The sequence below is a fragment of the Vigna unguiculata genome, chromosome 3 (assembly GCF_004118075.2).
Source record: "Vigna unguiculata cultivar IT97K-499-35 chromosome 3, ASM411807v1, whole genome shotgun sequence".
Taxonomy (NCBI): Eukaryota; Viridiplantae; Streptophyta; class Magnoliopsida; order Fabales; family Fabaceae; genus Vigna; species Vigna unguiculata.
The window spans coordinates 63,845,813-63,917,557 of NC_040281.1; the positions used below are offsets into that span (position 1 = coordinate 63,845,813).

Consider the following 71,745-nt stretch of genomic DNA (forward strand, 5'->3'; position numbering starts at 1 on the left):
GGTGTTGGGTTGATGAGATGAAGGGTCCACATGAATAAATAGTGTTCATGACACATGACAAAGCCTTGATCACAATTTTCAAGATGCTTCAGACCCCTCCAATACCCTTTTTTTGCTTCAGGAAACATCTCTTCTCAACAACACTCCATACTATTTTTCCATAAACTATATCTTCTTTTCATTTCCTCTCTTTTACTGCATTATATCATAACGTATATATGATCTTAGATTTCTGTAAATAACCCCTACACCCTATTCCTTTTGACAAACATGGTCATTTTTAAAAACTTGTCACAACAAAATGTTCTTAAAATTAGATTCAAAAGGCTTCGTTTATTATATTTAAAAAAAAGATTAAAGTGGTGTGATTTAAGCATATTTATTTGAAAAAAAAAATGAAAAGTGGGCAGAGTCATTAATGGAGAGGGTAAAAGACATGTACTGTGAGGTGCAGAGCAGTTGTCCAATCCTCCAATTGCATCAGAGTCACCAATGAAGATTGCATTGCACGAGTGAGAACACACAATAACACACTTCAGCCTCAACTAAGGAATTTATTCACTTTAATCTGTACCATTTTTTATATTTTTACCAATTTTTTTTAATTACTAGTACTATTCATTTTTATTTTAGATTTTTCACATTGAATCTTGTTTTGTTTCAAAACTTATTTCTAGAATAGTTAAAATTGAAGAAAAGTGGTTCAAAGTGATAAACAATAGTTTTTGTAAGTTTTGTAATAGTTCAGCACTTTGCACTGGTTTTTATGGATCTTCTTGGCTATTTTTATTTTGTTTTTACTGCACCAAAGCTCTTTCAATTGTATATGCAGAATCCATAGACAACAATATTAAGTTATTTAACTATTTTACATGTTACACTACGGCTTTTATGTTTCTGAATGAAAACAATTATCAATTAATACATAATAATACTATTTTCATAATAATAATTATTATAATATTATCTCTATTTTTGTATAAACATTATATATATATATATATATATATATATATGATTTAAATAACTTCATTTACAATTACATAGCTATTCAGTTATAATACATATTAATAAATACTTTTCAATTGAATATAATATTATGAAATAAGAAAAATTTGTTGGAAGATCTCATTCTCTACAACAAATTTGAAAAAATTTGGCTAACAACATTTTCTGAGCGCACATTCAATTCCAAGAGTAGATACCTATTTAATGAAATTAATTATGTATAGCAAGTATGTGGTTGAAAATATAAATAAAATATAAAAATAATAATTATTTGTTTATAAAACATTGGTTTGTCATAAAATACAATTAAGTATATGAAGTGTTTAGTATGAAAACATGAAACTATTTTTAGTTAAAAAAAGAAATATTATTTAAAAAATATTTATAAACAACTTCTTAAAGGCGATAAAATAAATTTTAAACTTAATTAATTTTAAAATTTTAAAAAAATTTAGACATCATTATTTGGGTTTTTATTAAGAAGTTTCGTTCTATTAAATATTAAAAAATCGTAAATTTTTTAAATTAGTTTATGTCTTTGATTTTGTCGAGAATTAATAAGGTGACTTTAATCTCATCTCACATTTATTTATATTTTATGTATTTTTAATAAAGTTTCCATTAAAAAATTGTGTTTTATTTAATATCTAAAATTTTATATTTTCAATCATACATTTGATTTTACTGCAGAGTGAAATAACCTAACCATTTGATTTTACACCTTGTTCTTTTTGGGGTGATGCAAGGGAATGACATGGATGGATTAGAGGGATGACTAAAAAATTCCATCCCTCTACTATGGAAGAGATTAGAAGGTGATGGATACAAAATTACCATTTTATCCTCGTCATATTTATTTTTTACCTCTCTTATCTTCGTAATTTTTTGACACGACACAGTGTTGTCTTTTTTCTTATTTCTTCACATAAATTTATCTTTTAATTTTAGTTTTAATTTATTAATAAAAATAAATAAATTTTATTATTAACAAACATCTATAAATCTAAAAGTTAAAAATATATAAACAATATATAATTCTATAAAATTTGAAAAAAAGAAAAAAATTTATTAAAAAATGTTACCTATATTATTAACAAACATAATCAAATTAAAAAAATATGTTCATATCAAATAAACAAAAAAAATTATATTTCAAAAACTTAAAAACAAAAAATATATATAACATAAATAAATTATTTTTCATGTAAATATTAAATTGATAAATGTTAAATTTATTTTCATACCAAATAAATTTGATTATTCATTTTTTATAAATATATTTATATTATTTCACACAATTAATAGAAATTAAATAAATTATTCTAAATGATTTATATAGCATTTTATATTACTTTTAACATTAAGGATATTTTGGTAATCTCATTTTTTTATCTATTATTTTTTTTAATATGTCACATCACTTAATTCAATCACAAACTTTCACAAATTTTACTCTCTAATCTACTCTAAAATCACTTCCTAATTCCTTAAAAAGAACAACATCAACTTCACCTTCTAATCCTTCCCATCTCTTCTTCTCTCTCTCCTTCTAATCCTTCCTCTCCAAAGAACATAGCCTTAAAGTTTTAAATACAAAACAACAAACTTGAACATCAATAAAAATACATATCTAGAACCTTAATTATTTTTATAAAAAATGTTATATTTCCTTTTTAAATTAAATATTAAAATTGACTATCAAATAATAAATGATAAATAATAAATGTTAAATTTATGATAAATATTAAGTATATGATAAAGTTAAAACTTAATTATAATATTTTTTTTCACATAAAAACACAGGAATAATAATAATACAATAAAAATCACAATAATCTAACTAATGAAAAAAAAAATCAAACAGTCAAGACTTAATTAAAAATTATAAAAGCTTTGAACATAAAACAAATTCTTTAACCAACACATAATTAGAAATTATAAAATTTTTGGACATAGAACAATTCTTTAAAAGGAATTTAATTAAAAATAGTTAAATTTAAATAAATTAAAAATATAAATAAGTATATATTCTAATTAAATAACCCAATCGCCTCTTGCACATAATTAAAAACAAAACACAATATATAACACTATATATAATCAAACGAATTGTAAATACTTGAAAATATTTGAGTATGCGAGTAAATTTTATAGATATAAATAACTAAACCAATTATAAATACTTGAATATTGAATGAATTTTTTGGATAAAAAATAATTCAAATATTTGATAACGTGATACTAAAAACAATAGTAAAATGTTGATGTCAAAGCATACATGAAATTGAGATTGTAAATAAAAAATAGAATAAAAATTAAATATTAAAAGAAAATTAGAGGTGGGTATGTTATTCTAAAACACTTTTCTTTTCAGCGTTTTCAACCTTTTTTTTTTTATTATTTTCACTAGTTTTTTTCTAGTAAAATAATTTTAATAGGATTACAACAGATAACTTTCATTTATACGGTAGAAAGAATAAAAAAATTATAAACAAATTTTTAGACAAATTTATTAAAATATTAATTGAATTATATTTATTTAATTTTTTATGGCGTTTTAGAAAATTCAAGTGTAAGTTTAACATTAAGTGAAAATAAGAAACTTAAACATCATATAAGGATGAAGATCCATACACCCATTGTCTTATGTTGTGTTTGGATCTGCATGAATATTGTTTATGCAGATGAAAAGTGAGTTGCGTACGTGTTTGGTTCCACTGATTTGCGTTGATGTGAGACCACGAATTTGTACAAGAGTTAGAGACTTTAACGCTCTCTATAATGAAGAGAAATACAGGGAAAAACAACTTATCATGTTAAAATTACTTCATTGTCCATGTGTTTAATAATTTAATTTATTTATATTTATTACTTCCTTTATATATATATATATATATATATATTATTATACATATTATCTTTATAATATATTCTATTATTATAATATGTATAATAATAATAATTATTATTGTTATATATATATATATATTATAATTATACATATATATTAATAATAAATATAATTATAATTATTATAATAATTACTATTATAATATATATATATATAATAATTATATATTAATTATATGTATATTATGATAACATTGTATATTACAAAATATATATATATATATTATAATAATTATATATATATATATATATATATATATATTTAATTACTATTTTTTAAAATATTAATAATAATTATTATAATAATTAGTATTATATAATAATAATAATAATATTATTATTATTATTATTATTTAAATAAATATCTTTTGTAAATGAATGAATTATATAAAATAAAATAAATTTAAATAAATGTGTAGATATAAATTTAATAGTCTATACTATAAATTATTTTAAGTTATCATTGAGAATGATAATATTTATTTTAAGTTATTAATGATAATATCAATAAATTCTATTTTTTTAATTTTAAATAATATTTTTTAATTTTATTTTTATATCATTTATTTTATTTACATTGAAGGGTAAAATGGTAATCATACAATTTACTCTATTAAAAATTATAATTTATTAAATTTTATCAATCACATCATACACATACTTTCATACACTTTTCACTTATATCTACTCAAATCATACCATATTTTCCTTAATCCAAACAATCTCATTTTTACCTACAAATCATCTTTACCTACAAATCAACTCAAATCAACGCAAATTCACACCCTAATCCAAACACAACATTAAAGTTTTTGTTTTTTATTGAAAGTGATGTTGATTACTCATGTGTAGATTGAATTCATGTCTCATCAGTTATGGGAACAACATTACAAGTAAGGGGTAATCGTGATTTGTGAAATATGAAAGCTTATAGTTGTTTGTTTTGCTAATAAACATGTTATTTTCAAATAAGAGGCGACAATGTGATAAAGTTAAAGAGATTATGTGCTTAATATTTTTGAAAATTGTTGAATTACACAAGAAGTCTCATTGTTCAAGTGTTGATATAACACTTCAGTGACAAAGAGAGGATAATAGTAACTTATGTGTCTTGTGAAGGTTCAAGCGAGAGAGATGTCAAATATATTATATATATATATATATATATATATATATATATATATATATATATTATATGACAGTATAATTATATTTGTTGATACTTATCATGCTACTAAGATATTTTATGAGTGTGGTGAGAGATATATGTAATGATATTGTGTAATGTTAAATACAAAGTCATTCAAATAAGATACACCTAATACCGATAACACAATTAAAACATCAAATGATGAACAACCTAATAAGATTTTTGAATCACTTAGTTACACAAGTACAAAAAATTATTCTAATCCAATACTTAAATATCTGTTGCAAGCAATACTTTTTTATTAAAATGTAACTTGAGATTCTACAATTTTATAATTGTTGTTGTGCACGTATATGTACTAGTTTATATCTATAATTTTCAGTAGTGAATTGAAGAATATACCATTTAATCTATATTATCTTTTAAAACTAATCGGCAATTTAGAGAAGATGAGCAAAGAATAGTAAAAGTAAGTACACATACAACACAGGAAAAGGTGGTGCATTGAAATTATCAAAATGCATAGAAGAAGATGTATGCGTTGTTACATCATGCATGATTTAAAGTTAGGTTAGTGTTGATTTCTGGTTTATTCTTTTCTTTTAGGAAGCAGACAAATGGAAGGAATATTATATAAAGAGTAGCAGATGTTCTGAATGAAAAGTTGAAACCTTTTTCTGCTGCATTAAAAAACAAATTGTTGAATGTCCAAAGTAAACAAGAAAAGTAAGGAATTTTGGATGTAATTGAAAAGCAGATTATTCCGGGTCAACTAGATCCTCTTGATAATTTTGCAATATGATGTTTCTTCTTCTAATCATCCTACTCTGCACTCTACATACCAACGTGTTTTCCTAGATGCCTTGTCTTAGGAAACAAGTGGTACCTTTGTTAAGCCAATCATTTTCCATTAACGAATCAAATTACTGAACTTGGCTTCGATTTGAGCATTCCCTTTGGATGATTTGCTTTGTACATGCTTGTCATGATGAAGACAGCTTATAATAATTGCTTTCCATTTAAAGCTACAAACACATGTGTTTTAAATCATGCACCAGTGTTTGCTCATTTGAAGTTTTTGTTTCTTTCTTTGAATTTATTTTGTTTTGTGTGAATGTGTAGGTGGGTGGGGGGCTGGTGTTGTTTGGGGTTGCACAGATTTATGGTCTTAAGCACACACATACACATGAATGAATGATTGTTATTATTAACAAAAACCTAAGCACTCAACAATGTTGCAATGTGCATGTGTCTTGGCAAAAGACAGACACATGAGATGTTGCAGAGTGCAATGTATTGCTATCATATCATTCTTGCTACCTTCATACTCATGGACAACTTTTCTCTTTCAGTGTGTGTGTCATATGAGGAAAGGATCATTTTACACTCTTTCAAAAGCATATATGCACACTTCCAAACTCTTTTCTTTGCTTTGGTTCCTTATGTCTCAATTGTTCAGAGTAACCAATTTCTTTCCTTTCAAACTCAATCTGCCAGACTGGACTATCATTTTACTTCAGCCTCCACTCATTGTGTTTCTTCATCACATTCTTCCTTCACACTACTTTCAAAAATATCAAATTAGGCACCAAATGCACAACATCAAAACCACGTCTCTATCATCTCTTCAAAACATCACTGCTTATCATAGAATCTGTTTTTGTATGAATCAATGTGTTTCCTTTTGTTTTTAAAAACGACTGAAAAAGCAAGGACTAGCCGTTGGGAACATTCCCACTGCTTTTAATTTTTGTCTCCAGTTAACAGAGTAAGACCCATACACAACAAACAAATGGGGCACCCCACCCCCACTTTCTACGTGGCCATGGCATAAGATTCAAAGTAACGCCATCTTCAAACAACACACATAAACCATTATTGTTAACATTATGACCAAAACCAAATCGACAAAAGCCAACACTTTTCCTTGTACACGGCTCTTTTATATCCCTTCCACTTTAATTTCTTCTCCAACCACCATCTTCCAGCTAACATGAAGGACAACGCCACGAACCAAAAAATTCAATGAGAATAATATTACCAAACAAACATCCTATCCATGTTCATGTTCGTTACAACTTTATTTTCTCATCCATACCATATTCCATGTTCATGCACCACCCTCTCGCATAAACTTTTCTTCACATAGTACAAATTTAATTTCATCAAACACTTTCCCTTCCAATGTTGGGAAAGTTAATTAGCTATGATCCTGCAGTTTGAATAATTACAAACAAGTAATAACAGGTTGACCAATGATAAAGTTTTCTGAAACCAAGAAGAAAATATATATTTTGACTTTGGATAGAAAGATCAAGCACATATGATGTAAGGTCACGCTGAGTCATATCACGGTTGAACTTCTGTTTCTGGTAAAAGATTAACATGTGCATAAGTAAAGAAATGCTGTCAAAATATCAGCACTGGGTGAGATGATATATAAAATTTGGTAGGGTAAGAAGGTTTTGAAATTGATTTGATTTGGCTTATGTATTGAATGCATATCTGGAAGAAAAAGTGGATAGAATAATCCTATCTAGATCTTAATGAATGATAAGGTGCATGAGAGAGAGAGAGAGAGAGAAGGTGATGGGTTTTAGACACTGACCATTTTGATTCAGTTGGGGGGACCATAAACCAATACTTGAACACTGTCATTATTATTGCATTTATGCTAAATGAAGAAAAACATGACCAGTTTTATGCATTCATTCATATGAACTCATTTATTGAGAATGAACTAAAGACCATGACAATTCATTTGATATTTAAGGCTCTCTCTCTTTCTCTCTTTCTATCTCTTCTTTCCTTCCACACAGGTAAGACACAACTAGCCTCACAAATCCATCTAGGTTACTCATTAATACTTTATCACTTCATTTCTCTTTTTCCTGTGATTTCATCAATTTCTTACTATTTTAATCCACTCACGTAATCTTAGCTACAACACTCTACTGCATCGGTGAATGCTCGTGTGCCTCACCTATGTATATGTCAATTAAGTATTTGCAATCTCAGAAATATTCAAATTTTCAACTTTTCTAAACCACAAAATATTTAACGTCATCGTTAAATGAAAACACATGCAAATTACACCTAATGGATAATGTGTTTAATCAATATATGAATACTATAAAAGGGAAATGTGTTTATTCAATCTAAGTCCTTTATTTTATTTTTTTGTTTGCATCAACTTGTTCTCGTTTGTCTTAACCTAAACTCCACAACAATCATCAATATTTTTTTCTTTAGAGGTATTTGTCTTTTCTTCCACCATTTTCTGTTGTGCTGGCAATGTAGTTTCCATCCTACACACAGTAACAATAGATACTGTTGAAGACATGTTTCGTGTTGAAAACTTTTAATCAATATGTTATGAATTGTTCATTCTTCTTCCTACTTATTTTTTTAACATTCTCATATTATATAAAATGAAGTCAACTACTTTCAGAAAAAAGTCCTACGTGTTTGTTCCTGCTAGTGCTAGTATTCAACCTTTCAACACTCAACATCCTCTACTATAACGATATTCTTAGACTCCAGCTCCGACTTTTTTTTTCTTCTAATGTTGGACAATTGTGAAAAAAAGAAGAAGAAAATACTATTCGCTATAATACTTTCAGATTAAATGTCAAATCGTTCTCCTTCACAAGTTTTGTATTCAATAACTCCGGAAAATTTAAATATTAAAATTGTGCTGGATAGTAACCAGAACAAAATATCATTGGGAGAGAAATTATATAAATTTGATTTCTAAGATCCACGTTAGTCACAAATCCATCAACCTAATGTCATTATATTTTATGTTAGAAGTAATGTTAATTCCTTAATGTTAATTCCTTAGTGGATCAGATTGTTATAAAATATGGAATATATTTATACAATATATAATCTCTTCCTAATCAATCCATTAAAAAAAAATTCATCACAATCCACATAATGGATTAACACACCTTCTATTCCAAAACCTAATACCGTTATTTATATGGGTTTTGTTGCTCAACTTTTTATTTTTATCTAATATGAAACTTAAAATTACATTTAAATTTTCAATAAATACTAGATTGAAAAATATAATAAAATCATTATATAAATTTGATTTTTAAGTCTCACATTAATTAGAAATAATAAAATTAAACACTTTATATGAAAATCAATCTATAAATCTAATGTCATTAGATCTTAGATGAATAGTGGTGTTAATTCCATTGTTTTCTGGATTGATATATTTATATAATAATATATAATCTCTTCCTAATCATTCCATTAAAAAACAAAAACTCATCGCAATCCACATATTGGATTAATACCACTTTTCATCCAAAATCTAATGTCGCCATTTAATATCACTTTTTTTGTAGTGTAATGTTTTTAGATTTTGGGTTAAAAGTGATGTTAATTCATTTGTGGGTTGGATTGTTAGATATATATAATATATAAACTTTTCTTAATCAATCCATTAAAAAAATTGATGATAATCCACATAATGGATTAACACCACATTTCATCCAAGATCTAATGTCGTTATTTATATAGATCTGATTTCTAAGTGTCACATTGGTTAAAAATAATAAAGTTAAACACTTTATAAGAGAAATAAATTCATAGACCTAATGTCATTAGATTTTGAGTTAAAAGTGATGTTAATTCTTTTGTGGGTTGAACTATATATATATATATATATATATGGCAACACATTCATTTTCTATGCATTGGTTTGATTTTGGATACTATTGGAGTGAACAAAGTAGATCTAAAGAATAATGCAAATTAGGTTACGTTAGTAAAAAAGTAAATTCTTTGTACATAAAAAGTATCAAGAGTTTTTTTTTTCGCGTTTACTAAAATTTACTTTAAAAGAACTGAATTTTTTTTTATATAAAATTGTAACTTTGGAAAAAGAAAATAGAATCGAGTTTCTTTTATTATTTAGAATCATCATATACGTGGATAACATATTTTTTCTATTTTATTCTATAGATAGAATTGAATAAAATTTTGATTAATGCTCAAGTCGGATGAAGAAAAAATTATCATATCCGATTCTTTTGAAAAATGGATCTATAAGAATTCATCTATCCCAATAACAAAAATCTTGACTTGAATGGTCCTGTATTAAGAGCTAAATTAACTAAGGGAATGAGTCATAATTATTATGGAGAACCCGCTAACCTAACGATCTTTTATATCTTTTTTTCAGTAGTAATTCTAGGTACTATTGCCTATAAAATAGGCATAGCAGTTCTAGAACCATTCATGATTGGTGAACCAACAGATCCTTTCACAACTCCTTTGGAAATACTACCTGAATGGTATTTTTTTCTGTATTTCAAATACTTTGTACGATGCCCATTATAATTTAGAATTTATGGTTGAAAGTCTATGGTTTAGGATTTATGGTTTGGGATTTAAGATTTAGTATTTAGGGTTTCAGATTTAGAATTCATCTACCCCGGATAAAACGAGTGGCAAAATTCCCGCCCAAATATGGATATATTATAAATTATCGACAGATAAAATTTGTCTGTGGTTACATATTTTAAAATCCGATGATAAAATTTGTTTGTAATTTAAAATTCATATTACTAACCAATTTTTTCGTCGGTATAAAGAACGTCAAAATTTCCATCCAAATCTGTAAAGATAGATATTATAAATTACGTTGGTGGTAGAAAAACAAAGAGTAGAAAAGGAAGAGAAGAAGAAGAAGGACGAGGAAGAGAAGTAGGAAAAAAAGGAGAAGGTGGAGGAAGGAAGAAATGTTAGAGGAGCAACGACAACATGGTTGTGGTGGCTTATTCATGGCGCGGTGGTAGTGAGGAACATAAAAAGAAATAGGAAGAAAGAAGAAAAAGTGAAAGCAGAAAGTGGAGAAGAAGAAGGAAGACAAGGTGAAGGATGAGCCGTGATAAGTGCCCTAATTAAATGAATTCTAGGACAACTTTAATACTTATCTTGTTTTGAATTTGTTTAGATTCTACTTAATTCAACCATGTTTAGTTTGTTGGATTAAAATCATTTAATTATGGGCAAATTGTGACCGATGCAACTAGACGACAAAATTGAGGCTCAAGCCATAAAGAAAACTCATTACAAAGGAAAACCTCAAGAAACCTGATCTAAAACCATGAATATTCCTTCCAATAGAAGTTATATCAGAAGTTGAAGTATCACTATAAGAAAACTTCTAAGTAGTGACCAATAATGATTAGTAACTACAGTAACCAATTTACATACTAATTTATAAAACTAAAAATTATTGGTTACTAAAATAGTCACTATTATAAATAAAAAATTATAATTTGTTACTACATTGATCTTTAAAATTAGCTACCATGATTTTGACTACCAAAGGAAATTAATCATTAAAAATTATCCACCTAGGTTTTAGCTACCAAAATGACTTAGTTTCTAATTAGTCTCTAATTAATTAGTGACCAATTATAATTTTTTATTTATAATAGTAACTATTTTAGTAACCAATAATTTTTTGTAAATTGATATTTAAATTGGTTATTATGGTAATTAACTATTTTTTTGTTTCGAAAATTAATTTCTAATCGAGAATTTTCTTGTTGTGTACGAGAGGATGAGACTTGGATCATAAAAGAAAACCCTCATGCAGAGAAAACCTCAAACACCTCATATTCAATTTTTTTTACTTAATATAATTTTTTAGTGAATATTAGATAAAAAATTATAATAAACTAATATATATATATATATATATATATATATATATATTATAATAATGTATATTCATTAACATTATTAAAATCTTAGTTTGCAATGAATTTTTTAGCGTAGTTAATATAATAGTTCGTTAATGTATATAGGGTAGGAACATACTAAATGATTGATATCAAAGTAGTTTTAGTAATTTGAAGTTTGGAGTAATTGAACATGATTGAAGACATCTATTTCCCGTGAACGAAAGGTTTTTATTTTTGACTATAGACACAGAAATACTTGATGTGAAATTATGTGGTGCTACAAAATAAGTTGGGCAAGAAGGTATTGGTGTAAAAAGGTTAAAAATGGCTTACACGAAATAAACGAAGAACAGTGAAATCTTAAATTAAAATTAAAAAATAGCAGCGATGGAAGTGAGAGAGACGTACGCATGCGAAATATGGCATCATCATGATCTCTCTCTGCATTTCATTCAACTTTTTCATTCAAGTGTGCATCTTCCATGGTCCCACCACCTTCCTCCTCCAATGACTCAAACATTTTTGTTTTTATTTTTTCATTCTAACACATCTTATCTTCAATCAAACATCTTATAATTGCAACCTTAAACGACAAAGACGAAATCCTGTTGTGTTAATCTCATGTTTCAGTGACGTTGAAGATGGGAAAAGAAAAATGGTGGAAGAAAGTAATAGCAGAGTGATAAGTGCATCTCGTGATGTGTAATGAGGGAAGCCATGGAGGAGCCGATGTGCAATAACTAGGAATTAGAAATAGCAGAGCTGACTTTTTAGGAGTTTATTATTAAGTTGCGTTGTTGTGATGAGTGGTGAAAGGTGAATGGTGAAGTTAGCAGAAAAAGTGGGTTGGTGGTGCAGTAGGTGCAATAAATTAAGAAAATACAAAATCCAATTCCCTATGAACGTGGGTGTATTGAATGGTTTTGTTTTGTGTGGGATTTGGCAGAAGGAAGAAGAAAGAAGAAAGAAGGATTTGGTGTGTAACAGAAGCAGAAATGAAAAGACAGTGATATAGTGTAGCATAGTAATGTTACCATAAGGGGAATCTAATGTCATGCAATCATGCGTTTACTTGAAGCTTGTGAACTCAAAATGTTATGTTTTGTTATGTTCTGGTGAAGATGGATGTGGCGTGTAAGAAAACTTCTCAGTCTCAGACAACCAAACAAAAGTACACACAAACCTCTTTTTGCTTGCATTCATCTGCATCTCTCTCACCACTGCTTGCCCAAAGATTCAGTCTACGTTTTCTTACTATAATTATTATCATTTTTTAGAACATCACAGCCATAATTTGTTAATGTGTTTTTATTACATTGATGTTATGAATTAATTACGTTTTAGTATCATTATGTATATGTAGTGATATTATCTTTATTCATATTATACTTTTCATTGATATTATTACTATCGTTATTTTATTAAGAGAACTAATACATATTATATGAAAGATATCATAGTTTTGAGAGAGCAAGAATTTTATATTGGTTAATGTTTCCCAAAAGAATAATCATACACCTTAATTTTGTTTACATCTATTTCAGTACATAACCTATAAATCTATTATTATTGTTCTTTTTAAATATATATTAAGTGTTAGTGCATCTTTTGAGGGTCCATGAATAGTTTTCCTTCCAAAATATCAGTCATTTGTTCTAGGAGAACATCTCATACATGTATCTGGATAAGAAATCTTAAAAGAGTAATTACTTTTTTAGAAATTTTAAAATATTTTATAATAAAATGTCATCTTAATAAAAAAAAATTATGATTTTTATTAGTATATATATGCATCTTAAACATCTAGTATATACATCTAAACATCTAGTATATATGGATTCTGGGGCTAAAAATTGTCTCTGGACACTAATTTAGATATATGAAAGTTACTACAGATGTTGACTTGCGTTATGTTTGATCTTTGGCATCGAGTGAGAAAGATTGGCAATGAAATTATTGCAATTCTTTATTCTTTATTCTCATTTGAGTGTGTGGGTACTGCGGTAGAAATGGAGGTGAAAAATCACAAATCAGTTTCACAAGGAAATTTGTATTCAGTACTTATCTATAAAAATTTCACTTCACACATACAAATTATGGCTTATTTGTAGTACTCCTAGGCATGAAGAGGTCTTGTATCAAACAAATGCTCTGATGGTTGTTAAAAATGAATGCATAAAAAAATTGATTATGCAGATATGTTGCTGCAACGGCTGCAGAGCAATAATGGAACTCTATATACATCACCTTCTTTCTTAGCTCTTATGCCTATGAACTGTAGCTACTGCCGCAATCAATTTCTGGTTACTAATAATAAGACTTTTATAACTTCTATTTCATACAAAAGTAAAATCTTCGGCACATGCAAGTTGCAGCGAAAAATCAACAAAAAATAAATATGCATAAACTTGTTTGGCTGTCACAAGTGCTGCGACATCTAGAACAGAGTGAAGTTTGCAAAAACGAAAAATGGTACTACTTACATGGACCCTTTTCAATTTGACAGTATTCTTTGCATGTGTGAATATGACAAAAGAAAATAAGTAACCAATTAAAATCATTATATGGATCTCAGTTATTTAATATAGAAATAAAATAATGAAACTACGCAATTTGAGTAGTGCTGATGCGCACATCAAAATTAGCGACAAAGAGAGGTTTCTAATCATTTCGTGATGCCCTGTCGGGATGTTAATATATGAAAAAAATAAGAGGTCATTTTTTTTCATTATAAAATACTGGAACTAAATAGTATTGCTCTTTCCAGTGTTTATTTCAAATCATGTAGTAGCAACGAAGTGGTGTTTCCCCGTTATTGTCACATTTGTGTCTGCATTTGAAGAAACTTCTAATCATTGACGTGAGATAACATCAGCTATTAAACCATGTTTCTTTGACGAAATTCAGCTTCAAAGAACCCAATTCCTAATATCAATCAGGCAATTACTAACTGCATGCCATTATTTTCTTCCTCCACCCTTATCATTTCCAGAATTTTAATTTCCGGAACACCATAAACAATTCCGAAATATTTTTTTCCTGAAGTCAAACATCCCATTCTTTTAAGGAAAGGATTTTCCGAAAGAGGGAGGGGGGTTGGGGTTGGGGGGTGATAGAAGAAATTTGATGAGGTGGAGGAAGCAATTGCCTATCAATCAATGAAAAATTACTCGTGCACATAAGCAAATTCTTGGGCTGGTTGTTCATCAATTTGCTGTCCTGCATCTTGTCTTGTTTTGGTATGTAGCAGTGTACTAACCATAGAAAAAATACCGACAGGTAAAATATTACAACGAAAATTTTCATATATTCAAAGATTTAATGTCAACTAGATTTCAAAGTTATTGCTAAAACACAGTGATGATGGTGGGTATCGCAGTTCTTGGTTCTCCCATACATTCACATGTAAAAATCAAAAGATTTTTTTAGAGTGATGTGATTCTTAAAACAAGAATGATTTTTTGACAAATAATTTGGTGACAAAGTGACTAAATAGAGTATTTTTTTTTTTATTTTTGTAAAAGTTACAAAAATAAAGTAATAACGTTTTAGAGTTTTTCTTACCAAAAATAGTTGTTTGTCAGTATTATTTCTCTTTTCATTTAATATTTTTGTGCACCCTAAATTTAATAGAGTATGAAGTGGATAATAACATTACACGAATCAACTGACATGGGGTGTTAGCATGATTTATAGTTTTGCTTAAAACAAAAGTCCCAAATTTTGTTATCCGTGACATGGGGTGTTAGCATGATTTACAGTTTTGCTTAAAACAAAAGTCCCAAATTTTGTTATCCGTCATGTTATGTGAAATTTATCTAAAATAACATAATGTGAGCTTGATATTCAGTTCCCTTTTATGGGTACATAGTGTTAGGATTTACAGGAGTTTCACTGGAGATACAACATCAATGAGACCTGAACCCAACTATATAAGACATTGACATCATTTCAACCCAAAACCTTAAAGTAATAGATTTATAGGTCTTTATTCTTATATAGTGCTCTACTTTCTCATTTCTGGTCAATGTGAAACTTAGATTCATACTTGGATTCCTAACAATCTCTCCTTCAAGGATGAGTCCCTTCAACCATATTGGTACACCCCCTTCCAGCGAAAACATTTCCAACCACGAGTACTCCTTTTCTGCCTTTTTCTGTATCACCGTTCTTTCTTAATGGGACACGTTTTACCTGGAACCCTTGCCAGGAAGACTTTCGATACTAGAATCATACTGCACTCGTCTGAGTCGGTTTTAACCATCGACTCTATGTCTACCTTATTGTTAGGACTTATGTACAAGAGGAGAGTCCAACTCAAAAAACTGATCTATTAATTAAGAAAGAGACACTCAAGCTTTAAGTATGATCTCAAGTAACTCATTTTATTCGATACGAGACCCGTAACATTGTCACCTCAACCCATTGGGGACAAACTTTCACCTTATTGACGACTTCAGTCTCTTATCAGTACTAGGTTTACACCTTAATCAATCTATATGTACTCTCTTTCGTAGTGTCACTCACAATGAAAACACCGATAGCTATTCAAATCAAGAGGAGAGCTAACTCAAGAGACTAATGTATTAGGTGGAAGGGTCTTATGACTCAAATATCAAGTCAAGCAGTTTATCTAACTTAAAAGTGAGACTCGTAACACTATCATCAGAAAAGGTCGGGAAAGTGCAAGCTTAGATCAAGATAAACACAACGAAATAAGCTAGTTCCCCCTCTTTTTCGTTTGCTGATTTACTGTAATTGGTTTTGTATTACATCATGGTCATGATTCTGATTACTGCCATTTCTTTAGTTGAATTCTCCGAGCGATTAATTGATCTAGATGAGCGTGTCAACAACAAACTCTTAGACACACTCTTTCTAGCACACTATTATCAGATAAAATTCAATAATAAGAATCATAAGTGAGACTCATAAAAGTGAGACCAACAAAATTTTGCATTTTCCAATAGATTTTAACTAATAATAAAGTGTGTTACTGACATTTCTCTTCTGTTATAAATGCATTTGGTTTTCGAAACAGAGGAGGCTAGAGTCAAGCATCCAATTCAGCAACCCGAACCAAGACACTACTCCAACGGAGAAGTCCAATTCAATTACCCAAACCAAAAAAAGACACTACTCCTACAGTTCAGTTTTCTTCCACACTCGTAAGAGGGAATTTCACATACCTTGTGTTAAACCTCAATTTTTGGTCCGTAAAATTGGCATCAATCCAGTCCTGGACATCACTGAAGGTAAATTCAATCCCAAAACAACTGATCAATTTTATTTCCTAATAGGTTAGGGGGTAAATCGGCTCACAGTTAGCACATGTTGGAAACACGAATATAACAAGTTAAGGGATGGTTGAGACGTAAAGGAATAAATTTGATGTTTTATGAAAAAGGCGGAGCCATTGAGGCGCATACAGGCAAAAACAGGAATGCGAAAGAAAAAAAGTATATTGCAATGTCAACGATGCAAGAAGACATAAAATGTAGCCATACAAGACATACTGAGTGGCAAAAAAGGCAACATATCCTGAATTTATACATTCAGTGAAGGCCGCGAGAACATGGATGAAGACAAAGCTTATTATGAAAGAGTGAAAGCGACGATGGAATCCAATAGTTGAGATTAGTGGTGGCTATCGGCTTTCACCTGCAAGAAGAAGAAAATATAACAAATCATATTCAATCAACAGTGATAGTGTGTGGATAATTAGTGAATTGAATAGGAATAGGAAGAATACGAGGAAACCCTAAGAAGAAGAAGAAGGAGAGGAAGGTAATAGTACGTGAGCATGAGAATCGGCATTGAAGCGATCGTAGACTTGTTCGCCGACGAGGTAGAAGCCAAATGCGACGAGGGCGATGCCAAGGCCAGGGGTGGCGTGCCGGAACTGATTGGTGAGCATGGGATGCTTCCTCCACGCATCCCTTCTTCTGAAGAACTCTGCAGTATTTTTTCCCGATCCCATTTCCTCTTCCAATTCGATTCTCTCGCACTCTCTGTCCCTTTTCTTTCTTTCCATCCTTATTGGGCTCTCCTCGACCCAGGCCCAGACCCATTATTCTTCTTTCTTTTTAATACATTTTATGGTCATTTCTTTCTACACCCGTATAGTTTTCATGTGTAAGGGCGCCAACTTGGAATGTTAACGGGTAGTAGCTCTCCCGTACCTTAATCGCAGGATAAATATCCATCTGGTATCCATAGGTATCCATTATGCGGGTACCCGCATATTTTTTTAATATCTACATATACGCACGGATACCCACGAGTATTTACAAAGAGAAAAATTAAATATTTAACAACAAATTTTAACTATAAATTCAAATAAAAATACAATACATTACATCTATAAATTTCAAACAAAGTGCAAATACCCTATCTAAATAGTGTTGAATGATAGTTTTCAAATAAATGAATATTTTTTTAAACCAATTGATAAAAAATAACCCATTCAAAATTAATGTGTTAATATTTTAATCTTTTTTTTTAATTTTTTAATTTAAATTAGAATATAACGGGTATGAGTATTCATGGGTACGAATATCCACGGGTACGAATACTATGATACCCGTACACGTCCCATTAACATGCGGGTATAAAAAATACTCGTACTCGTTATCCGGGGTATCCATTTTTAATATCCATTTTTTACCCATAAGGTTTTATCTGCAGATACCCGTGGATACGAATTTTTTTGACATCCCTAGCGCCAACCCTTATGATCTTTTATGGGCTTCAAAAAGAAAGTATGGGAGTGCAAAACAAAATTTCTGTTTGTCACTCATTATAGAAATGGGCCTTGGGTTTTGCGGTGGATGAAGCACATGAAGAAATGAAGAAATAATAACGTTTGGTGGGTGGTGTGTGTGGAACAGTAAGGAAGAGTGGCATAGTGAGTCAGACATGGCCGCCTTTACACTTCCCTTTCATCTCCGTCTCTGTTCTTCTTCTTCTTCGTCGTCGTCTTTGTCTTCTTCGTCTTCTTCGTCTCTATCATTTCCACCGCTGATTCACAGACTCCCAAACACAGGCAAGTCTCTGAATGCCTTCTCTTTTTCTTTCCCTGTTCCTCCTTGCTTTCTACTTCACTCTTGCTTCTTTCATATTCATCAGCTGCTCCTACTACTCAAATCTGTTTAAAGAGAAATGCAAAACCAAGCCTTATTTCCTGCTCTGCTCAGTCTCAACCTCAACCTCTGCAAGTCAGTGCTTGGATTCAACTTCCACCGTTGTAGTATCTGAATGAATTTAATGATGTCAATGTGTTATGTAGGAGCAGACGGTGGAGTCTGGAGGTGATGTCGTCAGAGAAAAAAGTGTGTCGGTTGTCCTGTTGGCCGGAGGGCAGGGCAAGAGGATGGGAGTCTGTTCTTCTTCTTCTTCTTCTTCCTAAATTCATTCATCTATCAATCCCATTTTTTACTTCCTTCCCACTTCTCTTCAATTTTTTTTCTAATTTATTCAATTTCATTCTATTTCTTTCCTATCACAGGCTGTCGTACCAAAGCAGTATCTTCCTCTTTTCGGTCAACCCATTGCTTTGTTTAGGTAATCCTATTCGATCTTTATGTTTTATTCCATATGGCTTCAATTATATATTTCAACAATCATTACATGCTACATAACTCATGCGAACCATATATTATTGCATTCTGCGTACCTTCACAAACAATGCATAAACAAGTCTACTCTACTAGTGCGGATTTGTTACTCTGTTCGTAGAGATGTTTTTATATAATCTTTTATCACTTTATGATACAATGAGATCCGGGTATTCCAATCCTTTGCAGTTTCCACACTTTTTTTCACATGTTTGAAGTGAAAGAAGTCATTGTGGTTTGTGATCCTTCGTACAGAGACGTTTTTGAAGGTTTACCCCCACCTTTAGCTTTGATTTCTTTTGCAAACCATGTACTTCCTCTTGGTTATTAATACTCTTTTTTGCTCAGATGCGAAGGGAAATTACGAAGCGGAACTCAAATTTGCACTGCCTGGAAAAGAAAGACAGGATTCTGTTTACAATGGCTTTCAGGAATGTGCTGTTTTTAAAATCTTAATAATGGGTTATTTTCAAGCTTTCATTTCATTAGTTTAATTCTACTTACTTTTTACCTTTTTCTTCCCAAATAATTATTATTAGTTGGACAACCAAGATTTTGCCGACTAAGAAAGCCGTTTTCTTGGAAATCTTTCGAGATAACTATATAGTTTTTTCTTGCAATTCTAGGTAGAAAAAACTAGTTAACACGCTGCTAAAATCTTTTCTGGATAAATTTGAGCAGGGACGGAACTATATTGAATGAAATTAATGAAAGAGGGGATATCGCCCGTCTAATGCAAAAGAAGTTTGCAATACATGCAGTAATGTTATATATTTCCGCCCTTGGAAATTTTCATCTTGCGTCCCTTTTTACTGATATACAATAGTCAATCTTTTTACTAATGTACTATCACACTTATATTATTTTGGTTTGCTACCTTGTTTTACCAGGGAGTTGAAAGTTGAATTATTGTTAAGAATATTATGCTATGCATATATGTTATTCATAAGCTTTTTAATATTACTTTTTATAATAGGCAGACTCTTGTAAGTTTATGAGTTGATTCAACTGGAGCTTCACGAGCTTACATAGTTTCTCAAGTTTGACAACCTTTAGTGGTATCATTGAGTTGTTGATTCCTTCATTGAATTATTAGATGTTCTTTTTTATTTTTTCAGGCTGTTGATCCTAGCTCTGAGCTTGTTTGTGTTCATGATTCTGCAAGACCTTTGGTGTTATCAAGCGATGTGAGAAAGGTCTGGATCGAATACATTTCTCTTGCACAAATTTAATTTGGCTTTTGATTTTTTTTCTTGAAGTTACATATTCATTAAGGAAATTTAACAATATTACATTAGTTGGGTGTGTGAGATACAGAAGATATCATGTCTTCCAGTTGTTATTTAGTTAGGAAAATTTTGAATTTTATCTTAATGTTAGTGTCAGGGATGGACAGACAGTTTAAAATAGTATGCTGTGTTGATCAGCTTCAAGCATGTATCCATATTGGACATCTCACGGACACTTCAAATAGTCCTAGCCAGGCTGCATTTTATAATTTATTGTTATTTTTAAACTTCTAAGTGAATACTACAAATTGGAATTATTATATAATTTGGTGACTTGTAACACAATTTTTGTGTTAATTTTATATTGATTTAATACATTGTATTCTAGTCATATTTGGTCCAATGTTTTATGACATTTGTTATATTCTTGTGTTTAAATTGTATCATATCCGCATCCTGTGCTGTATCTTCACCTCCTAGGTTGATGTTAGTGATTTAAATGGAACAAACAAAAGCTGAAAAGAACTCTGGGTTGTTATTAACTTCACAATCACACTAGAGTCCACAGTTCATATAGAAGCTTTCATGCTATTTAGATCCACATGGTATCAATATGTATCTGTACTATTTTACTCGATTTAAATAGTTTGTTTTTTTGGTCGGGTATTTTTCGAATTCTTCCAGATGCTTATTAGTTAACCTACCCATCCCCTCCCTTGCCTTTGGGTTTTCTCTCGATTTACAATTCAATGGATCACGTAAGAGGATGCTTAGATTACACCTTCATATTCTGTTTTAGGTCCTTACAGATGGATTATTGAATGGGGCTGCGGTTCTTGGTGTCCCTGTGAAGGCCACAATCAAAGAGGTATTTACTATTTGTTGGTATGCGAATATCAATTCCCTCAATTGGTTTAAGTGGTTGATGAATTTTCTTTTCTATAAAAGTGAACTTTTCATATCTTCAATGATGTAGTTTATGAAGATAAATCGTCTTCCTTTCAAGTAAAATATTTGTTTGTCTTTTTTTGTGGCTATATTCTCTCCTTTCCCTGCTTGTTGAATATGTTTTATTTCATTTTTATTGTGGCATCTGATGATCCAGACGCTTAATTTTTATATTTCTCCTACTTTGTTTTTTATATGTAATTTTAGGATCACATTTGCGTATAAGTGAAAGTGCGTTGTTCCCTCACATTTATGTAGCTTCTGCTCAACTGTGGACAGTTTTTACTTCATTTCCTTGAGTTTATACTTGATAGAGTAGCAATAACTACATGAAATTTGTGCAACAAGAATGTCTTCTTTTTTAGATTGAAATTGTTATACTGAATAGCTAATATATGCATGAATATAATTTCTTTACTCTGATTGATGGGTAAAGGTACTGATGTTTGTCTTGCAATCATTTTGCAGGCAAACAGTGAATCATTTGTAGTTAAAACGTTGGACAGAAAAACGCTATGGGAGATGCAGACCCCACAGGTCAATAATAATATATATATATATATATATATATATATATATATATATATATATATATATATATATATATATATATATATATATATATATATATATATATATATATATATATATATATATATATATATATATATATATATATATATATATATCTCATCTTTGTCTGAGAACTTGGTCGATTACTTAGATGCAGTCCATTTTTACAGGTTATTAAGCCTGAGTTGCTGAGGAAAGGCTTTGAGCTTGTAAACAGGTAGGTTCTCATTCTTATGTTCAATTTAGTTTAAACTATTTATACATTTTAGAAGCATTATCTTGTTATTATTTTGTTATGTACCATGTCAAAGTATGAAGTATACTGTCGTAGTGTCATATTTTACATGGACCCAAGTGCTATGCAAACACTAGTTGGATAGTTGGATGAGAACCCACAACTAAATTGGAATATGCAGTTACAAGTACATATTATTTGGTTTTATTAATTACATCAACGTTTAGAAGATGCAGTCCTTTTCAGAATCTAACTTGAATTTTATGCGCAACCATGCTTGCAGAGAAGGTCTTGAAGTTACTGATGATGTGTCAATTGTTGAGCACCTTAAGCATCCTGTTTTTATCACTGAAGGATCTTATACCAACATCAAGGTAGGCAAACATCTCCCTATTTCTTCCCTATTAGACTTTGGAACCTTAATGATTATTGATTAGCCATTTATGAAATGAAACCATACAAAGCCTTGTATTGTAACTCACGTCATATGCTGCCCATAAGATGTGATATGTAGCCGGCACTCACTTTAACCTGACTAAACCCAACAAATAATTCAAACTCAAAAGATTTGAAGCCGGAAAATTTGGCCTTTTTCATAACCTATCTTGGGTCGGGTTATGTATAATAGAAGTCGGCTGGGTGGACCAATTTTAGGATATTTCTATTTGAATTCTACAAAACTCTAGCACACCTTCCATTCATTCCGGGATGGACTTTCTGGATCCATTTTAGAATTTCTAAATGATGCCTAAGAATTTTATTGGGATGCAGAAAAAAAAGGCCCCAGTTTTATCTAGCTAGGATTTTATTTTACTTTTCTTGAGTATAATTTTTTTTACTGAAGTTATTATGAACATGATTTGTTTCTCGTTATAAAGTTACGTATGTGATCCTAAATCATGTTCTATTTCAACCACATATTTGGCTTAAAAGCAAAAACACGTTCTTTTAGATAACTTATTTACGCATACTATTGCGAATAAAAGTTGTTACTCTAGCACTTTATCTTAACTTCAGTTGCAAAATATATAAACTGATGCGAACTGTTTTGCAGGTTACTACGCCCGATGACATGTTACTGGCTGAGAGAATATTGAATATTGATGCAGAAGAAAGTATAGTTTTGCCAATTCACCTTTGAAGGGAGATCATCCTCGATTAATTATTTCATTATAGAGATTACTTTTGATTCCGCTAGGTGCATGCCAAGTGTTTCTGCATGGTAGCCAAAATTCTCTTCAAATTGTAACGATTACACGTGATATGGTCTTGTTTATCATGACTTTCTGATTTTTGCAATGGATGTTTTTGTAATAAAAATTGTCTGAAAACACTAACATGGTGGTTTCTTAAGATGTGGGTGAGTACTGTCCTATATGAACTAATGTTAAAACTGGGGATAATAGAAAAGATGATAATGAATGAAGGCGTAATTTTAAGAGAAGAAAGATATCTAATTATAAATAATTTTGAACTACGCGTTTCTATAATCTCGCCAGGTTATGAAAGACTTGGATCAATTTTGCGGAAAAGGGTGCCGACACAGTTATTTAATTCATCCAAAGACAAAATAAAAGGTAACTGACATCAAAGACTTGGACTTCTTTTATTGCACACGCAGGAAGAAGGACACAAAGAGGATGAAATGAAAAGTATGTAGAAAGCTCAAGCGAGGTCTACCACTTTTGTTGTTCATTCTGAAAGTTTTGATATGAAAACTTTTTAAAGTAAGATTAAGGTAATGTGGGACTTGTTGTCTGGTAAAATACTCAAAATGTATAACAACTTTTTGGATTCTTTAATTAAGCATCTTTTCGAAAGTTTTAGTTTGAAGTGATAATAGTTGTAAGATTTAAATTCTTGACATATGTATAAAGTTACACCCAGTTGGAAAAGTTCTTGGTACTATTTCATGAAAAAAAAATACTGATTAAGAAGCTAAATCAATAGGTTTTTACCTAAGTTAAAATTAAGAGTTTAATTGTTATGCATTAGAAGTTAGAAATCGTTTCATTAAAAATTTAAAGCTATTTTAAATTTAACAAATTTATTTTATACAGTAAAATATAACTAGACAATAATAGCGTGATTATTTGCAGTAGAAAGTCAAGTCACTTATAAGTGTATATACAGTAAAAAAACTATCAATACTAAATATCTAACATCACAAATTACCTTTTATTGTCACAGACCACAATATGCTTTGAACGAATAGGTTCATAATTTTTTATTATGTTATTTCACTTTTTTACTTTATAACAAATTAGCGATATAAAAACGTTAGAAAACAAAAATTCTTGAATTGTTATGAAGGACTTTTACTTTTATCACGGTTGATCAAGGCCCATTTTTTAGGGAAGTACAAGTAAGAATTATTTGAAAAGGCATTTTCAAACAGATTTATTATCAATATATATTAATAATTTATTTATTTGAGAATAATGAAAAATTACACTTACGTTCTTATTTTCTTTTAATAATACCTTCAATAAATAATTAATCTTATTCTGTGTATAAATATAGTTAAGTTCGTTCTGTCAATGTTAACTATGTAGAGCGGTTGAAGTAAATTAGTCCCACAGCTGTAAAGCACAAAAATAATGAGCCGTGTTAATCACTACTTAATCAATTAATTAATCTTGTTTAAAAGGAAACCGAAAAGGTTTAATTGTTCCTCTTTATTACTTGTTTGATAAAGGATGACCCACATAACATTCCCATTTCACGCTCTCATCCTTCAAGAATCGCTCAAAGAAAAAAAATAAAAATAAAAATCCTTTCTTTATCTTTTCCGCTCCCTTTTCTTCGTCTTCCCACAGTCACCAAACAACGCAAAACTTGCCCCTCTGCGCGCTCTAACTGGGGTGCCACCTTTCACCTGCTCACAACAAACACAAACACAAACACAGACAATGATGTTATCTTGTTATCTTTTTTCAGTCTTTTCAGAAACTTGGTTATTCAGAGCAACAACAGAACATAAAGAAGTTACCTTTATTACCCTTCTCGGTTTCGACTTATTCCAACATAAAAATCCACAACCACCAGCTCCTGACCCCGATTCATATCCCCTGCAGTAACCAACAAATCAACACACAGTGATGGATACAATAATGCAAGGAATTCAATTCAACATTCAATGCAAGAAAGTGGGAATTGCAACATTGAAGGAAGAAAGACTTACGGATGGTCTTTTCCAGAAATTGTGGCTAAACTGGTGTCATGCAATAAACTTGGGGACATGGGATACCGATCTGTCTTTCTACCAGTCTGGTCCTTCTGAGGGACCCTTCCATTTTTAAGGCTCAAAACTTTGAGTTCATTATTGGGTTCATCTTCCCAATGCTGGTGAGAGGAAAATCTTGTTGACTCCATGGACTCCATTGGGTCTGCACCATTCTGTGGCAGTACTTGATTCTTTTCGGGTCTCAAACGACTTAATGATCCAGGGGAACCTTTCTCTACAGCCTGTAACCACGCAGTTTCAAGCCTTTGCTCACGAATGATGGATTCAATTCTGTGCATTGGATTATCCTGTCTCCTTTCCCTCCCACCATTTCCTTCACCCAAGATATCTGATGAAGCAGTTCTAGATTGAAGGTTTCTATCCAGTAAAGGAGGCAAACTAGAATAAGATTCTGTTCCCTTCACATGACCTTGTCTTTGTTCCTTCTCACTACCCACTATTGACTCACCCTGCTTTACTCCTGTTAGATTAACCTGGTTTTCACCTTCCCCACCTGCCAAGTGGATTATTCGGACCTCCACATTGCGCCTAAGAACCATTTCCATGGAGTTTGTGATGCTTCTTAAAAACCTCTCAGCCCGAACTTTAATATCTGCGTCGCCAAAAGCAATATATGCTACCAAAACACCTGCAATGAGGACTCTATTAGAAGAGGGAATTATGCATGATAAAATAAATGTGTCATTCTAGTGAAGACCAGCATCTTGAGAAGATCCAAATGATCCATTCAACTAAACATTGCTAAAGTATCTTCAGAATATCCTAGAGGGTGAGAATGATGCATAATAGAATGAGATGAGTTGTGTTATTCAAGGGATACTTTTGTTCCTTGTTTTAAAAATCTTTATGTCATCAGAAATTAAACCTTGATCTTGAGAAATCTGTCATATATTTTGTTATTTATTTGTTACCTAATTGGATTAGGATCAGGAATCTAGAGAAGCACACTGAAAAGCAATTTAGATTCATTTTCCTCATGTCATATAATTGAATTGACTTCCTTCCACCATGTTATGTAACTCTAATGTCTTTGAATTATGTACACATAATAGCAAAAGTCAACAGATAAACCAGGGTATTATTGGCTGCTTGATAAACCCTAAAAACCATAGTGGTAAACAGAATCCTGTATGCTATCTATTTGTTTAAAAGAAAGCAGCTTAATGCAACTAGGTTTGTGAGAAATGCTTCCAAATACTCTCAAAAGATGGGAAAACTTCAATTTCGAGCAAAAAATGTTATTAGCTTACCTTCTACTTCACATACGGACACAAGCTTTCCATGATGGTGCAGCAGCTGCCTCAATGTCTTAGAGTGACACTTCTCAATACAATGCACCCAGATGTCACATAACTTCCCTGAATCTATGCACCTATACATTGTATTCCCCACCATAAGATCATCAGATGATACAACTGTGGAGCCATCATCTAGGATTGGACTGTTTGACGGCTTCGATTTCAAGCCGAAAGCTTCAATCTTTGAATCCTTTTGATGGTTGGAATCATCATTTACTGCCTTTTGCTGGGATCCAGAGAAAGGTGACTTTCGAGGCACATACTGAGGGTCTGACTTGTGCGTGCCAGAGGTAACATCTCTTGAAACACTTGATGGATCATCTTCAGTTGTCTTGCAGCTCTGCCTCCTACTGCTGCTTGACTGCGTGAAATCAGGAGAAGGTGTAGAACCAAGCTGCAAAAGAGTTGCTGTGAACCATGTACAACGTTCACTGGATGTTCTTAACTGTTTCTCAGCCTCTGAGAGAAGCTTCAAAGCATTTTTTAACCTCTCCAACTCTGATTCATTCACTGAGCATGAAAATACAAGTGTGCATTTCAATAATCATTAGATAATGATAGATTTTTCATTATTATATCACAACATTAAGACCACAATCAAAAGCGATACAAAACACCCAGGAAGTTCAGGAAAGAACCTAAAATATCAAAACTCAAATAGGAGTAGGTGTCAGAGTCACAATTATCAAATCTTATGATTCATAATTTGATACACTTTGGTCATCAACCAATTAGTATTTCAAGATAAATTTTAAATGACTTCATATATCTTATAATACATGTATGAATGTACACAATTTCGTATTATGATACAATACAACTATTCATATATTTTCATTTTTTCACCAATTCTTATAAAAAATGGTAGAAATTAGTGTGAGCTAAAATAGGAACTGGAAAGAACACTTAGAAACTTGTCCTATTTAATCATTCTACCTTTGTTTGTCATTGACACATTCAATGCATGTATTCCATTCAGCTATTCAAATGTTCTATTTTCATTCCAGTAATAAAAACTTCACAAACTTGGACATAATTAGTAGTTTTTCTTAGCTTGACCTCTTCTATAGTTGTTTCATCATCTCTTTCTAGTTCAAGGTTTACATTGAATACTATATATCATCTACATCATATATTTGGAATAATTTGTAATTGTACCTGGATCTTACAATTTGATACAAAACTACAATTCACAAGAAATAGCTCGGTGATTCATTATTTGAATATAGATTTAATAATCTTGATCAAAGCCTACGGTCACAACCGGAAAACAGGATTTAGAAGCACGCCCAGACGCTTATTGTTGAAATTCATTATACCAGAGAACTTTATACCTTTTAAATGGTTTAGACTCTTTTTCAGTTGACAAATGCATGTTCCATATAAATACAAAGCGAAAGAACATCTTAAAATAGAAATGAGAGGGCTAAGCACAAGCAAGACGATAATTAGTAACCTAAGCACAAACATGATATCACAGTATCAAATGCAATATCCCGCTATTTATTCACTTTTACCAATATCCTTTGGTATAGATGAGAGGCCATGAACTTATTGATCATTCTAAGCTTTTGAAAAGGAAAAGCCATTGCACGAAATAACACCAAAGTTATTTTTTCCGTGTTTTAAGATGAATGACATATTTTAGTGAACATTATGATAAATAAATATATAAGTGTTATCAAATCTAATCAGGGAATGTACTCACAACTCCGTCCACCAAAGAATGAATCATCAGGTCTGGTGTCAACGACTGCATATGACCCAGCAATGATGTCCATGATAAGGCCAGCTAGTTGAGACATCAAAACCATTGGATCAACTCCAGAGTCCATCAATTCTCTAGCTCTTTTCACTGTCTCTACAGTATCTGATGACATTGCCAACTCCAAAAGTTCTAACAATTTTTCATCTGAAACAACTCCCACCTGTTGCAGGTAATATAAAAAACACATTATGTTTCTACGGCAACTACTTACACAAAAAAAAAAAAATTGTAAAGTTAAAGGCATTATTAGAACTGTTGGCGAATTTGGGACCCAAAAGGCTTTTTTTTGCCTATTTCCTGGGACGGCTGTTAAAAATATGATCATCTCATACTTAGGTGTTTGAAAACATGAATATGCCAAAGAATAATAGTCGCAACAAACTCACAAGTTCATTGACAAGAGAAGTAGTAATTCTCTTCCCCAGCAAACTAAGCTGTTCTAACATGGTTTCTGCATCTCGAAGAGATCCATCTGCATTCATAGCAATGAGGTCCAGTGCATCTGCTTCAACATCAAGGTTCTCCTGAGTAGATATTTTCCTCAACCTGGTCACAATATCCCCATCTTTAATTTTATTAAAAAGGTACTTTTGGCAACGAGATTGTATCGTCCGTGGTACATTGTCAAGATCAGATGTTATAAATATGAATACAACTCGCTGGGGTGGTTCTTCCAGGAACTTGAGAAATCCCAGCCATGTCTTGGAGGGCAACAAGTGACACTCATCAATAACCAAAACTGTATATTGTGGTGAGGCTGACGATGACCCTGTTGACAATCTTTTTAGGAGATATCTAGCCTTATCAATTCCTCTCTTATTGGTTCCATCAACTTCCAAAAGATCACTGCTCTTACCAGAAATGAGATCAGTGCATTCCGTGCAGTAGCCACAAGGTTTATTCTCATCAGGACTAGCACAGTTCAATGCAGCAGCAAATATCCTAGCAGTTGAAGTTTTGCCAGTCCCACGTGGACCCTGAAAAAGATAGACAGGAGCTATGCGTCCCCTGGAAACAGCATTGATGAGTGACTGAACAACAATATTCTGGCCAATAAGTTCGCCGAAGAACATTGGTCTATACTTTTGGCTGAAACAGCGACTATTCTCCGGCGTGCCCTCCTCTTCCCCTTCCCCATTGAGAGCTACAATCTCCAATCCCTCTTGACTCCTACAACTAGCTGACCACCTTCTTCCATCCAACCGGCTCAATCCCTCAAGATCAAGCTCTCCAAAGTTTGTGGAAAGTTCATCATCGCTCCTTCCGGTTCCCACAGACGACCCTTCTCTTGCATCACCACTGTTTGTGAGTAATGGAATGACACCTCGAGCACTCCTCTGAGAAAGTCTTCTCTTTTGAGATGCCGAAACCGATCTCCGGTGTCTGGGATAAATAGTTTGACTTCCACAGAGCATGCTACTCCCTTTCCTCCTCAAAGTGTCGGACAGTGAGGGAGAATAGCAACTCCCACACATCCCTTTATGCTTAGGAGTCCTCTTGGACCAATAGCAAGGAATCCCACATCCTTGGCGGCCAGGCAAATCCAAATGATCATCAATCTCATCATCTCCATCGCCATCATTCACGGAAGTGGTGGTGCCATCCCAGGATCCAAGGGTGCTGGGATAACGGTGACCGTACGGATTGTAAGAACTAGTTGACAATGCAGGGGTGCTATAAGAATACGAAGAATCCTCTTTTCGACTTCTTCTCAGAAACTTCGAGGAAGAGCGAGACCAATTCTTTTGCCTGAGTTTGAAAAGCAAAGGGGAAGCCCCCGAAATCGGTCTCACGCCCTCAGAATTAGTGTAATCCTCGGTATCATCAGAGAACTCGACAGAGTCGTCTCTGCTAAAGAAAGGCAAAGAAGAATGCCCCTCGAGCATTGCCTTCGAAGAACTCACAAAATTTCTCCCTGGATTCGTTTGTCTATGCTGTTGATACTTTGCCAAAAAATCAAAATGAGGGTTATTTTTCTTACTCTTTTTCTTAACGGGGACAGTTCTTCTCGAAACAAGATTAGCATCCCCACATCTGAAAATAGAAGAACGAGTCCCACCACCGCCACCGGTACCACCAGCAGCCAGGTATGTATCACTCTTAGAGTCGCAACCGTTGCGAGCATCACTCAAACTGTCTCTGTCTCTGTCCCCAAGAAGCGACGACGACCCCCCATCATCACCATCATCGTCATCTTCTTCCTCGTTGTATTTCTCACTCGAAGATTTGTAGTTTTTCCAATTGTACAAAAACACCTTTTTCTCCCGCTCCTTCTCTTTCTCTTTGTCATTGTTAGCAAGTTGAGAATTGGTGCTGAACCTTCTACTTCCACTGTCTCTGTTCCATGCAGCCACGGATCTTGATGAGCTGAGTGGTGACTTCCACGAAGATGTGGTGCCAGGATCTCTGAGAACTCGCGCAGCCTTGCGTATTTGGGTGAGTTCCTTCTTCAAGTGAAGCTCGGACACCCGCATTTCTGACATCTTCTTCGTTCTTCTTCTTCTTCTTCTTCTTCTTCTTCTTCTTTGTCTTCTTCAACCCACCGGCACCCACAAAGAATGACAAATGCCCATTTACCTTTACTCACACTATGCACTACCCATTTGAGAATGCAGGGTAGCGTATCTGTTTATGGTGTAAAAATTACAGCTTTGTGAGTGGGAAAAGAGAGAGCAGAAGCAGATCTGACAGATGACACAGTTGAGCGTGTGTGAAAACGAAATGGGGTGTCTTTTTTGGTTGACTGCTCCTCTCTCTCTCTCTGTTTTCTTTGCTTGTTCTGAGTGAGTGAGTATTTTTCTCTTAAAAATACGTTAGGGTTTCCTTTTTCTTTTGGCGCTCCAAGAAGTGAAAGTGTTGAATTGAAATGAATCTGTGAGTGTTTGTTTGTGTGTGGGAGGATTCAGTGGGTCGTTTGGTTGCTTTTGATGATCATCGAAAAAAGAACCAACAATTAACGTAACATAACGTGCGATGGGATCAAAATGAAAATAAATATAGAAAATGGCCCCTACAAACACGGTGACACTCCCAACTCACATTTGGTGGTAACAAAGGAAATGAGATAAGCGAAGAGAAAAAAGATTCTTCCTTCCTAAAATGTCTTTTTTATCATCGCCTTGATTGATTCCTGTCTTGTTCCTCAAATTTTTGACTTTCTGTCCATCCTAATTCCACCCTTCTCTCTATTATTTCATTATAACATCATATCCATAAACAATAACCACTTTTTATGACAAAATAACAACATTCCCTTTTTATTTCTCTCTTCTTAAAACTCAAATTTCCACTTTTTAATTATAGAAGATCGCCCATAAAAACTCCAACTTTCCTCTCATCATATTTTCAATTAATACCCATCTTCCCATAAATAAATAAATCAAACGTAACAATAAAATATAATCACTTGTTTCACTATTTGTCTCATCGAATCTTTGATTTCCCTATTCAAATATTCAAAAGAGAATCATGTGAAATATCTCAAATTTTTCATTAGGAAATTTAGTTTCTGGACTAACAAACGTAACCTTAGTAACTTGTTGGAATCTGTGGCTAATGAGTGTGAGTGAGGAATAATGTGATGATGATTGTTATGAGTAGTTTGAATTTTGTTGTGTGCATTGAAGTGCATTGGTGCAATAGGAAGAAGGAACAGTGTTTGTAGAGTTTAGTTGCATCACCGTCCTAGATTGAGCACACATGTAGCTGTTATTGAATGCATGGTGAGTTGATCTACGTTGGTTGAAGAAGCTACCTAATGATGTGAAATTCTTGTGACACTTTATGGTTTCTTTGTACTCCTCCACTCAACATAGTTCTTGCTTGCATTATACCATTGAGAGATACCAGCCTATCACCACCCACTCTTCTTATCATTATTCCACAGAAACAATAAAAATTAGGCACCACACTTAAGCCTCTAAAATAATTTGGCGAAACAGTGAGAATGACAGGTTCACACTAGAGGGTCCTCATGTAAAGAATTAGTAGTAGTCTTTATCTTTGTGTCCACTAGTGCGACCCTACAAAAGTAGGCATGTGACTCAGATAGATACCTTCCCTTGTAGTTTTCACTCCAGTCTCACTCCCTCTTCATTTCTTATTCTTAGTATTCTCTTTATGCACATAAACTTCCAACTTTCAATCCAACAAATTCTGCATGCAAAATCTCATACCTTTTCAACTTCAAGTAGAAGTCTTCTAAGTTTCATATACATGAAAATCGGTGAGATTTATTCTTGTAATAATGAAACCTGATTGTTGTGAATCACTAATAATAAAAGAAAAAACAACATTGATTACTGTATCTGCATAATGCAATGGTTGGTGGATTTAATTTCACCCTCTGAAGGTGCATGAGTTACCACTGCCAGATCACACACTGTACTGCTTACTGTTCACAAAAGTACGCACCTCTGAATTCGACGACAAACAACTGCAGAATCAATGTTATTAGAGGTAATTAACTGTCTTTGATAAATAGTAACATGTTTTTTGATAAATTTAATGTAATTATAAAGGTGGTAATTGCAGAAGCTACCCTTCTTCACAGCCCAAAAATGACGTGGTGCAGGTGAAAGGGGTTTGAATGCAGTAGGTATGGCGTCATTAAGTGGATGTTACTTTAGCAGCACAATGTTGTTGTCATTATTGAAATGGCCTTAAACATCCTTCAAAGAGGAAATTTAAGATGAAGTTAGTAATTAGCAGCAGGGAGAGTTGTTTTAGTTTGTGGGAAATTATATAATCAATTAGGGCAATTGCACGTCTATTTTCTTCTATAGTTAGAGCATTGATTTTGGTCACATTCACTACGTAAGATCTTATCCAACTACACACAGATTACTCATTCATTTCTTCCACATCACGTTCTGTGTCTACAACAAATATAGAAATTTGAATTTAGATTTTCTGGATTTTTTTTTGTTATTCCTCTATTATATAATACACCGATTATCATTAATTTTAACGTTTTAAAATATATTAAAAAATATCTAAAATATTAATAGTGTATTTTTAAATGCTTAAACAAACAAAATTAACACTTTCTTAAAATCATAATTATCATGATTTTGTTGTCTCTTGAGGGTTCGTGATTTTTCTTTGGAGTTTATTCACACATTATATATTTAAAAAAAATAGCGTAAATGAGTAAATTGGATTTACATGAGGTATTATCGAACAATTTATTATTCAAGATGCCAAAAAAAGATAAGTTAATTCAATAATTTACTTCAATAAAGCTTTTGTATTTTATGGCTTCGCTTTTTAGAAAAGTTGTGTAAATGGTAATAATGATTGGGTGGGGTAGTAGGATGGTAATGCAAATCGAGCATTTTGTTCCATGGATCCGTTTAAGCAAGTTTCGCATTACTTGCAAAAATTATAATATTTTTTCATGATCAAATTTCAAATCAATTTTCTTACTTGTATTTAACATTAATTGCTAAAGTTTTTTATAACTTAAACAATAATTTTTTATTATTATTATTTATGAAATGTTTAACTTTTGACATATTTATTTGATTAAATATTGTGTTTACTTAATTTATTTCAATTATTATTAAAAGTTAAATATGTATTTGACCCTTAATTTTCGGTGAAAATTTAAATTAGTTTAGGATCAATTTAGTTTCTCAACTTTTAAAATGTGTGAATTTAATTATTTAAATTAAAATTATTTATTTTGATTTATTTGACATTTAATAACAATTCATAATAATATTTAAGTTGTTTATATCGTTTTGTTTGACCCTTTTTTTTTTAATGTTAATTGAAAACACATTTGAAACGTTAACTAAATTTACAAACAATTTTTAAAATGAAGGACCAGATTAATTCAAAATTTAAAAAGAAAAATTAATTTCAATTTTTATCGAAAGTTAAGAAAACAAAAACATGATTAACCCTATTATTAATAACAAGAGGAAAACCTTACCCACAATTTTAAAGATGAAGAAGACGAATCCAATTTTTATAGAGGAAATATGAAGTGGGCCGAAAGGAGCCGGTATCGGCATCCTATGATGGAGTAAGGACCGACAAGGTAATGAAAGAATGTATGGATTTGGTTATAAGATTTGAATTGGCAAAGGAAAGAATGAAGCAAATCCCATAAAAATTGATGACGCAAAGACAAGTACACCACACCTACCTGCATTTTAACGTTCTTGATAGAAATGCTAAAAGTTCATTATTTCACCCATCTTCTAAATTCAAAATTCGAGGTAAAACTGCCCAAATGTTATTTTTCACCTTATAATTCTAATTTTTTATTTTACTTATCTGATCTGTCGCAAATTATTACTCTGTTCATTTTATCATTATCTTAACAATAACATTATTATTATTATTATTTGTCATTTCTTGCAGCTGATTCCTCTGAGCATTCATTACCATAACTAATGCCAACTTGATAAAGAGCGCACACGAGAGGCTACAACAATTGTTTTAACTTACCCGCTTAATTTTTTTTATATATGTGGGTATTCATGGGTATCCGCGTATATATACAAAAATGTTTAAAAAAATAAATATTTAACCATAATTAGTGTTTGGATCAACAAGTCCACCTTCTTCAATTGATTCTTGAAAAACAAACAAATAAAAAATCATTAACAATTGATATTGTAGTTTATTTTTGAATGAAATATTAAAGAAATTACTAACTTCATCAATGTCCACCTCTTGTAATATTGTATAAAGTTTCATGTAATCCAATTTTAATCTAGAAGAGCCTGAAAACATAAGAAGTTCGTTAAAAAATTCTAAGAATCACTTAATTAAAATATCTAAGTAAAAATGTTAATTTCATTACCTTCCATGTTGGTCCATACTAGTCTTTGAGACACATCAATGTTTTCACAATATCTGGAAGTAATTTACTCTTATATGAGGTAAGAATTCAACTACCAAAATGAAGACTCAAAATGTTTTTTACTAATATATATATATATATATATATATATATATATATATATATATATATATATATATATATATATATGAAGATATTTTTGTAAATTAAAATTTAGCGAGTACAAGTATCCACGGGATACAGATATTATGATATCCGTACCTGTCCCATTAACCTGCGAATATCAAAAATACTCGTATCCACAGATAGCTGTATCCATTTTTAATATTCATTTTGACATCCCTAGATGTATGTTATTGTTTATTCTTGAAGATAGAGATTTTGATAAGAATTTTTAAAACATGAAAGTGTGAAACTTATTATTTAGGTCTTATTCGATTCATAAAAGTCGTAAAAAAGAATTTAATCTGCTAAGACTCAAATAAAATAAACTTTTATAATGCAACTCTTATTCTAGAGATAATCCAAGAAATTCTGTACTTTTATATAATAAAGTTACAGGGATTTGAATCCCTTGTGCTATTTGCTTGTAATTTGGTCCAAGGCCTTTCTTCGTAAAAGAAAAAAGAAAAGTATTGAGAGTAAACTTTAAGCATCTAAACAGGTACGGTTTCTTCTTGCATTCTTTGCACTCCATAAATTTTTTATATTTTTTATATTTCAAAAAGTATAATCTAAAATATAACTTTTTTATATTTCAAAATGCATAATCTAAAATACAATTTCAAATTACAAAAGTTGTATTCCAGATGTAAAATACATAATTTGTATTATAAGCCCAAAATATATTCATACAGGATTTGTAATCTAAAATTATTATTATTTTTTTTTTAAATTGTACATTCCAAAATACAAATATTTATGAGTGAAGGAAGAAATGAACTATGAGAGTGCAGGAAGAAATGGCCCTAAACATGCATCTTCTCAAGGTTTGTTAGCTTGGGTTTATTTAAAGAACTTAGGGTAATAATGGAGGGGTCTTTCTTCCTACACCTCCAAGCATTTCTTCTGCATCTTCAATTTCTTTTTAAATTCTCCAAATACCCTTTGACCATTTAAGAAAAAACTCACGGATATCACACCCTCCAAAAGTATTTCTGGAAGTCAAAATATATCACTGGTAGTCGACTTTCGAAAATAAAAAAGTTATTACCGAAAGTCGACTTCCGGAAATAAAAAACATTACCGGAAGTCGACTTCCGAAAATCAAAAAACATTACGAAAGTCGACTTCCGTTAGTAAAATTAAATCAATTTTAAACACTTTTAATTTTTTTTTAAATTTACATTTTCTAACTTTTATTTTATTTCAGTTTCTAAAAAACACGTATTAAAAATTATAAAACATTTAAATTTTAAAAAAATTACTTTAAAAAATAAATAAAATAAATAAAAAAATATTAAAAAAAAAATTGAAAAATAATTTAAATTAAAATAAAATATACATATATATAATTATATATATTAACGGAAGTGGGACTTCCGTGTGTATATATATATATATATATATATATATTTTAACTTTAAAGTTTTGTTACTTTATACATTTTAAAATTTTTTCAATTATATATTTTTTTATATTTTTAAATTTAAATTTATTTTTATATAATTTAATAAAAATAATAAACAATTAAAAAATCATATTTAAAATAATATATATATATATATATATATATATATATATATATTTATTTATTTATTTTTGTATATATATTTTCTTTTTTATTTTTTTTTAATTTATAGTTTTATTATTTTAAAATGAATTTAAATATTAAATAAAATTAAATGAAGCAGAAAATTTTTTATTTTTTAGTTTTTTTAATTTAAAGTTTAATATTATTTTAATTTTACTTATTTTTATATTTATATTTATTTTTTATTATATTAAATAAAAATAAAATTATATATATAGATATTAGTATTTTTTATATTTTAAGAAATATAAAAACATAAAAAATAAATATAATAATAAACTAAAAAAATTATTAAAAGTTAAAAAATATAAATTCTAAAAAGAATTAAAAATATTAAAAAAAAAAAATTTTACCTTGACTTTCGAAAGTCAAATATTTTTTGATTTCTGAGAATTTTTTTTAACTTCCGGAAGTTGACTTCTGATGATACATTTTGACTTCCAGAAGTTATTTTTGACTTTCGAAAATCGACTTCCAGTTATATATTTTAACTTCTGGAAGTCATATATTTTGACTTCTTAAAGTCAACATAATTGAAGGCGGTGTGGTGTCTGCGAATTTTCTTAAATGGTCAAAAGGTTTTTTGGAAATTTAAAAAAAGTTTGGAGGTGTAGAAAAAATTTTGGAGATGCAGGAAGAAAGACCCATAATGAAGGATATATAGAATTAAATAATTGGAACAGCTTAAATTTTGCTTTCGTCTTCACATAATATTATTCGATAAACGAGATACTCCCCGCACATTAATTTAAATCTGTTATCCGTAGTTGTAAGCCTTAATAGTTGATTTTGATAATTGGAACAGCTTAAATTTTGCTTCAAAGTTGAAACCGAAGAGGTACTAAAATTTTGCTTCAAATTTTCTTTTTAACCGATTAAAACAGGCATTCTATGCATATTGTGACAACCTCCGATCGATATTTAAATTGTGTTCTTTCTAGTATTCACCAGAAACCACACAAAAAAAGGAGTAAAAAATTACTTCCTCCGTAGTGGCTGAATCTAAGCATGTCAACAATTTGAACCTTCTTGCCATAATCGCAACGAACCTACTAACAAGACCAGCCTCCAATAATGGAAAACAATATTTCGTTCTACAGAACATCATTGCCCTTTTTTTCCTTCCTCAAGATGAGAGAAAATTAGACTAACAAAATTAAAAACGGGCTCAAGCAATATCACAGCCCCTTTGTGAGCACCACTGATCTTGGAATTGAATTCCGTTGAAGCCACACTATGTAACCGTGACTCCCACCACATTATAATGCAGAAGTAAATAATATGTTATTAAATCAAAACCAGAAACTGCATAATATATTTATATAATATCTTTGTTGTCAATGACTACTTAACACAATTCCCAAGAAGATTAGACAGTAGGAATGAACACAGTAGCAAAACTTGAAATTCCATCTGCATAGTCATTAAAGTGCACCATTGACTAGAACAGGAAGCAATTTTCACTTGTAAAAATGTTATCAAACATTCTAAATCTTGTCTGTTTAATTGCTGATGGGTCCAAAGGTTAGAGCTTTCAAACTCTAACCCTTTTGTTACTGCAGCTAGGGCACTTGTATTGCTTGATGTGCTCAGCCTTAGCGGGAGTGATTTTAACACATTTACCATGGAACCATCTTTCACACATATCACAACAGATCCAGAATTCATCAGTGCCATAATTATCACCGCAAGCACCACATGTTGCACCTTGTTCGTCATCTTCTTCTTCTTCATCTCCACTGTCATCCTCCTCTTTAGGTGGTGCAGACATCTTCATCCCCTTGGCTTGAGATTCAGACTGACGGGACTGTTAACAGGAAGACCCAAGTGACTTTCCACACAAGGGCAGTCATACAAACATAAATTAAGAAATGATTGAAAACTACATACCACCTTTCCACTTGATTTGAATTTGCTACCATTGTTGTGAGCAGCAGGTTGATCCTTTGATTGCTTAACACTTCCAGTCACAAGTTCGAAGATTGTTGGCAGATCATTTATCATCTGAAAAAGCCTTTTCCTGTAAATATCCGTTCGAACCAAAATTAGAAGAACCTCCAAAAATGATATCATATACGAACTTCAAACCAAGTTTCTCTAGATTTGTAGCAGTGTACTTTTTCTTCTTGCACTCCGCTGAGCCTTTTTTTTTTTTTGATTTTGTTTTACTCACCCTCCCTACCCCAAAGGACCAAACTTTCCTTTAAAGATACATGATTTATCTCCCAACTTTGGTATTGAATTCAATCGGACTAACTTTGCACTCAGATGTTACATTGAGTCACTGGCAATGGTACAAAGATTAAAGGGACCAATGGGAGGCTCAAATATACCCCAGAAGAATACAAGTAACTGACCTTAGGTTAAATATATAGAAAATATCTACTACTAATATATTGACTGTATCACATAGTATTTCTCAACATGTAGGAGAATACTATTCAAATTTGTATACTCTTAATTTCTTTCCCCAATAGTTAGAACCCTATAATTTTAACAGGGCCCGTATGAACTCCCAAAGTTGTTCTTTGTCTTTTAACTTTAGTATTAGTAATACGTCTCGTTTGTGATGATTTAAGCATCCATATTTCTGCACAGTTCACCAGTAAAAAGCTGCAATATCCCTACCAATGCTGGGGGACCTTCAAAAATTTAACGAAGCCACAAGCAACTATTCCCACCTTGACCCTTTGAACCCATTCTTTAAATTTTTTTTGGCTTAAATATATTTCTCATTCTTATAAAAATATCCATCTTTTTTGTTTTAGTCCGTAGACATATCTGCCATGATGCTTGATTTACTCAGTGTTATTTTAGTCCCTGCTGTCATAATATTATTAAGTGAGGACCGGGCAAATAATTTGCCACATTATCATGTATACGTGAACAATATCTACTTGGCATATACAACATGGAGATTACCGTGTCACCTTCCAAACCCACCATGGTAAGGTAGTAGCTTATTACCATGCTCCAAAGCCACTTTACATTCGGACCATAAGCACTTCCTATAAAATTTCAGTCACTTCCTTCTCCATCACCCTTACAAAACCAATTTAACTACACCACAAACCAACTTCCCACATAATTGCTTCCACTGTCCAAGTACACAATCAACATGCGGTGCTACTGTAGAGCTCCCCCCACAACCAAAACCACAAGTAGCAACCCTCAGCATACACCATCACAAGTGAGCATGAATCCCAAATTCCAAAACTCAAATCTCAGTCTTCTTCAGGTCTTTCCCCCAAATCCCCTTTTCCTAATAACACATTACTAAATCCATACAATTTTAACCACCATCCAATATATTGTTGTTTCTTTGGTTCTAATATAGTGACCCCAAAGGAAATAGGGGCTATGGCCAATTTTCCACTATCTTTCTACAATCTCAAACTCTTATGCCAACCTTTGTTTCATTCTGGTTGGATGTATTGACTCTTCAATTATAACTTCCGCTTGGCTCTGGTTTCTTGTGGCTTTGGTTTACAGTTACTCTGGAATTTAAGGACCTTGGAGGCAATTTTGATCAGCAACAAGTTGAGGACATGGGATTTGGGAGACTAAGGCACAAAGAGGGAATACCTCCTGGGGGTAGTTTGGAGGTTTTTGTAAGGGTGGATCATTTCCATGGTATTTGGAGCTTCAACAGTGGCATGGAGTTGTGACAGAGGCAAATGGGAAGAAGACGAGATTTTTTTTTCTCCATGCTTCTTAGTGCGAATTAGAGGAGGATGTGTATGAAAACCCCTACCTAATTCTAATTTCTTTGTTGCACTCAATTTCCTCCCTCTTTATTTTGCTTTGGCTTGCTTACTTTTGAGGTTAGTTTTCGTTTGACTTGCCTACGGAAAAAAAATTTATCAAAGATAGTTTATCCTATATATTCACCAATAGTGTATCACCAAACTCCAACGTTTTCATACTTTAGTATTAACAAGTTTAAACTTCAATCAGAGGGTGAAGTTAAATGACAAGGAGCAAAAACTGAAAATGAAGAAAATTTAAAACTGCAAGTAGAGAGAGAAAATTAAAACATGAATCATGCCAACAAAACAGAAAAGGAAGTTCCTCCAGACAAATATTACAGATTTAACAAGTAATTATCTCTACAGTAAAAAAAGTTTCCAATATTAAATAAACAGATAGTCACTGTACACGAAAAGGGTTAAAGGGAGAAGAATAGGGATACATTTAGGCATAGACATGGTCAGTCAGTACCTAGCAGGGTGAGAAAAAACATGATTGAACACGCAATTTATAGACAAGTATAAACCTTAAACAGCGAGAAAGAATATGAACGGGCATGCCATTGGTTTCTTGACAAGATATAGATGAAGAAAATCGGTATTTTGGTCTCTCAACATATTCTTTACAGTGATCAAAAACTTTCAAACTCATCAATTAACTATATAATTCTTCAGCTGAACCCAACCACCAATGAAAATTTCAGCCTTCAATCATTGGGCGCATAACAATTTTGTCTTAAGAGGACTGGATTAATTTGGAGAGTGTGGTGACACTTGACAAAGTCATTTTTGAGAACCATGTTGAATTAAATCCAATCTTCCAAGAACCAAAACATAAATTTAAGAAACACGAGATTCATTGATTGAAATTTACCTATCCATTTTTATAACACTATTTTTCTAATTGTCACTTGCAATAATATTTTTTTTTACAGAATAGACTTATTTTAAGTCCATAAATAATAAATATGCTGTCATATTTTTAGTATTTAAACAATTTAAATGTTTTAGTTAGTATTATTAACTACTGACTATTGAGACAAACAATTTAAATGTTGTAATAATCTAATATTTAAAACAGTTTTAATGTTTTATGTTTTAATTTGGACCCAATTTAGCTCAACAGTGCAAAAGAAAAAAAAAAGTCATAGAGGTAAAGAAATTGTTTTCTATTCAAAAAGTTTGACAGTCGGAGTTATCCATGGCTTTGTGAAACAAGCTACAGATTTGGAAAAAAAAAATCATTTATTTTGTAGGCCGGATTTATCCAGCCCATTTAAAACACAGACTTCATGGGCCAAACCTTAAACGAGTCGGGCTGTGTACCCACACCTATCGATTGATAGTACAAGAGTTTAATTTCTAAAATTAAAACTCCACCACCAATTATTATCTTTCCATCATTATCTATTAAAGAGAATTTTGGAAAATATTACAATTACTTACACATTAAACATTACTAACTGAATTATAACCAACTTTCTTAAAAAATGTGAATTAGTATTTCGTTATTCCTAGAAAATGGATTTAGGGCTTACTCAAACATTCAAAACAGATTTGTAGAATGAGGTTTGTACTTATGTATAGACTGTAATTTGGTCATATCGATATGGGGTCTCGAATCTACAAAGACTATAGATGTCTTGTATTTAGGAATGGAGGGATATGAAGTGTATATCGCCTTGAACAGTTATTTTCTAACAATTCCATCCACAGTATGCTTATCCTGTAGAATTAAAACTGCAATTAAGTTTACAAATACACACAGAGAACCATGACTTGCATTTGGTTCAGCGTTTCATGAAAATTTACACGTATTGCTACGTTTCATCTTTGACTGTTGACTGCCATAGATTATTGAAAAACATAAAAATCTTGCAATATCTTACTGTCGTAATGTATAATGTAATTCAACTAACGATAACTTTTATTCCAAAAAATTTGTACTGCATGTTAGATGTATCAAAGAAGTTCAAAACTAATAGGGTGTGAAAAGCCAAATACTTATTGGAAAAATACAAGGAAAAGATGGAAGCAAGTTTAGAAGAAGGTTGTAGCTCTACAATAAATAATATAAAACAAGTTGACAAGGCTAATAAGAATGAAAATGTTCTGCAAGTGTATAATAGAGAACGGAATTCTTACCTTTCATTCTTACCAAATCCAAAGCGGGCACCAAAGTAAAAAGCAACAGCAAGCAGCCATGAGTCACTGTGAACTGCAACCAGTGATAGCCAGTCCTTCTCTTGCATGCCATCCCTGGCAAAGTTTATACCTAATGCCGGCTCAGGAAGTTCAGGAGGCACTTCCTCGACAGGCAAATTTACTTCCCAAGTTTCATTTGGAAACCCATATAGACACAGATTCTCCTTCTCTACAATGAGAATAACATATTGTTAACAAAAACATTAAAAATAACACTTCAAATACTCACTCTTTTCGGTTCTTCCTACCTAGGAAGACAATTTCTGTAAATTAATAACATAATGTTAACAAAACATATTTCGTATAATACTTCAAATAATTGCTCTTTTGGGTTCTTCCTATTTTGGATGTCAAATTATGTAAATTACTTCGATAACAATTCATATGTTCTCTATTCAAATCACATTTAACTGTTGAAATTGCATTGTGGCATAGTACTTTAGGATAAACAATTATTCGAAATTGATACAATTTCGCTCCCATTTTTTATTAAATTCCCTTCATATAACCATTAATTTCTTTCTAACAACTTTCAAACATACCGAAGTCAGAAAGAAACGACAAGCCATGACGAACATTAAAGAGACCCAGTCGAGTGACACACACAAAACCTTGTAGTAGTGACAATTGTGCACAGTAACAACCAAATTCACATTAAACACATAAAACTTTAAACATTTGCAGTAGAGGAAGAAAACAAATGGTTGTTACTAATGGTTCAACATCACCCCGAGATTCTCACATTTAACAGAATACATTTGAATCATTGTTACCATCAGTTCAATATCACCCGTAGATAATCACATTCAACTGAATACACTTGAAAGGTTGTTAGTTACAAACGGTCCAACGTCACCAGTAGATTCTCACATTCAACTGAATACATTTGAATGAACATTACTAACTGTTCAACATCATCAGTAGATTCTCACATTCAACAGATAGCAACTATGAAACTTCAACGGCCTGACATATATCACATTAAAAATATTAAGACATCCAAGGAAGGAGGGGGAAAGGATTATAGGTCCCTCTCTCAGTTTCATACATGCACAAACCCCGCATCCCATGCGTACTCTCATCTGTCCCTAGGTAAGGCGTTACACGGTGTGTAGTAGATGTTAGTTTTTTTTTTTTTTTTTATGCGGAGGGGTAGATGCTAGTATAATCGAAGTAGTGGGGCAATATTACTCCCTCAAACTAAACTTTTTTTTTTTTTGAAATAATGGTTGCCCAGTTTTCTTTCCTCTAAAAATTGATCAGAAATTTTTAACCTGTCCCCCTCCAATAATTTGCGTTTCCAAATAGCTTCCCAAGGACAAATTTTTAACCTAACTCCTTCAGAGCAAGCAGTGCAGATAAACTCTCAAACATTAACAGATGAGCGAGCGAGACATAAATGTGTGCTTTGAGAAGTAGAATTATTACTCCAAATGAAATGTAACAGTTGAGGAAGGCAGAAAAGAGTACATGAATTTGGCGATAGAAGCAACACTCATAATTCGGGAGCATAGAAAAACAAAACGAATAATGGGCACGAAGGAAATGTTAAAAGCAGAAGAAAAAAAAAGGGGGTGAGTGAGAAAACAGCTAACGAAATGACAAAAAAAAGGACATTAATTGCAGAAAACCCAAACCCACCAGGATCGCACTGCTGGTAAAACTTTTCAACGTCTGCAACAACAAGAAGAAGACAGTGTAAACATAATATAAACATGTTACGATAAGTGAAACAAAGAGAACTATAGAAAAAGGAGAGAAAGAGAGAAGAGTACCGGTGGTGAGGGCCTTAATCAAACCAGAGCGTCTGCCCTTAAAGTCGGTGAAAACCTCTTCGACAGTTCTGGGTACTGGGTGCGGTACTCCTTCCATCTCCTCTCTTCTTCTGTGCTGGAGCAGTTGAATTATCCACCCACGCCACCCCAACGAAGGAGGTTTTTGTCTGAGATATATCCTAGGCTAGGGTTTTGTTTTTGCCCTATCAGATAGAAAGAGATTCAGGGAAAATGAATTCAAATATGGAGAAGCAAAAGCATGAAAGAGTAATAGTAGCAGTGATTGAAATAAGAAGGAAGATGCATTGGAATTTGGTGGTGTGGTTTGGAGAGAGAGATAGAATGATAGATGGGGTTGGGAGAGAAAGAGAAAGAGAAAGAGAAAGAGTTGAAAGAGTGAGAGATAACCAAAACGGAATGGGGTCTGGTCCAGGATGATTCATTATTTAGTACTACTGTATATTTACACTACCCTCTCCTTCTTTATTCATTTTCTTTTTTATTTATTTGTGGATTAATTACTTGATAAACTTCTATAATTACAAATATTTTTTTCTTTTTAGTTTCTTCTTATATTATTTTAAGCTTTTTAATTCACAGTTTAGATGAAAGAGTAATCTAAATTTTTCCTAAAAAAGGTGTTAATATTCTTAACTCAAGATTAGTAAAATAGCATCTGTAGATAAATCATTCTTCAGTCAACTTTATTATATTTTTGTTCTAAAACTTCTGGAGTGAGTAAAAAAAATAAGATATTATTTTTATTGCATAGAATAATCTCTTTTATACTATCTAAAATCTTATGTATTAAAAAAATCAATCAGTTTTATTTATTTAGAGAGACAAAGTAAACAATTAACGGTTTTTATATTTATGTCTTCTTTGTTACTTTATTTACAACGCCCCCTTCCCTCTTAGTTATTGACAGCTTTTATGTTACAATACCAATATATTTAGAAAATATTAAAAACTGTCATGTCTTCTCACCTTTCATTAAACACTTTTAAACATGTTTTTTTTTTTCTCAATCATATTATTACTGGTAGTATTTATTATTTATTTATTTAACTTGTTTCATCTTTCAAAGTATAAAAAGTATTTTTTATAAATTTTATTTGAAATTACTTTATATTAATTTAATAAGAATTTGCATTGAATGGTTAAAAATTTTAAACTTTAATAAGGCATTTATCTCAGAATAAAATAAGTTCGGGTAATGTAAAAATATTGATATTATTTATTTTTATTAAATATAAATCAAATAGATCAGTTTTTAATAACTTTAACCGTATTTTCCATGAAATATTTAAGTAATAATATGACTAAATTACAAAATTATTTTCATATATGATGGATTTAAACTTCTTAAAACATTTCACTTTATTTCGTTATCATGTAACATTGAAAAGCTTTATTTTTTTCCACATTTTCTTGTAGCATGATGAGATGATTTTTTTACTTAAAAAAATTAAAAAAGTATTATGAGAAAACATCAAAGTTAATTAAATTACATGTGCATAGATGTAAACCAAAAAATATTTGTTTAAAAAACTATATATAGTATAAACTCAGAAGTTTAAATAAGTTAAATAAATTGTAAAATACAATTATACTTACATTGTTCAAAATAATTCAAAATTGAAAATCATCATGTACTAGTATACATGTAAAAACAAAGACACTGAAGCTGTAAGAAATATCATTTCATTGAATATATATGGTTTTGAATATTCCCAAGAATTTAACGTGTGAAGAAGATAAAACAATATTGATTTGAAATTTGGATAAAAATAAACAACTAATATAGTTTAATAAAAACTTTTTTTAAAATTTGTATTTAATGTATTGGTGTAGCATTATTTCTTCCTTGAATTTAAGGGGATACTCATTTGTTTCTACATTTGAAAAACGACAAACAAAACACTCAAACTTGGGAGCATCTCAACCCAACGCAGGATCTTGTAAACTGCCCACAACGTGTTTGTTAAAATGCTTATGAAACTTTCACATTTTTCGTAGCCTAGCTCGAGGGATCAAATGACCCGCATCAGGAGGCTTCTTTTTTTCCACAACTTTGCTTGTAACTTTCTTCATCTCATTATTCCTTTCACTTTGCAATATGTAACGTCACTATCAACTCTCTTCAAGAAACAAAGTTCCTCACTTTCTTTGCAGTTGCAGCACTACCGTCGGATGTCACTGTGAGGGGGTTTTGTACCCGTGCTGCACCTCTTGATTTCACTCAAATTCAAATTACTCGCCTCCCCACTGTCGTCATTCTAGGGCGACCTAATGTCGGCAAATCTGCATTGTTCAACCGGTGAGCCATTGAAATACACACACAAACTTTGATTATTGCTTAGTCATAGTCATAGCCCCGAGGCAGTTGTTAATTATTATTGGTTTTAGTCTGATTCGGAGGAGGGAGGCTCTGGTGTATAACACCCCTGATGATCATGTTACTCGTGACATACGAGAAGGAGTTGCCAAGCTGGGTGATTTACGATTCAGGGTCTTGGACTCTGCTGGCCTGGAAGCTGAAGCCTCTTCCGGTTCTATCCTCCACAGAACTGCTTCTATGACAGCAAACGTGTTGGCAAGGTCTAACTTTGCACTCTTCCTCACTGACGCAAGGTTTGTTTCCAGTTTTCTATTGTGTGCATATACCATGCTTCCCTTACTCTGCCTTGGATTCAGTCAGACAGACAACTTGTTAGAATATACTCCGGTTTCTCTTTCCTCAATTTGCATGGAATGAATGAATTACACATGTCAGACAGATTTAATATATCACTTTCTCTCCATTCAAAGTACTAATTTGTGCTAGTCTGCTTGTGTTCCTTTGGCTGGTCACCAGAGCTGGAATTCATCCTCTTGATCTGGAGGTTGGAAAATGGTTAAGAAAGCATGCACCTCAAATCAAACCTATTGTTGCCATGAATAAATCGGAATCCCTATTCGATGCCGATGATTCTCTGGCCACAGCTGCTAATGAAATGTGCCGTTTGGGTTTTGGGGATCCCATTGCCATATCTGCTGAGACTGGACTGGGAATGCATGAGTTGTATGTGTCTCTTAGGCCTCTCCTGGAGGACTATATGCTTCGAGTCTTGAATGGTAAGTAAGAGCTTATTTCATTGGGCAATCAAAGAATGATAACTATTAACCACCACTACAAGGTTACTGTTTGGTCACTTATTATACACTTGATAACTTTCATCATTTTGGGTACGTGGAAGGCTTGCTAAACTAATTATTTGTTGGTCAGTTTTTTTCTGGTCACAAAGAGGGGGGAATGAACATGCAATTTAAACTTGTAAACATTAAGTTCACCGTGTGTTGCTGTGTTATCACTATGTTAACTCCCCATTCAATTGTTACTGATCATAGATACGGATGAAGGAGATCATGAAAATAGCCACGATGAGGACAGCAGCAACCTTGATGTTGACAAAAGTAAGATTCCATTGCAGTTAGCCATTGTCGGACGTCCTAATGTTGGTAAATCAACCTTATTGAATGCATTGTTGCAAGAAGACCGTGTTCTTGTGGGTTCTGAAGCTGGTCTAACAAGGGATGCTATCAGAACCCAATTTGAATTTCAAGGAAGAACAATTTATCTGGTAATCACCATTGAATGTCTTGATTCTGGATTTCTGGTTGTATTGATAATGTCAGAGACTGATAGAGATTAGAGATATAAGTAGGAATGTTGCTTGTAAGAGGAAAACATGATAGTTCTCTGTTTCTTTGACCTTCAAGTTAGAAGCTCTTGGCACACGCATCTTTTCCATTTAATTTGTGCATGTGAGCATACATGTACATGTCTTTGGTTCTGAAATACAGTCTGAAAAATATGCAATTTCTAGTCAGCATGTTCTCATCGAAGTTCAGATACCCTTCAAATGTATTTCCATTGTAGTTATTGTGCAATTTTGTTGAGATTGATCAACTTGCTACAATTGTGATTTTCCTTTTAATGTTTTAATCTTTATTTTGGCACATTATTGTCTACAGTGTACATAGATTTAGTGGTCAAACGTGATGCTTAGCATAGTTATAGGCATCCGAAGTTATATTTTTATTGAAGATACTCACTAGATATGCTGAATCTGGTATAGCCTCATGGCCAATGCACTTGAGTATATATTTAATATTAAAATTTCAGTTACATTTTATAATTATAATCATTTTTGCTGTCATTCAGGTTGATACTGCTGGTTGGTTGCAGAGGACAAAACAGGAGAAAGGGGCTGCATCCTTGAGCATTATGCAATCAAGGAAGAGTCTACTCCGGGCTCATATAATTGCTTTGGTACTAGATGCAGAAGAGGTATATGATTTAGACAACGCCATACAACTATGATATAATACAAACAATTTATTAGCTTGTTAAATTGCTATTCGACAAAGTCTATTTTTCGATTTCTTTTCGCATATTTCTATGAATAAACACAACTTTGGACCTATTAAAATATGTTCTGGTAATTCATTTATTGGTTGAAAATGTTAACTTAGCTGTTAGATTTTGCTGGTTTTGGTATGAAAAGCTTATGGCTTAGTTACACATCCTATCATTCAATTATCATTATTAAATGAATTTGACTAGTGAATTTTTTTTTTCTATATTTTATCATCATATTTTTAATTTTTTGCATTTTATCGATCCATTAAATATGTAATAGAATGTTGATGTGTCACAATAAAAGTTAAGAAAACAAAACAATGTCAAAGCAACATCGTTCTGCAAGTGTTTTTTCATTCTTTTAACTTCTATTTTACATGTTAGCAAGTTATTACACATGTAATGAATAGGTAAAATACAGAAAAAAGAACTTAAATGATAAAATTTGCAAAAAATGATGACAGTTTCCTTGTAAAATGTACAAATAAATTAATATTCCATAGAGCATGTGTTCTTTCTGATATAAGCACACTGTTTAATTTCATCCCCTTCTGTAATGTGACCTACCCCTTTTATGAAGTTATCCTGTCTATTATGATGGACTTGGTGCATGATTGCATGTGAAGTTTATGAGGCATCTTTGCGGACTATCCTCTTTTATATGTGTGATCTATATAAGGATTTGTCTTGTCATCTCTCTTTCTATATGCTAATTAGTAAGTTTTTTTAATTGAAAAAAAAAAAAAAACTGTTTGACCAGATTTTAAATGCAAAGCGAAGTATGAAACATGCCGAAGTCGTTATAGCCAGACGGGCAGTGGAAGAAGGGCGAGGTCTGGTTGTGATTGTGAACAAGATGGACCTTTTAAGAGGCAAACACAAATCATTATCCTACGAGAAGGTTATGGAAGTGGTCCCACAAGAAATTCAGACAATTATACCTCAGGTCTGTTCTGTAATAATAAGCTCTGTAAGTCTATCAGTTCAATAAATTGGACCGTCACACATCAGGCCTTTTAGTGTTTATGCCTTTGACATAGATGTCAAAATTGGTCAAGGTACAAACTGGAGAAGATATGTGCTATGAGAGGCTGTTTACTTATCATACAGTCCTTACCAATTTCCCCTTAGCTTTTTAAGTTCATGATAATGAACTTATTTTGTGTTTTTGGTTTAGCATTGACTTTTGACATTGTCAACAGGTAACAGGAATTCCAGTTGTATTCATTTCAGCATTGGAGGGAAGGGGCCGAAGCACTGTCTTGAATCAGGTCATTGATACATATGAAAAATGGTGTTCCAGATTACCTACGGCTCGTCTTAACCGTTGGCTGCAAAAGGCAATTACTCCTTCGTCACTTTTTGTTACAATAAAATATGCAATTGGTAGTAAATTTGCTTTCTCATCTCTCACTATGGGTTGGTTTTGATCAGGTTATGAGCAGGCATTCTTGGAAAGACCAAGCAGCACAACCTAAGGTCAAGTATTTCACGCAGGTCAAGGCACGGCCTCCTACATTTGTTGCATTTGTGCGTGGGAAGACTCTGCTCTCCGATACAGACATCAGGTTCTTAACCAAGTCCTTGAAGGAGGACTTTGACTTGGGTGGAATTCCCATACGGATCACGCAACGTTCTGTCTCTAGGAAAGATACCAGTGGAACTAGCAAGAGTAGTCGTCATTCAGTAGGCAAAGTGGTGGCTGAAAGGGTTGTCTCGGACAAGAGAAGTATCTTAGCTGAATAACAAATTTGACTTCTTATTAAAAGGCATAACCGTCATTCCGCTAAATTATCTTAAACGCGTTTAGAGTAGTTTAATTATAATTTAAATCTCAGTTTAGGTTTAGAGGAGCACAACTTCAAAGGTGCTGAGTTGTGTGTATACAATAACAATAATATATACAAGTATAGCTGTTAGAATTATAATAGATTATTTGCAGTTTGCTTATCTAGTAAAGTGTATCACGAAGTGCAAATGATTTTCAACAGGGCATTACATGAATGAATTGTTGCAGAGATAAGATTATACATTTATGATTAAATTGTTACTTTTCTATTTCTTCCTTTATTTTTCTTTATTTTTCTGTTGATTATGCTGTTCTTTTGTTTCTTCTGTTAACAAGTTTTGTTCTACTTAGTTTTATATAACAGTTTTCTATTGAAAGATCATTGAGTTGATCAATAAATATTTCCTTGAGGTAATACACTGTATTACCTCTCGTTTCAATGAGATGTATTACAGTGTTTTACCTCTCATTTCAATAATTCTCTAGTATTAATATGGTATCATTAACATTTAATAATTTTATAGCTTTCTTTCGTCATTCATTTTTACTACGTATATCTTAGAATAATCTAATAATATATATATATATATATATATATATATCATCTATTTGAATTGTTACTGTTTTATCCTTAGTAATTAAGAATAGTTTTGAATTATAATTATAATAATTATTTTCATTATCATAATTCTAGTCATGATAATAAATCTCAAACTTTTTTAAGAATCCTACCAAATCAAACAATAAATGTGGTAATGAAATAATTAAGTTTACCTTCTTTAAAGAGACAAATAGTCAAGAATAATATTGTGGATTGAATTTTTAATATGGGTGAGTTGTTATGAAACTATACGCTTAAAAGAAAATAGATTAGAATGTTTTTCAGAAAATAATTATTTCCTGAAAAACACTCAACCCTGTTGCCAATTTAGAAAACATGGTTAAGGAAAATGGTTCGTTTTTATTTTACATAACTTTTTATGGTTAAGGAAGTTTATTCCAAAAAAGTTCAGTTCCATTCTCAGTTGGTCACTAAAATCAGATTATGGGGGTCAAAGATATTGGTTAAAATTTTGACATCTTCTTAACTTTGTTTACTTTTTTGGGTAGTTGAAAGAGAAAAGGTAAATCATGCAGTATTAAAGTTGACTCCTTTCAGTGACTGTATTAATAAGTGATGAGAGAGTAAAATTGTACTCATTGGTAATTAAATAGTAAATAAAATCAAACAAAGAGCAAGATGCACTTTGTTTTTACTTTATACATTTAATATTTGGTAGGAAATAGTAACAACTGGGAAACAAATGAACATGCCCCACTCCTTTATAGACACAAAAAATGATGACCCTCATACTTGTGGGCACTCCCACCACATGTTCTTTAAAAATTTTGTTGACTGAGGTGAAAATAGTACATTGTATTGTATTTTATCGAACACCACCTAAGTCCAGCCATTAATCTAATTGCCTCCACAACTCATTCTTCACCAAAACATCATTCACTTTCACACACCTTTTTCTTAGGTGTTGAGGCCACGATTAGATTTTGATTTATACGTGGCCACACCACCACAAATTTAGCCTCATCATCCATACAAAATTATAAACCACCGACAACTTTTTCGACAAGGGACAGAAAGATACAACCAATCTGCATTTCCCTTTCCTGTCATTTTTGTGAACTAAACCAGTAAAATATGACACAATCATCCTTTCTTTCTGCATAACCACATTTATTACAAGGTAGCTGATTTTTGTTTTACTGTTTTTAAGCTCACCGTCATATATTATCGATGTAGAAATTGATATATAATGCTTCAGAATTAAATTACACTCACTGGGTATTTTTTATATATGAGCGTAGAAAAAAGTAAAAGAAGAAGAAAATTAGTTCAAAATATTGGAAGTTATTTCATGTAATTTTGGTTATTCACGTTTTTTACACAAATTTGAAGGTTTTTGACGTAGAACAAACCAAACACATGGTTGGTATGGATGGATTGGTCTCAACATGTGCTACACAGAGAATGGCCAGCCAGCAATCTCTTAAGAAAATTGAAACAGCTGTAAGTGCAGCCAACAAAATGTGTACCAAAATAGCATGTGATAACAATAATAATATTTTTGAAGAGACATTCGATCACTGTTTGATGGAAAATAATTTAATTGGCTCTCATATATAACTCAGAAGTTCTGCTTTCTACAATATCAGAAATCAAAATCAGACAAATATTTAGGCTAAGATAGTGTAAAGAATCAATCAATTGAATCAACAGAAGAAAGATGAAATATTATTAGTGAAGATGATATGGTATAGTGGAAGAATCCGAAAACGACAAGGCACACGTGTCGTGTCTGGGATGAAGCTAGTGTTTCCCCTGGTATCCCCATGGATTTTTGCTCGCCCAGTTCCATAGGTCCCTGCACATTTCCTCTATACCGTATTTTGCCCTGTGCCAACACACACAGTAATTTTAATTCTCAAGAATATGCCAATTTGATTCCTAACTTTAATCTCAAATTTTGCTTTTGCTGTGCATCATCAATCTGGTCTATGATTCTAGAGATCAAATTGGTAGGGAACTAAAATGATTGAATCAAGTAGCAGTATCAACTACAGAGATTAAATTGATGGATAATTATAGTTTAAGGAAGTAACATGATGTAAATGTAGGTGAAATACAAAACTTACTTCCAACCAAGTTCTTTCTCAGCTTTCTCCGTGGATGCATACACAGCAGTAGCATCTCCTGGTCTCCTGGGACACATTTTCATCGAAATTTTCTGGAAAAAGGAAGAGGCAAAGAACAGTTAAGTTGAGTTGAGTGCGTAGGTACACTACATTTACAAAGATCATGCGATGTGATGTGATGTGAGTGAGGAAGATACAAAATGAACAATGACCTTGCCGGAAGCTTTTTCAAATGCAGCAACCATTTCAAGCACCGATGTGCCACGCCCAGTTCCCAAATTATAGGCAGTACAACCTAATCAGTGAAGAAATTGTCTGTGAGTGGTAGGCGAGGGAAAAAAAGGTAAGAAATTTAAGGTATTCACTGGTTTTACGACAGTGATGACAGACCAATGTTGTCTGTTGCAAAAAGCTTTCGAAGGGCAGCAATGTGACCATCTGCCAAGTCCATTACATGGATATAATCCCGGATCTGCATTCACACACAATCATAAACTGTTACCGGTGACGCAATCTGTAATGTGAAGAAAAACGAAGCAGATTGAATGACTCACCGGGGTGCCATCCTTGGTGGGATAATCATCACCATAAACTTTGAGCTCGGGCAATCTTCCAACAGCAACCTGATGAATGTAAGGCATGAGGTTATTGGGGATACCCCTTGGATCTTCCCCAATCTGCCCACTCTCGTGAGCCCCAACCGGATTGAAGTACCTCAGCAGAATGATTCTCCAATCTCCCTCTGCTCTCTGAATGTCTCTGGCAATTTCTTCAACAAAGAGCTACACACGCACACAAACACTGTGAATGTCAAGTTCTTTCATCTTAAATTCAACCAGAGTATATATAGTGTGCTACCTTGGTTCTTCCGTAGGGATTCATGGCGTGCAAATGCAAGTCCTCCTCCACGCATGGAACTTGATGGGGTTGGCCGTAAACAGTGGCGGAGGAGGAAATAACCATGTTTTTGCAGTTAAATTTAGCCATTGCCTGAAAAAGGTTGATAGTGCCCACCACATTGTTGTCGTAGTAACGCCGGGGCTTTGCAACGCTTTCTCCAACACCCTTTAAGCCGGCGAAGTGGATGACAGCGTCAAACCTGGCGGCGATGGACGGAACAATGCATCACGCAAACGGAAAGACAGAGAGAGAGAAAGAGAGAGAGAGTAGAAAGTACTTGGTCTGAGAGAAAAGTGGCTCCAAATCGTTGGGATTGCGGAGGTCGCCGTGACAGAAGGTGAGGTTGTTGGAAAGGTGAGGACCGACAAGACGGCGAACCCTGTGAACGGCTTCGATGACGGAGTTGTCGAGGTTGTCGATAATGGTAACCCGGAAACCCTGTTTGAGAAGCTGGAGCACCGTGTGGGATCCGATGAAGCCCGCCCCACCCGTCACCAGAATCGTTGACATCGGGGACACCATCTTCTCAAACTTCTTTCCTCACAACTTTCCCTTCTCCGATTCCAACCTCATTTAAACTACTCTTCTCTTCTCGTCACCCTTTTTTTAAATATTTTTTTTTAATTATAAATAAAGACACAATAATTGGTTGTGTACTGTTAGAAAGCAATCTCTCTTCTCCTTCGACCTTCCTACAAAACTTAATCACAGTTGTCCCTTTACCTCATATATATTACAGATTACATTACAAACTCTATCCTTTTCTTTCAAATTAATACGATCAGAAGCCAACGTCTTGTGCTGTTAGAAAAGTTAATGCTAACTCTTTTATCGTCTTCTCAAACATACTCGAGTGAAGGTCAAGTAAATTTATTCAAGGGGTAGTTTTTTTTTTTTAATGCAGAGTGAACTTCAAAGAAAGAAAAAGTTTAAAAATTTGAAAAGAGAAAGAAAACATAGTGTTAGTATAATGAAAAGACGTGTTTTTGCTATCTTTATTATAACTTTGTACATCTCTACATACCGTATAGTGCACATGCATTTTTCTGTAAAATGCAATATACAAAACTTCAATTTCTTCTCTTAGTTGTCTTGTGAGTTTGAGTGTGTCTTTGTGTGAAGAGGTTTGATCTAAAAAAAAGTGGTTTCCGAAGAAAGGATCAAGAAACCTGTATAAGTGTAATCGTGAATTGCGCCATTAGCGATGGAGGTATCATTCTTTATCGATTCTTATCTTTCTTTAAAGTAAAAATTAAAATATCGTTGATTTTTGAAATTTTGATTTAATTTAATCATTTTATTTTAAAAATATTTAAATTTAATTATTTTAATCAAATTTTATTAAATTTATTTAACTTTTTAAATGTATGAAACGCATTTAAAATATTATATAAAATTAACAAAATTTAGTTAAAAGAATTAAATTCAAATATTCTTAAAGTTTGAGGATTACGTTGGATCAAAGTTATAAAATGAATTAATTCTAATTTTCACTATAAAATTAAGAAAAATAAAACCTAACATTCTAAATATTATTATTAATTGGGTGCAAGATTAGAAGTCAGGATTTACTTTAAAAAAATTATGAAAAAATTGTGAAAATACAAATCATGTGTAAAAAAATAAAAGGAAATATTACAAAATAAATCGTATTTTTCGGTAGTGGTTAAATCTTTTATAATTTTTTAGAAGATATCGAAGACCAATCCTACCAAGAAAATACAGATATTCTATAAAAAGGCACATGGAAAAGAAATAGAAACTCAAGAAAATGAAGTTGAATTTTCTTTGATTTTTTTAAATAAATATAATTAAATAAGATAATTAGATTATCTCGACTCATATTAAAAACAATAAAAAATAAAATAAGAAAATTATCAATATATAAAATTGAAAAAACAAAAAAAAAAACTAAAGTTGGACAAAAGCACATTTTCATAAAAATCATATTTTAAGTAGATAAATCTTTATGGTATCTTTCTTAATGACTCTCATCTGATGAGTTTTTTATCTTTGAAAATTTAACATGGTTGCCGCCGAAACTTTTTTTTATCTTTGTCTTCTTCATATTATGTTTCTCGACAACCATTGCACCATAACTAGTTGATTGTTTTGAAGTACCATATCCTTTCATTCATATTCTAAACATGCAAAATAAATCATACTCTAAAGTTACATCGTCATAAAATATCCTCTTTTTTAGATATTTAACTCTTTTATCTATTTCTAATCTTTTTCTTTGTTTCAAAGACTATATCTTTTACCCCTCAAAGATTAAATTAGAGTTCGTATATTTTATATATTTGACACCTCAAAATTATATATATATATATATATATATATATATATATATAGATTTTGACATTCCTAATTATACAAATAGTATGAGTGGTCATAAAGAGTAACTATTTTGATGCAAATAGAAGAAAATATAACACTTGTAGATAGCATAATATTATCGATTGAATGTAAAAAAGATAAACAAGACAACACTATGAAAATGTGTTGTTTGTGCCTATAATAAGATGTAACAAGATATTGAAATGAGATAAAAGAAAAAGGATAATATACATTAATTATAACAAGAAAATGTTTTTAGTTATACTCTGAAAAAGGATAATAATGTCATACATATTTTTTTGACTTATTTTTAACTTATCATTATCATCACTCTTAGATCATCTATTTTAATTTTTTGTAGTGATGTGATATGATGATCTAAGATTGATGAGAGTAGTAGATAAAAAAAGTGAGTTAAAGTATCGTTATATATCCTTACATGACTATAAACATAGAGGAGGAGAAAGATTTCTCTTATTCATCATGGACAGGTGAAATTACACTTATAATACTCTACTCACTAAATAAAGAGCCAAAATATTGACGATTGAATATTGGTTTGGAAGAAAACATCTAATAAGTCACTTTAGAATTTTTTTTATTATCTTTGTTTCCAAAACATTATTGATGCAAGAAGAAAGAAATTAGGAGACAGAGTGAACCTATAGTTGGATATAATGTAATTGGAGCTCGAGAGAAACAAAATTTGAGATCAACAAAAGTATTTTATGTATTTTCAGATATTCTCTATTATACTTTTAATGTCAATAAAAGTTACAATAATTTAAAAGAAGACATCGAAAACCCTGAACCCTAAAAAAAATAATCATAATATTAATAATATATATGTTTAAGATGAAACTTTTGATATTACTTTTAGTGAGGACTTTTTTCTTCTTCTTCAGACACTTCTTTCATTAAACTAATACGACACATTCATTAAATATTCTTCAAGAAATTTATTTTGAAGCAATTTACAACCCAAGCCTGTACATGTTGCTTTCAGCAATTTTTTTCTTCAGTATGGGCCTTGTACAGAAATGGGCCGAATGAAAATCGATGGTTGTGACCAAATACGAACCCAATTTCAACACGGAGCCTTATGATTCTAGATTGTAATATTTTTCAAAATCCAAAGAAATTAAAAGTATAAATTAGTTATGACAAATTTAAAATATAGTAAGATAAAATAGTTGCACATTACAGTTGTCAGATTATATATATATATATATATATATATATATATATATATATATATATATATATATATATATATATATATATATATATATAAACCAAGGTATTGATTTAAAAAAAATTAAATAAAAGTAGTTTGTCCTTTATTTTGTTCACGGGAAACACTGTGCGATGCTGTGACCACACACCATGCCTGTCATTACATACTTATTATTTCAAAGGACTTTCTCCTTATACACAGTCATTTTTCTTCAAAGTTCTTTCCTTTTTTAGTTTTTAATATTATATAAATTTATTTTCTTAAAATTATCTTTAAATATAATTGCTTCATGTATAAATAAATAAGAAACATACCACTCCAACAATAAACCTTTTTTTTTCCTAATAATTGTCTGGTTAATTTTTTTCAATAAAATATTGATATAAATTAGAACCACTTCAAGAATTATCATTAAAATATGAAATTTCAGTGAAAACTGTCGCTGTGGGGGCAACATTAAAAATGTCTCTTCTATCACAAAGACATTAAAAAAATCATATAAACATCATGACTTTATATATAGGTTGTATAATATATTACACTATTATTTAATATATTCATAGCATAAGTTGATTTTATATACTAAAAAGTTTTCTACTAATCTGATACATTATTCGTTTAGTATAGATCCATAATTAATGTATATAAAACCAATTTAATAATACTGATACAGAGTAATCTAACGTTCATTTAATTATTTTTTTGAGTGGGTCAAACTTTTCATTATCAGCTCTAAAAGGAAGTAAAAAAATGCGGCATGCTAATAAATTGGAAATCAATACCATTAAGTGTTATGCCAGTCTGCATAGCTAATTTTCCATACCAACCAACATTTTTAATATATTAAAAAACTATAAACCTTAAATACTACTTTTATTTATTTATACAATCACAATTAAAATCTAAAAACCGTAATAATGTTAATTTTACCAAAATTTTTAATGCTATAGCACTCCTTTTCTGTGTAAACCATATAACAAATTTCAACAAGAAAATGTATTATTCAAATCATAAATAATTAAAATTTTAATTCTATAATTTAGGTACATAGACAAGCATATATTTTGTAAATTAAATAAATAGTAAATATATACTATTATCTCATATATCTTCAAACTTTTTATATCAACGTGATCTAAATTTTGCTTAAAACAATCACATTGGTATGATATACCATACGTAAAAGCATAACAAATTAAATTTACTATCTTTTTAATTAAAACATTCAGTATATATATTTTTATCACAATCTCTTGGAAGAGTTCTACCGCGCAAAAACCAGATACTGCGTTTACAAACATATATCATATGAAATGTACGTGAAAAACTATTTATATACTTTCAAAACATTTATGTCAATTTTTATTGCATGTTATTGTAGAGCTATGAATTTCATATTTACTTTATTGATGTTTTTAATTATTTGGAAGCTGGCATATTGATATTTATATAATTTTGTTATATACGAAGCATTTGCATATCAATATATAATTTATAGAATAAGTTTGCTAGGATAGACTCCAACTTGATTTTGATACCATCGTGAGAAGTGAGTTTTAAGCCTAACTCAACGCTATAGAACTTAAAACCTGCTTGTAAGGTGGTGATTGCACCCACTTATATATTGTGAATTGACTTTATCTTTGGTCGATGTGGAACTTCCAAACTGCAAATCAAGTTGTTACACAAGTTTGTATTGGTGTACAAAATTACACATATATGAAATGAGAAATATATTGAAATAAACTTGTGAAAACACGTATTATTACCCCAATTCCCAGAATATTTTTTTTAGAAAACATATACATTTTCATCGATCACATTCAAAGTGTAGGAGAAGATATAGATATCAGCCAAACGAAAGCTTTACATGTGAACATATATATTAATATAATATGAAGTGATTAATAAGACAGATTTAATCGTATTTTAAATGAGGATTATATATGTTGTCAAAATGCGTAATACTAATTAACAATGTATAATATACATCATAATATAGAATTCATTTTTCAAAAGTGTGGAAATACATGCTTAAGAGATTGATAGAAAGAAGTGCGGGAATCAATCTTAATTTTGAATTAATACGATATATAGTCTTCCAGAAAATAAAAGTCCAACAATATTGTGGAAGATTTTCCACTGAGTATTATAGTATTGTTGGAACTAATACTCAATCAGGAAAATATTATAAAATTGAAAACAAACATGAAGTCGTTAATTATTTCGGCTTCTTTCTTAACCCATTCAATGAGCCATTTTTAATTATTGTATTTTTTTATATATATAAAACAGATTTTACCAAAATAAAGTTACGACTTTAAAGTTTATGTGATAAAACAATTATATAGATTTTATACTATCATGAGTGTATATATAGTAGGAAAATAAAAATAGTGATTCTTTTTTGTGTATAAAAAGAATAGAAATGTAGAGAATAAAACAAATATCTAATAAGTGATGTTTGATGAGAAATGAAAAAAGTAAACATGGAATAGATGATCATAAACATTAAGCTCTGAAAAATAAAATAAAATGGATTGGATAACTTGTCAGATTTATTTAAGAACACATTAGCATCAATATCTGTGTAATTTATTCTGGAAGCTTGGCCTTACATAATAAACTGTTCTTTGATTTCTTGTAACATTCCCAGTCAAATTTTCTCTCTATTTTTCTTATTACTCTCCAATTATATTCCAAAGTGTATTATTGAAGTGTAAATGGTCAATTTCTTATTCTAAAATTACCCTATTATTAACTAAATGGCTTTTGACTTACGACTTTTCTATATCAGCAAAAAAATATCGTAAAAATTACTTTTGACTTACGATGGTAGGCACTCAATGGCCAAACACCTCATCTATATATAAATTTGCAACACTAAAATCACACATATATCTTATATATGTTTCTCTCCATTAAATAAGCTGAAAATTGAGGCTGGAATCTTCTTTAATGATTTGGTGTATCCTATCTAAATTGGGATCCCTTTTGTTTGAAATAAATCTTAGTACGTAGTGTTCTATCTACACTGGGATTAGTTTTGTTTATGTAAAAATAATCTTAATTATAGTGTTACGTTTTGAATTTACTTATGAGAATGTCAATCTTAATTACTCTATGACAGAACTGTCATGTATATACAGTCCTCGTTTTATGAAAAAACTGGAAGAAACGCTACTCTGCCTATCCATCTAACATAAAACATTTAACACAAAATTTATAACTTGAAAATCCATTTTTTCTATATGCACAATCAAAAGTGCATATATAGAAACAAGAATAATAAAAATGGCTTAAAACTAAAACCCTAAAAGTGCTACCGACAAATACATATATTGATGATTGATGAGAGTGTGTCATACAATTATGTTATTGAAATCTAAGATAAGACACAGGATTAATCAGAGTAACGAGAACAACCTAGATAAAGTTGATAGTAGAAATTAGCACAGATAAATGTCTCTATCTCTCTCTCTCTCTCTCTATATATATATGTATGTGCAGTTCACAGATCACAGATATAATATTGATAAGTGGTTACTTGAAGGACATGTTGCTGTACTCTTGATTTGGTGGCTCTGGGATTGGATTCCACTCCCAGAGTCGGTCAGAGAAGGTGGTTGGAAGTGGATTTGGTAGCGAGGTGAGAGACACTACCGGTGATGGTTGCATCAGCAGAGTAGAGAACTGATTGGGATGGCTTTGAACATTGTAGTACTGCTGCTGGTAACTCATTAGCCTATTAAGATCATCCATGTTCACGATTCCATTGTTGTTGGAACTAGAAGGTCCAGCAGAGAAGATTGTGCCAATCCCAGAAACACCTGCGTGTGCCGCTGCTTGCTTAGACTGCTGCTGATGCTGCATCATCATCAACCCTTCCTCGTCCATCGGAACAACCGGAAGTGCCATTGTGCTGCTCAGTGCACCCATCGCAGCACGGTAAGCATTGTATTTGGAAAGTCCAAGAGCCGTGTTCACATCACTGCTTGCTTCCGTTTCGTTCATTTTCTCAACTATGTGTTCGGTTGGCTTCGATTGCCCCACGAATCCCATGTTGTGATGAACCATCTCGTTGTGTTTCTTGGTTTCGGAGTGCGAAGAAGCTCTTGATGAAGATGGCCTTGTCGGGAGACAGCGAGGGAGGGAGGGATGGTCCTCTACTCCAGCTCTCTTGTACACGCGGCACAGCGATATCTCAGCCTGGAAATAGAAACAAAAATCATTTTTATGTTCGGGAATTAAGCATTCCGTGAAGAGGTTTTGATGAAAAAAGATCAATGAGCGGACAAAGTTTGAGAAAAACTTTGTACCAGTACGGAGGGAGGCACGGATTGAATTTATGATAAGACTTCAAAATTCATGCATGCAGTCATAAATGTGTGCGAGAGAAAAGGATAAAGAAAGTGAATTAATGACAAACGGTGCTGGTTGTTTTGATTTTCTGCCAACACTTTTATTTTAAATTTTCAATCCCTCCTTCTATCACGTATTCATTAATTGTTCACCTCTCGGCTTCTCCATCTTGGTCGAGTATCTTGACTTTAGACCCATGAGTGGCTGCAAGTTTCGCGCTGCTATAGCATTTTGGTGTGCCATAGCTTCGAATCTAGCTATGATTTCGGAAGGAAGAATCTCTAGCAACACCAGATAAAATCTAGCCAACGAAAACGACTCAAACCCAAAACCAAGACGAACTACTTTAGGTTTAAAACAAACTAGGGTTGAATAATCATAAAACCAAAACTAAGACCCGGTGGGTTTTCCTACACATATCATGAAAGAAGAAGAAGAGGAAGCAGCAAGTGCATCGATTATGGGAAATTCGTACATATGAGGTGTGTGGTATGTGGTACCTTTTGATATCGTTCGGTTTCGTGTTGCGGCAAGCGATACTCGTTCATAATCCAACTAGTTCGTATGCCTTTGGGAGCTTTCCCAGAATAGAAAACTAGGGTTTTCTTGAGGCCGATGGAGCGAAAATTCTCGGTACGGATCATCCTATCAGCTCCTGTGGCCTTCCAATACCCAGAGGTGGTGACACGATTGGGACGATCACCGTTGCGATACTTTCTATCTCTCGGCACATAGAAGTACCACTCCTTCTCACCAATAGCCGCCAAGGCTGTTCATCACACACACACACACACAAACACACTTCATCAAAAATTGGAGGATCCATGAACACAACACACATCTGAATTCAATCAAATAACCAACATGAAAACATAGGACAAAATTGCACATGACATATATATGTATGTGGGAGAATCATCTATATAAGAAGCGGGACAAGCTAGGAGAAAGGAATGATATATATATAAAAAATCAGTGGGAGATGGCAGAAGAAAGGGGGAGTTAGTTCCCAGAATTGCTTGAGGAAAAGGGAAGCTAAACTTTAATATATGCGTATGCGAGTGTGTGTATGTATATCTATATATATACCAGGAAGCTCCCAAGGGTCATAGCGATAAAGATCGAGGAAAGTAATGAGTTCAACGTTGAAACGCTTTCCCTCCACCTTACGGCGAAGGTAGAATTCCACGAGCTCTTCTTCGGTTGGGTGGAAGCGAAAACCGGGCATAACCATGTCATGCTCGTGATCATCGGGCTTGTTATCGGTGGTGGTGTTGTTGTTGTTACTGTTGTTGGTGTTGTCGTTGGTGGTGGAGGCGGTGGTGACGTCCTCCTGGCTCTGGCTCTGGCTGAGACTCATGGTGGGTGATGAGTTTGCGGCTGCAATTGCCATTCACTCTGCGTCCTCTATGTAAGTAAGTAAGTAACAAGTAGTTAATCTCAGACTCAGACAGGGGCTACAACTACACTTTGCTTTCGCCTCACCTCTTTATACTCACACAAGTAATATTGTACGAATTTGGTGGTACACCAGTGTTAGGCAAAGATAAGAGATTGATGGTTAACATCACTACTACTACTATGTATATGTATATGCAACTATAATAACTCACATTTCAAAAATCTTTTTTTTATTTTTTACATTTCAAAAATATTGTCTTTTCTCTTCTCACTCTAGAAAATGCAACCAATTTAATTTAAATTGAAAAATAAAAAAAATACAAGAGTTAATAGAAACATCTACATAGCTTTCAAGGAGGGCCTACATGGGAAGAGGGTATACGCTAAGGTGTTTTTAAGATGAGAAAATGACTTTTCAAAAAGAAGACAGGGTGGCTACAGCCCCAAAGCGGTGCCCTTGGACCTTTCTTCCATCTCCTACACAACACAACAACACAACACAAATATGTTTCCAAACTAAATTCTTCATTATTTTATAACCATTTTTTTTTTTCTACCTTCACCAAAATATATATTCTTATTCTAACTTTCTCTCACCTCTCTCTTTTACCCCACACACATATTTATGTATTTTTTTAAAACAAAAGGAAACACTCGTGTGCTCTTCTCTCTCTCCTCTTTTCTCTCTCTTTCCCATACATTATATATTTTACCTCTAAACTTCAACTGTTTTTAACTAAAACTTTACATTCACTATACCTATATTTTTTTTTTTTATCTCATCTCTCTCTCTATATATAAGAATATAAAGAAGTAACAATGACTTATCTATTTTGAAGTCTGTTTTTGTGTAAAGAAAGAAAATAAAAAAAGGTTGGGTTGTTAGAGTAGTGGGATATGTTCCATGCAAGTTCTTGAGAGTGTTGAATTGTTGGTTTGGTTATTGGGTTGATTGGTTCTTTTCCCGCCCGTACAATTGGAAGTTCACGTGCACCACATGAATCTTGTAAGTCTCATCAATTATAATACGATGAAAATGTCATCCAACCTTCAACTTCGTCTTCCATAAGGATTAATTATATATGGAAGTTAACTAATTAATAACTACTAATAACGTTATTATGTGACTTCCTGTTATCAAAACACTTTTATACTACCATCTAATTATAACACATAATGCATGACACTCATTATTTGAAAAGCCATGTCAACATTCATTTATAATGGCTTTTTCAGTTTTTTAGGATATATATTTAAAAGAATTTAGAATAAAAAAAGTGTAAAATAATAATTACCAAATTTTACATGTACACAAATTATATAATGTCTTAGTTGTAATACTACCTTCCATGTCATTTCAGGTTTTCTTTTGTCACTTCCTAAGATGTTCTTTGAAAGAATCATGTGATCCTTTTTTCCATTGTCTTTGTCTTTGTTATCTTTTAAATTCAATATTAATGCAAATTCAAAAAGGCAAGGGCCTTTTTTTTTTTTTTATCGGCAAAACAATATAAATAAAGTAGAACACCTGTGGTGTCCAGACTTATGTACAAAACTGCAAAATAATATTGGATAGTAGTAAAGAATAACCACAAACCTTAACTCTGTAAATATAGTACATTGCTCATGGAATAGACTACAAAAAATCTTCACATGAATAACCAATTTCTTTGCCAACAATCTCTAGTTAGAATACACCCCCCTCCCCATGTTCATTAATTCATAGTGAGAAACTTCAACCTCTATATGACTTTGTGACAATCCATACCTACCATTTCTTCAGCTTCCATAGCACATTATATATAATTTTGACCAGAGTTGTCAAAACGAGTCACCCAGCCTAACCCGACCCGACTTATCCGGGGATTGATTACTTAGTGAGTCAACCAAACCCAACTCACTTATTAACAAGCAAAAAAAAATTAAACCCAGTGTGATCCATCACGGATTGATGAGTTAAATGGGTTGATTTACTGATTCACTTAATAAAAAAAATGCAATCTCAAGTTGTTTAGTTCACCTCACCACACATCACACCTACATTAGTTTGTCTACTTAGATTACCCTATCTCCCAAGTTCTATTTAGTTGTCATTCTATTCAAATTAATTTTTTTATTTCTTTCAAACTAATCACTTATTAGTTAACATGTTATAAACTAATAAATCAATTTCATTATTTGTGTATAAATGCATAAATCACGATTTAACTAATTTTACTTGTTTATAATCTGATTCTCTTTTTCTTTTATAAAAAATTTCCTTCAGTTTTTTTTTTAAATTTTTAATAATTTATTATTTGGAATTGTGTGTATAAAATAGAGTTGATATTTGTTCAAGAAAATGGATTTTCATTAAAAAAATGTTTTTTTTTTTGTTTATTAACAAATTCAAAATGATAAGAGACACACTCGATATTTATGGTTTGGAGTATGTTTAGAGGGAGAGTTTTCAAAGACATTGGTTAGAAAACAGTTATTTCTTGTAAATGTAATATAAGAATTGTTAGTAGTGTTTAGAAGATGACGTTATTATTGTTGGATTTATATATATTTTCATATATGGTTATAGTCATTAACTAGAGATTGTGGTTCTATGCATATAATATCGGTCTTACACATATAAAGCATTTGACACCACTTTTAACCCAGAGCCTTAAGACGATGTGGTTATGGGTCTCTCATCTTATATAATGTTTAACTTTGTCTTTTCTACCTAATGTAGGACCTTGACTCACTTGGATTATTCCCAACAAGTACTTACATTTTTTTACGTATATACATTTCAAAGTTTCTCATGTTTTCGTGAAGAAAATCATTGTGCTGATGATAAATTAGTTAATTTAGTTTTCCTTCGTAGAGAAGAATATAAGTTGTTTAATATTTTACCTCCATGTATTTATTTAAATTTTTTTGATAATAGGTATAACTTGTATATGTTTCGTGAAATATAAATTTTATTATGGGTTTGGTGTGATCTCCCATACCACATGTTTTGTATTCTTTAATAAATTTTTTCATGTAATGAAAAAGGATAGATAAATTTTGAGATATAAGCGCAACTATCGTAATATTTATAGTAACATCTAACATTACCTTATTTAGAAACTCAAAAGCTTAAATTCCAATAGTTTATAAAATATAAAGTTTAAATTGTCTTAATTTGTTCATTTATAATTTTTATTATTTTTTTGTTATCCAAAATTTACCCGATTCATTCAATATTTATGTTTAACTATTTATAGCATTTATCATTTGTCTTTATACTAAAATACAAGTAAAATGGAATTAAACACTATTTTATATCTGCAAGATAAAATATTAAATTTTATTTTTTGTCAAAGAAAGTGATTAATAACCACTTGTTTTAAAGTATGATATTTTGAAAATTGAAATTGAGTTAACTATTACGTACATACAAATAAAGCATATAATAAATTGAAAATTACAAATCTCCGCATGCATGAAAGTATAGTAAGTAAATAAATCAATCAAAATGCTATAAATAACACACATACTGTGATACACACGTATGTTCCAACTCATTAACACCAAATTATTAACTTTAAATAAATAAATAAATTTAATCAAGCCTTTGACGTACGGAAATGAATTCGTTTATGAATAATTCAAGTCTCGACTTAATCCTATTTGTGATGTACATTAGTATGTCTTAATATAACGATTGCGTCATCAGACCCGTGATTAATGATACAAAATACATTATGCACTTAATAACCTTGCTACTTAAAATAATCACATCAATTATTGAAATTTATATTGCTACCTTAAATTGTAGTGCCTCCTTATCTTCCATAACAAAATTCTTGGTTAGTTATTTTATTATTTTAAAAATAGTACTTACTAATGTGCAATATTAGGACTTTTAGAAAAAAGAAAAAGGGAGCAAATACAACAATAATGAAATATAAACTAAATTTATATAAGGATCTAACAGAATCTTCTATTAAAATAACTTAAAACAACAAATTTATGAACTCAAAAATAATAAAATAACATTCCCAAAATATTATTATAATAAATAAATCTTTTTAAGATGACTCTGTTTATAAATATAAATATAAATTCTATACAATTTAGACCATCATAAAAATATTACCAGATTATTTATTTACTTTTAGGTTGTATTCCTTTCTGTGGATGGATTTTGGGAGAGTGTGAAGATGAATTTGTGTGAATTTGAGTGGATAAATATGTGTGTTTTTTTAAGTAGATTTAAAGAATAAAGTGAGTGAATTTGAAGATAGATTTTATAAATGTTAGTGAAAGATTTGATTGATGTGATATATAACAAAAATTGTGAAAATAGATAGAATTTGAAAGTTACCAAAATACCCTTGATGAAAAAATAGAATGATTTTGTAATTTAATGTTATAAAAATAATTAAAATTAAATAATACGAATTTTAAAAAAATAAAAATTAAATAAATAAATATAATTTCGTATGAATGTGGAAAAAAATTATAAAATTAAAATTTAAAATTTGTACCTAATTTGTTGGTTAAGAAGTTTAAAATATATTGGAAGAAGAGAAAACAAGTTAAAAAATCACCACCCACACACACAACACCGTTTACATAACCGATGTCACTCTTCACACACACGTAACCACACAAGTTATGTAATCGATGCGCAACCTCTCACAGAGCATTCACATATCATCCCATCTTCCTTTCACTCACACACCAAAATTAATATCGATTCACTTCACTCATCCTAGTGTATGTTGCCATTAAATAACACTACCACAATTGGTTCACTTCACTCACACCGATGTATCTTGGGCAGCGGAAAACAGCAGTTAATACACTCATGTGCTTGATAAAAATAACTCAATTACAAGATTAATTTGATAAAATTAACGATAATACTCTCAAATCGTAACATATCAACAAAAATAAAATATGAAAACAATTCTGCAAATCAATTCTTATAAATCAATGCACATCTCTAAAAAATAACCGCAAACTCACAAATTCATCTCTACTTTACAAACACGACAAACAATATCAATTCACACAAAGAAATTTAATTATTTAAAAACCATCTCACATGACCATGAAGTAAGATAACGAATTATATTAGTTTGTGAAATATTTTGTAAAGCACGGTATACTTTATGGAAACATTAAAAGTTAATGTTAAAAAGCTTTTAACGGTGAAAAGTTACCGGAAATCATTAAAGTAATTTTTAAGAATGATTTTACTTTCTTTTTTTTCTATCAACAATATATTGATTGAATGACATAGAGAATGATTTGACTTTATCTGTTCCATTTACAAATTATCAATAAAACACTATACTAAATATTTGGATTTTATATTTCACTCATTCAGTACTATATTTTTTTTATAGTACTTTAATTACGTTACAGCTAGAGTTTTTAATATTTTGTTAGACTTTTGTATTGTTTTTCTATAAAAATAATATTATTATAAATAAAATTTTGCGAGTGATATTTTGTGTTTTGCATAAAATCTTTCTTCCCATAATTGCTATTAAAATTTAATCACAAAAAGTCTTGATGTGATGTGATTTTAGAAGTATGTGCAGACTAGTTGTAAGAATAAAACAAAATAAGAAGAAAAGGTTGCGTTGACAAATTGACACAGAAGCTCTTGATGCAATGCATTGTGGTGAGCTTAATTAGCTGGTGCCCGCTTGTAATTTTGTGGTCACCAATTAGCAATTAGCAATTAGGAATTAGGAATTAGGGTTAGGATAGGTTAATGTAATGTAACCCTGACAAATTAATTAATGCATGAAACCCTTAAGATTCTCACATCACACACACGGTTACCTTCAGACTAAATTTACCTAATTAACAATGCTTTCAGACTAAACAATTATTAATTATGGATTTAGTTAGAAAAATACGAAAGCACTTTTTTAGAAACGCGCACCTTATGCATATCCTAACGTGATTGTCATTAATTGGATATGTAGGTAGATAGGCTGCAATTAATCGCCCCAAACGCTAACAAAATTTGTCATTTTCATGTTAGGTTTAGCTTCTCTTTCTATAAATCAAATCTTAACTTGCGTCTTTAATTTTTATTAACCTATCCTAAATCATCCATAATTATACATAATATATATATATATATATATATATATATATATATATATATATATATATATATATATATATCGTGCTTCATATTTAACAACACAATATATTTTTAAACCTATACTCGTCAAATAATAATGCTAACTCTCATTTAATTTTATATTTTAAATCCAATTGTCACCTTTAATATTATATCTCATTAAAAATAACGAGTGAAATACTTTCTTTTCATGCTTCGATTTCAATTCATACCATCTTGCAAAATTTTGACACTACTTAATAAATTTAATATTAAAAACGAACCATTTTATCAAAAACACATTTACATTATATACATAGTTGTCAAAAAATCAAAATAAATTACGAACAACACTTCTTGTTAGAAGAATCCAACACACAACGTTTGTTCATCTGCTAATGAAATTACTAGCAAAGAATAGAAAAGATGACGTGTATATATATATATATATATATATATATATATATATATATATATATATAACAAGGATTCACTTACTGAATTTTTTCTTTCAAAAATTGAAGTGTCAACATCTATATTATTTTAAAACTTCATTTTTTTTAGATTATCAATTGAGATGACATGACACGTCAATCATAGGTAAAAAAAGTTATATATATCAACATATATATAATTAAAAAATGAAGTATGACTCAAGAGAGTGACTAACTTAAAAAAATGTAACTAAATTTTTAAAAGGATGAAAGATCCTTCTTCACTTGATTATTATTGATATAAATATATATGTAAATACATAAAGTGTAATGATTGCACAGTGAAGTTGAATAATAGTAACAATAATAATATTGAGAAAATATAAGTGTAGTATGGAGTGGGGATAGAATAGAAGTGAATAGAATAGAATAGTAGAGTGAATTAATTTGAGTCAAAGGAAGAATTAAATGAATTAAATTATGGTATGCTGTGATTGAAAAAAGCATGTGGTGTACTTATAAATTGATTGGATAGAAGAAAATGATGGATCCAGATTGGAAGAGAGGTGAGTGGGGCAGTGCAGAATCAAACCTCTGCTTCTTCTTCTTCTACTGCTACTCTTTTCTATCCAAGTCAAGGGAAACCCGTGACCACTCTCACTCTTCATAACAACAACTCACTTTAATTACCACTTTTACTTCTATCTCTACGAAACACAAAATCAACAAACCCTACTTTCAACTTTCAATATGGAACACACAAAAACAAATCCGCACATACTTTTTTCGCATTTATTACAATGACAATTGCATCTTCATATCATTTAGTCCCATCAACTTTATCATCTTTCCAAAAAAGCCAACTACAATGCAAGAACATGGAAGAAGAAAATTGAGTAAGAGTAAATAATGAAGAAAAAAAGTGTAAAAACGGAATATTGATGCAGGCAGTGTTTAGCCGAAACAGTGTTTGTACTTAGAAAATTGTTGGCATGTAAAAGCCAAAGCGTGTCGTGTTATGATGCGTAGTCTACCTCAGACTCTCTCAGATTTTCGATGAAACTGGTAAATGTTATAAGTACA

General features: G+C 31.5%; 7 protein-coding genes across 11 annotated transcripts; 2 read left to right on the plus strand and 5 right to left on the minus strand.

Moving 5' to 3' along the window:
• Positions 1–17,156: 17,156 nt before the first annotated feature.
• Positions 17,157–17,830, minus strand: LOC114177056 (NADH dehydrogenase [ubiquinone] 1 beta subcomplex subunit 3-B-like). The gene is made up of 2 exons (XM_028062285.1): positions 17,579–17,830; positions 17,157–17,442 (listed from the first exon to the last, which is right to left on the minus strand). Exons 1-2 carry the CDS (start codon positions 17,813–17,815, stop codon positions 17,419–17,421), a joined length of 261 nt encoding a protein of 86 aa, XP_027918086.1. The 5' UTR covers positions 17,816–17,830; the 3' UTR covers positions 17,157–17,418.
• A 781-nt stretch (positions 17,831–18,611) lies between these two features.
• LOC114178752 (2-C-methyl-D-erythritol 4-phosphate cytidylyltransferase, chloroplastic) lies at positions 18,612–23,735 on the plus strand. 2 transcript variants are annotated; one of them, XM_028064822.1, is made up of 12 exons: positions 18,612–18,826; positions 18,910–18,998; positions 19,070–19,159; positions 19,289–19,344; positions 19,587–19,666; positions 19,746–19,828; positions 20,516–20,593; positions 21,426–21,494; positions 22,043–22,111; positions 22,318–22,364; positions 22,666–22,756; positions 23,437–23,735. In XM_028064822.1, the coding sequence occupies exons 1-12, from the start codon at positions 18,700–18,702 to the stop codon at positions 23,521–23,523; spliced, it is 966 nt and encodes a 321-aa protein (XP_027920623.1). In that variant the 5' UTR covers positions 18,612–18,699; the 3' UTR covers positions 23,524–23,735. The 2 variants fall into 2 exon arrangements, with proteins under 2 accessions (XP_027920623.1, XP_027920624.1); XM_028064823.1 differs by having other exon boundaries at positions 19,076–19,159.
• Positions 23,736–24,987: 1,252 nt separating this feature from the next.
• On the minus strand, positions 24,988–31,729 carry LOC114178751 (protein STICHEL). Of its 2 annotated transcripts, none has more exons than XM_028064821.1 (6): positions 29,082–31,729; positions 28,636–28,855; positions 26,880–27,437; positions 25,567–26,257; positions 25,384–25,453; positions 24,988–25,260 (listed from the first exon to the last, which is right to left on the minus strand). In XM_028064821.1, the coding sequence occupies exons 1-6, from the start codon at positions 31,176–31,178 to the stop codon at positions 25,165–25,167; spliced, it is 3,732 nt and encodes a 1,243-aa protein (XP_027920622.1). In that variant the 5' UTR covers positions 31,179–31,729; the 3' UTR covers positions 24,988–25,164. The 2 variants fall into 2 exon arrangements, with proteins under 2 accessions (XP_027920622.1, XP_027920621.1); XM_028064820.1 differs by having other exon boundaries at positions 25,375–25,453; positions 29,082–31,727.
• Positions 31,730–38,552: 6,823 nt separating this feature from the next.
• Positions 38,553–45,461, minus strand: LOC114179604 (PHD finger protein Alfin1). Of its 3 annotated transcripts, XM_028066011.1 has the most exons (6): positions 45,403–45,461; positions 44,995–45,197; positions 44,861–44,893; positions 43,160–43,388; positions 39,156–39,285; positions 38,553–39,072 (listed from the first exon to the last, which is right to left on the minus strand). In XM_028066011.1, the coding sequence occupies exons 2-6, from the start codon at positions 45,089–45,091 to the stop codon at positions 38,800–38,802; spliced, it is 762 nt and encodes a 253-aa protein (XP_027921812.1). In that variant the 5' UTR covers positions 45,092–45,197; positions 45,403–45,461; the 3' UTR covers positions 38,553–38,799. The 3 variants fall into 3 exon arrangements, with proteins under 3 accessions (XP_027921812.1, XP_027921813.1, XP_027921811.1); XM_028066012.1 differs by having other exon boundaries at positions 39,159–39,285; positions 44,995–45,425; XM_028066010.1 differs by lacking the exon at positions 45,403–45,461 and having other exon boundaries at positions 44,995–45,396.
• Positions 45,462–46,859: 1,398 nt separating this feature from the next.
• Positions 46,860–51,439, plus strand: LOC114174960 (GTPase Der). The gene is made up of 9 exons (XM_028059696.1): positions 46,860–47,074; positions 47,170–47,314; positions 47,404–47,628; positions 47,852–48,111; positions 48,385–48,617; positions 49,202–49,327; positions 50,160–50,345; positions 50,602–50,739; positions 50,834–51,439. Exons 1-9 carry the CDS (start codon positions 47,032–47,034, stop codon positions 51,143–51,145), a joined length of 1,668 nt encoding a protein of 555 aa, XP_027915497.1. The 5' UTR covers positions 46,860–47,031; the 3' UTR covers positions 51,146–51,439.
• Positions 51,440–53,333: 1,894 nt separating this feature from the next.
• LOC114176089 (UDP-glucose 4-epimerase GEPI42-like) lies at positions 53,334–55,385 on the minus strand. Its single transcript, XM_028061002.1, has 7 exons — positions 55,057–55,385; positions 54,738–54,978; positions 54,434–54,661; positions 54,270–54,351; positions 54,092–54,174; positions 53,880–53,971; positions 53,334–53,638 (listed from the first exon to the last, which is right to left on the minus strand). Exons 1-7 carry the CDS (start codon positions 55,299–55,301, stop codon positions 53,554–53,556), a joined length of 1,056 nt encoding a protein of 351 aa, XP_027916803.1. The 5' UTR covers positions 55,302–55,385; the 3' UTR covers positions 53,334–53,553.
• A 6,270-nt stretch (positions 55,386–61,655) lies between these two features.
• Positions 61,656–64,278, minus strand: LOC114177310 (NAC domain-containing protein 35). Its single transcript, XM_028062597.1, has 3 exons — positions 63,808–64,278; positions 63,219–63,487; positions 61,656–62,565 (listed from the first exon to the last, which is right to left on the minus strand). Exons 1-3 carry the CDS (start codon positions 64,109–64,111, stop codon positions 61,900–61,902), a joined length of 1,239 nt encoding a protein of 412 aa, XP_027918398.1. The 5' UTR covers positions 64,112–64,278; the 3' UTR covers positions 61,656–61,899.
• Between the last annotated feature and the right edge of the window lie 7,467 nt (positions 64,279–71,745).

Excerpts from the sequence above, each read along its gene's own strand:
- LOC114177310 (XM_028062597.1), bottom strand. The coding sequence starts at position 64,111 with ATGGCAATTGCAGCCGCAAACTCATCACCCACCATGAGTCTCAGCCAG. Across the intron at positions 63,488-63,807 it reads TGACCCTTGGGAGCTTCCTG|CCTTGGCGGCTATTGGTGAG; the intron begins GTATATATATAG and ends TGTGATGAACAG. Across the intron at positions 62,566-63,218 it reads AAACCGAACGATATCAAAAG|GCTGAGATATCGCTGTGCCG; the intron begins GTACCACATACC and ends TTCTATTTCCAG.
- LOC114179604 (XM_028066011.1), bottom strand. The coding sequence starts at position 45,091 with ATGGAAGGAGTACCGCACCCAGTACCCAGAACTGTCGAAGAGGTTTTC. Across the intron at positions 44,894-44,994 it reads GATTAAGGCCCTCACCACCG|ACGTTGAAAAGTTTTACCAG; the intron begins GTACTCTTCTCT and ends TTGTTGTTGCAG. Across the intron at positions 43,389-44,860 it reads TTACCAGCAGTGCGATCCTG|AGAAGGAGAATCTGTGTCTA; the intron begins GTGGGTTTGGGT and ends TTCTCATTGTAG.
- LOC114174960 (XM_028059696.1), top strand. The coding sequence starts at position 47,032 with ATGACCCGCATCAGGAGGCTTCTTTTTTTCCACAACTTTGCTT. Across the intron at positions 47,315-47,403 it reads AAATCTGCATTGTTCAACCG|TCTGATTCGGAGGAGGGAGG; the intron begins GTGAGCCATTGA and ends TATTGGTTTTAG. Across the intron at positions 48,618-49,201 it reads AAGGAAGAACAATTTATCTG|GTTGATACTGCTGGTTGGTT; the intron begins GTAATCACCATT and ends GCTGTCATTCAG.
- LOC114176089 (XM_028061002.1), bottom strand. The coding sequence starts at position 55,301 with ATGGTGTCCCCGATGTCAACGATTCTGGTGACGGGTGGGGCGGGCTTC. Across the intron at positions 54,175-54,269 it reads TTTTGCAACAGACAACATTG|GTTGTACTGCCTATAATTTG; the intron begins GTCTGTCATCAC and ends TTCACTGATTAG. Across the intron at positions 53,639-53,879 it reads GAGAAAGAACTTGGTTGGAA|GGCAAAATACGGTATAGAGG; the intron begins GTAAGTTTTGTA and ends GTGTTGGCACAG.
- LOC114177056 (XM_028062285.1), bottom strand. The coding sequence starts at position 17,815 with ATGGAAAGAAAGAAAAGGGACAGAGAGTGCGAGAGAATCGAATTGGAA. Across the intron at positions 17,443-17,578 it reads ATGCCGATTCTCATGCTCAC|GTGAAAGCCGATAGCCACCA; the intron begins GTACTATTACCT and ends TTCTTCTTGCAG.
- LOC114178752 (XM_028064822.1), top strand. The coding sequence starts at position 18,700 with ATGGCCGCCTTTACACTTCCCTTTCATCTCCGTCTCTGTTCTTCTTCT. Across the intron at positions 19,345-19,586 it reads CAACCCATTGCTTTGTTTAG|TTTCCACACTTTTTTTCACA; the intron begins GTAATCCTATTC and ends AATCCTTTGCAG. Across the intron at positions 21,495-22,042 it reads TGAAGGCCACAATCAAAGAG|GCAAACAGTGAATCATTTGT; the intron begins GTATTTACTATT and ends ATCATTTTGCAG.
- LOC114178751 (XM_028064820.1), bottom strand. The coding sequence starts at position 31,178 with ATGTCAGAAATGCGGGTGTCCGAGCTTCACTTGAAGAAGGAACTCACC. Across the intron at positions 25,454-25,566 it reads ATTTCTGGAAAAGACCATCC|GGGATATGAATCGGGGTCAG; the intron begins GTAAGTCTTTCT and ends TGGTTACTGCAG. Across the intron at positions 25,261-25,374 it reads AACCGAGAAGGGTAATAAAG|GTGAAAGGTGGCACCCCAGT; the intron begins GTAACTTCTTTA and ends TGTTGTGAGCAG.